Raw genomic sequence first — 60,948 nt, 5'->3', positions numbered from 1 at the left:
CAAAGAACTGGAGATGTTTAAGGTGGCATTTCCCAATCAGCATGTCTGAGATCAAACACTTCATTTTTTAATAAATGTTTTGTTTTCACATTTATTGTTTTAATGTATTTCCATTTATTAAAGATGTAATTAAGAAGCTTTTTAACTTGAACAAAATATCTCAAAAGCTATGGGTTAATAAAAATCTATGCTATTAAGCCCATAACATAGTAAGGGAAGTATTACTCTAGATAAATTAAGTAAGTTTGTACAATTAAACCATTATGAAGTACAGATCATTTCCAATAATGTTTGTAGAGAGCTATCAAAGCAGCATAACAAGTTATCAGCAGAATTTTTAAAAAGCGTTCTTTCAAATTAAGTTCTCCTGGAATTAACACACACTGTCAAAATGCACAAATCATTCTGAAAATGAGAAGTGCGTGGGACAAAAAAAACCACCAGCGTTTAAACATATACCTCATGATGCCACTAAAGCATTTTTAGCTGTGTGGTATAAGATAGAAATCTTATTTTTTCTCTGCAATATGAATTTATTTTCCATGAAAATGTTTTTTTGACTGAAAATGTTTTATTACATGAAAGCTTGCAGAAATAAATTCTGTTAAATACAGAAAACATTTTAAAAGTGTGACATTTTTCTTAGAAAAATGTTGTGACAAGATTTAGGCAAAACTGATGTATTTCCTTAGGAATTGTTCTATTTTCTGTTATAAAACAGCTCAAATACATTTTCTATGCTTTATACAAGATGAAATATGATTTACACATGAAATGTGTAAGATGTCATATACCCAGCAACTGTGTTCATTCCACAAAGTAAAAAAAAAAAAAAAGTGGTCTTACAGCATCAACAATTGCATAATATACAACTATCACCCATGACTTTCCTACTGACCATGTCCGCACTATTCCCTATTTCCTGCTGAAAGACTTGCAAAATTTTCCTTAGTTACTAATGAGATTCAGTGTCTTAACCAGATGATTTTGATTTATTCCTCATACAATGAATGTTGAGCTAGTTGCTTCAAATGACTCCAGGTAGAACAATAATATAAACTGCTGCAGCAACTGACTTTTTTTTTTTTTGGCAAACTTAGCCTCCAATAAACTTGAGCACTTCAAGCCATGTAGTTCAAAGCTAAAAAGATTTGAAACACCTCTTATTTTGTTTTCTTATTTTTTTATATACTGGGAAAGATGTTCCTTAAACACTTCCTTTGTAGGGCTAGAGTTGCAATCTATGACTTTAAAATCAATCTCATAGTTGAAAAAAAACAACCTAATTTTTTCGCCACAAGTGTAACTAGCTCAGGATGTCGCAATATTAAAAAACATTGTGAAAAGTAACAGAACAAGTTGACACACTTTCAAATGTGACATTTAAAACAGCAATATTGCTTTTCCAATTTTTAACTCTTGAAGAAAAAAAATCAGCTGGAGTATTTCCTGAAAATTTTGGTCAAACTTGCTTCTATGTTTGCGAAGTTAAAAGAATAAACAGCTACAGAATGCCTGAAGCACTCATGCTGGTTTGAAAATTTTTATAAAGCCTTCTCATGTAACATTCACATTGCAATCTGAAATTTTTGCATTTATCATCCTAGCCTCTGTATCTGACTTTCAACTTACAAGCAAAGTTAAACCCCCATGGTTTTTAGATTATAAAGTTACAATTACAAATACTTGAAGCTAAGTGACAAAACCACCCATTTTGCTGAGATCTTAACGGTTTTATTCACAAAATAAACTGCTTCATCTTTCCGAAGGAAGAATTTAACAGAAACACTCAATGCAATAGTTATAAAAAAGTGGTACTGAAAATTTGAAAAAGTCTGATAAAATTTACAAATGCAAACTATCACTTTGTACAAAAATTTTTTTTAAAGAAAGTTCACTAACAGATTTTAAAATACAGTTTTAACAGCTCAGAAATGCACATTTATGTCAAACTCTGGTTAGGTATTATTTTCGTCTGTGTGGGGAATTCTCCCTTCGTCTGTCCTCATTCTTTCTTGATTCTCTGTACTGGTCAGAATAACGGCTGTACTTCTCTCGGTGTTTCTCTGAACCATTTCTGTATCTGTTTTCTTGTTCCTCCTCTCTTGGACTTGAATTATTATGGCCTCTCTCTCCAGATTTTGATCTCTCTCTTTTTCTACTGCGATGTCCATTATCTTTGCTCCAGTGTCTGTAATTTTCATCATCAGACAAAGAAGCCCTTCTCTCCGCTTTCTTTGGTTTTGAATTACTGTGTTTATTTACTAGATCCTTACTTCTTTCATGATTCCTATCCTTGCCACTATGGTAAGTGTCTCTGTCATTGGACTCGTCTCTGTGATGATACTTTGATACGTCATCTCTCCTGTGCGATTCTCTCAAATTTCGATGATTTCTTTCTGATTTGCTCTCAGTATCACTTCTTTCCTCTTGCTGCCTCCTTCCCATTTTCTTTTCAAGTGATTTCCTTTTTCCTTCTTGTTTTTTCCTGGAAACTTTATCAGATTCTCTATTTTTCTTTTGCATTCTCTTTCTTTTGGCTTTAGGAACATCTGAAATTATAACAAATTACGGAAATAAGGTTGCATTTTAATTTATTATGCTTAACTTGTTTAACAACATAGAAAGTTATAGAAGTATTTTTTGTTGGAAAACTTCTGTGGGTATGTATCTGAACAAAGGTTTCAAAATAATGAGCTTTGATTTTATTGCTCCCCCCACTCCCAACTGTCTCATGCGATGGGGGAAAATTCAAGCATTTGTTAATTGAGCAGGTAATGATTATTTTTAAATGTCTGTCTACATTACAGGCTTTTTATTTTACATAAAGAAATTCTCCATAGAAGTTAGAACAGTGTGAACTCTCCATTTTTCCTCTAAGCTTCAATATTTCTCAGTAACTCCACTGTTATTAACACAAGAACCTCATGTTAACAAAAAGCAAGGTCACAACACATCACCCTAAAACCTTAAGAGCATACAAATAAGAAATTAGGGAATAGCCCTCTGCATTTCATCCCATTTACAATGCCTATACAGGTATTCAGAACACGATGCAGTTCAAACCAAAAAGAAACTTCTTCCTCAACTTACCAAAAAACCCAACAAACCTGCACTTGTATGTAAAACATTACTAAGCAGTCATATCAGCATTAAAACAGAGTAAGTTACTAAATGGGAATCTGCAAACATGTTGATCCAAGAATTTTTTGGTTATGTAAGATATGCTTTTATATTTGAAGATTTGAAATCCTATTGGTGACAAAACTCCAATAACCTTCCCCCCACCCCCGGTTAATTGTTTAAGAGGGAACAACTTAGATTTGTACAGACGTGGCTGCCACTCAGCAGTATCCATCAGCAGGGCTTTTATCCCTTAGTTACTTGCAAGTGTTGCCTGACCTTTGAGAAATTCTACCCATCATCATCCTCTTGCCAACTTGATACAAAAGGACTAGGCATAGGCTGTGAAGTCATACATCAAAGCATTCTCACAAATAATTCTTTTAGGAAAGATCACCTTTCCCAGACCATCCAGTCTCTTAAAATCATTTACTTTTCCAACTACTTCCTGGAAAAGCTTATCAGTCAATGGAGATTAAAATCAGCAGATGGGGAAAAAATCTCCAACACTATCCTATGGGGAAACCAGAGTCATGCTGAGATGGCTTGAGATAGTGGTACTGCAGCAACATAACAATGGCCCTCTGGCTCATTTTCAGAAGAAACAGTCACAGCTTTGTCAACAATTTGAGATTAAAACTAACTTCTGTATTTCTAAATACAAGTAGTGCTCATCCCAGTGGAAGAGGCCTTACTCTTCCTGTTCGTCTTCTAGATTTCACTCAACCGTATTTATCAGTAGCAGCCATTTAAGAATAACCATTCATTACTGTATAAACTATAGTATCATATCAGCTGTTTCTAATCACCTTTTAAAAATACCACAGACAAGCTGATTCAATATTACATCAAATATCTGAATTCTACAGGAGCTGGCTAGTTTCATGTCTGAACTAAGGCTCCCTGGCATTCTGATAAAACGTGATGATGGATCAATTTGGATAGAATTTAATGCATTAAAGTTTTCTAAACAGCGTTTTCCCTATTATTTTACATCCACCAGAATGCAGAAAAAGACCTGAGAAAGTAAATACAAAGACACAAGCTGCTTTGATAACAGACAGATTTCATCCTCTGCTGTACCTGTTTAGGTTGGAATGACCACTCCAGAGCAGTGCTGAGCTGAGCTAGCTGGTGAAGTTCCATACTTTAAGTGTCAGTAAGACAATAATTTTTAATTTAGCTGTATGCTCGATTTCTAATCAGCAGTTTTCCTATTTTCTCTTATACACTGCACTGTTAAAACACTGAAACACTGTAGCACATTCCTCTGAAAAATGCCTTTCAACTCTACTAAGTTATTTTAAAAGATTTAAAATGCTGCAAACACAGGAAGACTTGGAGTTATAACCAGTAATGTACCTCAACCAAGCTGACCATTAAAGAATATAGTTACCTCCAATTAGTGTTCTGACCACTGTATTTAAGTACACAAGAACCAGGAAAAAAAAAAAAAGTGAAACCAGGCTGCAAAGATATAAAAATGCAAGTTTTCGTGAATGTGTTCCTGAACGGAGGAAGGCCAAGTCGTAAAAGGGAAGGTCCTAAGCTTACAAAAATAAAGTGTTCATACTAGCAGACTGCAGACTCAGTTGGTTTGTCACTAAGGACTTACCTCTCTGTTTCCTATCAAGCAGCTCAGTAGAGCTGCAGCTGTCTACGCAGGAGCCATCTGGCTCTTTGCTGAACCAACACCTTCTCTGACCCTGTTTAACTGTGCCTTCCTCTAGTGCTTTGTAGTCATTAATGTGATGACACACAAATCAGACTTTGTACAGTAAAACTGCAATGAAGAACAAAAAAGCATTTCCAAAGCGTGAGCAGTTCACACTGCTTTTATTTTATTAATCAACATTTTCATTTCAAAGGTGTGTAATAAATCAAGTTATCTTTGAATCAGCAAGCTTCTGTACTATAGAAAGTCATGCTGTGTTATCATCTGCCCACGTTATATACAATGGGGAAGACTGCACACACTAACTCATACTAGCATGTACTTTATAGATTAAGCAATGTTTATGACACTTCACATCAAATAGAAGGTTCTACATCAGCAGGATGGTATAAGATGCTAAACACTAATTATAATGCATAACTATAAAATACTAAGTTGTCAGCAAAAGCTAATTCTTCCTTGGAGATTTCTCTATAGACAAGAACCTTCCCTGTATCACCACACACACTCTTCCTGAGGAAGAGGAATTAGAAATGGAGATTCAGAAGGAGAATAAAATTTAAACACATTGCTACAACTGAACCATGTAGTTTCCAACCCATGAAGTAGCACATATTCACAGGGAAGGACACAAGTAGTATCAAGCTCACTCAATGAAGCCAAGCAAAAAAAGAGTTGTAGGCATTAGCCTCTACAGTTCACCATTCAGCATCCCACAGAGGTATTAATAGGGAATCACTCTAATCCCTCCATCCTCCACTAAACTGAAGTGATAGTACTGTGCAACAGGTATTAACTGTGTGAAAAAGTAATCTACAAAAATGTTCCTCAGTCTCTAGAAATGGAACTCAGTTTTTCTAAACTCCAAAATAAATTTCCACGAACAATATTTAATATTTTAAAACTTGTAAGTTTTAAAAAACTGGTTAGTTTTTAACGCAGAGAAACTAACACTGTCTATAGCTAGTTTTTCCTCACAACAAGCATACACAGAAATAGAAATAAATAGGTGTATAGAAGTAAATAAAAGAGAAGTAAATAGTTATAGCTAACCATAGCTATGGCTATGTTTAAGTACCTGAGTCACTGCTGTTGTCACTGCTAGATGAGGATTCACTGCTGCTGGATGACTCTGAGCTACTACTACTGCTGCTGTCAGAATCTGAGGAAGAGTCTGTCTCTGAAGATGAAGAGGAATCTGATGACTCAACATCCTGTTTCTGCGTCATTATCATCTTTGGTGCATTTTTAAGATGCTCCCGTAATTCATCCCTAATTAACAAAAAAAATTGTTTTCACATTTTTTTTTTTTTTTGGCAGGGGGGAGGGGACAGAAGGAAATTAAGTATCAAATTAGAAAAGTGTTCCTCACGTTAGTCCTCCAAGGCCAATAGAAGTGAAGAAATTGATGGCAAAGCGAGTGTTTCTTGGGTTATCCCGAGGTAGTAATCCCTCAAAGAAAGGCTGCAATGTTCTGATGGAAACAAACATCTAAATTAAACACCATGCCGGTTTAGCACTAATTCTCACTGACATTAATAAACTGAAAAAGAAACTGTATGGATCTCCATAGGACAGCAAAAGTTTTCTCTTCATGCGTTTTTCAAAACTTTCATTGTTGGTATCTGTGATGTATCTGGACCAAAATGCTATTTAAACACTTGCTCTTTTCTGAAAACATAAACTTCTTCCACAGAAGAATTACATACATACTACCAAATTATGACAACTGAAAGCCTGATTTTGTGAAGCCCTGAAGAGACTTGTGAAATTGCAGTAGCCTGTGCTACCAGATTATAATACTTGTTGTCCAAGTAGTTCAAAGATCTAGGTATCTATGCTGAAATCTCAAACAGGGACCTAAGTATAGTTTCAAGTCGAAGTTTACATGAGCTAGAGCATCCACTAAATTCTTCATCATGCATAGAAGAAATCCCAACTTACAGGAAATAGCTTAAGCAACTGAAAGCAACACTGCCAGAATGCAATGCATTAAATCACCTACAGGCTTAAAAGAATGTGCTATTTACACCACACTTAAGGATAAGCAACTAATCCTAGAAAAACTGTTATTAGTATTTATGTGCTTTTTCTAAGTTTTGTCAGAAAAAGATGCCACAGTAACATTACACAGATACATAGCTGAGAATATATAAAAATAGACTTGCACTTGGAAAATTCTTATATAAGCTGAATGTCACAGAAAAAAACGTAAGATACATCTTGCAAACAGGCATGCACATACTTGAACACAAATTGATGGTAACACACTCAGCTTAATTGCTCACTCATTGCAATGACTGAATCGATATTCAAGCACAGCAGCTACAGAACTACACTCTTAGTTGAACTTGAAAACAGAGTTCTTAGCTGTACTTTTTCAGATAAAGAAACTAATTAAATTTACAGTTTTCAAAATAAAATTTCAACTTACTCATCTTTTAACCTTGTATTTAGATTAGGAAGTCCCATATATTCACTGAGTTCCTGAAAGAATATTTTGACAAAAATTCTACTGGAGGATGTGGTAGTTTCTTCACTCAGTATTATACATTCAAGGACCTGCAAATATTTAGAAAAAACCTTTTAGTTTAAACATACATTATTTTATTTATCTTAAAAACTTCTGTCCTCCTGCAATAACCAATAAAGATTTTTTTTTTTTTCCTTCCCCAGGAACATAAACTCTGTAAATCCTAGTTGAGAATTTCTTCCTCAGAAATTCTTTTCTACCACATAGGAGCAGTTTCTGATCATATTTATGCTACTAATTCTTTAAGGATTTATTTTATCAAGGAAAGCTCCATAAGAGAAAATCAGGTGTGTGAACTTCTGGGAAGCTAAAGATTTCTGACTTAAGGTCTAAAGGAGCAAAATATTTGGACTGACTTCTGTGTGCCTGAAGTGTGACAATTAGACTAGGCTGTGAAACAAGAATAAAACAGTATGAAAAGTTACCTTGATATTTATTTCTTCACTTTTAATGTTATATTATTATATCTCAGAATGCAAGACTGCCTTTATTTATTTGGCACTTAATCACAAAAAGGCAATATTTTTAAATTTCTGACAATTATAAAACTTCTAATATATAAGGATAATTTTAAAGGTTTCTTTAGGCTTGTGTTTTAGAGACAGTTCTGCTACTTACATTGCTGATTAGAAGTTCTAAAAAAATTCTAAAAAAAGTACATTTTAATAAACCAATTCCAGCTGAGCCCCATAAAATAAAAGCTTAAATCACTACTTAAGAATGGGGGAGGGAGGATAATGATGCACAAGGAGCAGAAAGAGGAGATGGAGCAACACAGAGTTGTTCAACAATGTCTCAGAAGATACTTAAAATAATCCAGTTTGCTACAAATACAAGTAGTTCCAAATAGTAGAATAAATACGAAAAATAATGTATTGTATATTATTTCTGAATACTGGAGATTAATTATTGAAAAGGAAATCTAGGACAATATCCTTTTTTACTTACACTCCATGGAATTGAATCCGTGTACAGTAGATGAGCAAACATCTTGGCAACATTTCTCAGTTTGTTTGTTTCCAAACGATGAATGGTATCATATTGTTCTTTGAAAATAGCTTCAAAGGACTCCATATATTCTTTTTTTAACATGCAGAAGCGCTGAGACAACATTGTACAATTTAAACAACCAGATTAAACAAAATATTGAACATGCAAATAACCTACATGCAAGTGACCTAATGGTGCAAACATTTACCACAAGGTTTTCTTTTTAAATAACCCTTGGAGGAGAAGAATATACCTTCAAATGGATACATTTTATTGCTTTCATCAGTTTGTCAGAACAAGAAACTCATCTGCATTGCAAAGTAGTAATTATCAATTTTGAACTACACCAAATTATCCAGTAAATGCTTTTACTTCTGTACATCCAGTATTTTCACCTGATGTAACCCCATCAAAGGTAACTTTTTTTTCATGACATCATTGAATGACTATTTAAAATAGCAGCAGGGAACACAGCAGTAAGATATTTTGAACATAAACATTCCAAAGAACATGGAAATTAACATTTATATTCTACTGAATGTGTAGATTCATATGATTAGTGCTTTGTAACTGACTGTCAGCAGAAGTATTTCCTCAAATACAGGACAAGAAACACAAACTGACAAAACCACTACCTTTCAGCATAACTTGCTCCCTTGAGAAGACAAGTATTTTATCTTAACTATCAGATCTGTCAATATCATAGATACAGAAAACTTAACTAAGAAATAACTGCAACTAAATTAGCAATTAGTTAAAGAGCTAGCTGTTTACTGAAAAACAAACAAAAAACCCACCCACAACACTGGGACAGTAAGTATTTAGTCTTGTGCTCTAAATAAAACCTACTAAGCAGCTTTGAATGAAGTGGTAAAAGACAAGAGTCTCCAAAATTAATCTTCAGCACTATAAAAAGGAAATTTTCTGGTAACTCAGAATATTGTTACCTCTTTTTAGTACCATTCCTTTGTCACTGATTTATTGTCCATTAATTTATCCATTAAAACTTAAGTTTGACACACAAAAAAGTAAACCAATGAAGTTATCTACCATAAAGTGCAAAATCTGAAAATGGAACTCACCCCTGCCAGTAAACCAAAGAATTTCTCATATGTTCTTTGCTGAGCACAACAGTCAAGTATCATATTGCAGAGTTCTTTCTGGTTTAAGATAAAAAAAATTCTCCAGGTAAATTCAGTGTAGCAGCAAGAAGCCATCATTACTAAGTGCAAAAATATTGAAGAAACCCTTACATGGATGTGAGCTTTGAAAGAAGCGCATTTACATAAAACTTCATTGGCAACATAAGTAGTTTTCTGAATTTCTCAGGTTTTAGAAATTATCTGGGATGCTAATATAAACTTTTGACATTCAAATTTCCTCTTCTGCTCATGCTAAAATTTATGAGCTAACACACTGTATATCTAACCAAAAAACTAAAAACTAATTTACAAACTGACTTTACCACAGTGCAAAAAGGAGGTATAAGATAAAAAAGGAAGGTTTTTAGAGCTCTTGTGGTTTTGGTACATTTGTTTGGTTTTTTGTTTTTTTAAATAGCACCAATCCCTGCATTTATAGAGAATGAAGATTCTTCGCAACTTCCAAATGTCAAAACAGCTTACAGACAAGCCATTTGGTAACTCACGATACAATGTGCATGCTTAGCAGCAGATTTCCAAAATCAGAAATATCTGTAGATTTTGGTATATACCAGGTTCTTTAATTATTTAGACATAATTTTCATGACAAGCTCTGCTTACCTTAAACAAGCAGAAGCCAGTGCTTCACTGCAACTGCTTCACCAGAGCCTGAGAGTGACATTCAGAAAGTCTAAACTCAACCTTGGGAAGCCAGTACGCCTGGACTTCCTCTATAACCAAGAGAGTGAGAGGAACTGTTCTAAAGAAGCTGGTTTAGACTCATGTTCTGAATCACCCTCTAGAAAAGCATCTCTCCTTCTTGGCTAGGAAGGAGCAGAGAAAGCCTAGCTAGATTAGCCACCCAAAAAGTTTTGTGCATCGCACCCCCCCGCCACCAGCCTACCTTCCATTTTTCACCCTCTCCATAGTGGACATGGATGTAAGCACCAGCTATGGCAGACCTGCAGAAGAGGCTCTCCTTCCACCGATACCAACTATTGAGCAGTTTGTCCCAGTACTTTTGAAATACAGGTTGTCTGGCTCCCTTTCTCCTTGTTCCCCAACACCATCACCCCAAGATCATTACTGAATCACCCTCTGGCAGCTACCTCCTCCCATTCTTTCACACACAGCAAACCAAGAACGAGAGGGAAACACACACAGGTGGATTCTGCTTTGCACATCGCCTCTAGGACCAGAGCCTTTCACCAGCTGAGAGCAGTGATCTAGGCAAATAAGCATACACGAGTTTAAAAACAAACTTATTCCTCTGACCTACTCTGTAGGTTACAGATTGTAATGCAATTATGAACTGGTTTAGGGCTTATTTTGAAACATTAAGATGAGTGAAGCAAACATTTTTATGTAATTTAAGAGCCATGAAATACACAGCACTTAAACAGGACTGCAGTTTTTTCTCATTAATTTTTATTATTTCTTTCTCATAAGACTAACTCCATATTAACCAATTTAAGATATTCCCAATCAGGTTTTTGCCTGTCAGTCATGTATCTTTCACGATTAGTTTAATTCCTCCTTAAACTAATAACACTCCCATAAAAAATGCTGAATAGTTTCAAGCATTTTGTCCTCTTTATATCTCACACCAGTTTACTGTAACACATACAATCTCATTCTCCCACTTGTGCCATTCTTCCAAGCATGTATTCCAAAAAGAAACATTTTGCCCATCATAAAAACTCAAAATAAAAACCAACCATGCTGAACGAGAAAAAAAATACCTCCTCCAAATAATGAAGCAGTAATGTATCAAACTTAGATGTGTTTAAAGGCACTCCTTTCAACACTGTCACACCATGTTAGTGTGATGTATTAAAATGCGTATTAACTTTTTATATTATCCTGTTCTACAGTAATGCTGCAGTTAATCAGTTTTTAAACAATAAAAAGGGTAAAGTGCTGATGCCACTGCTAAGAATGTCAGCGAGACTTGAAAAACAAATTACTTTTCTTCCTCATCTTAAATGCAATTACAACTTTGGCATCCCCTGTGGTTTACAGTAATTAAATATTTTAACATTTTAATTAAATATGACAACGATTTCTAGGAGGCTATCTTGAATAACCACACGCATGAAAATAGAGTTGCCCACAAAGACATTGTTGCTAGTGTTATCTAAACAACTTGAGGTTACGTCTAGAGTAACTGTCTTCCAGATTAAAAATTTAAAAAACTTTAAAATGATTTAATTATTTCTTCAGAGATGCGACAAGTTCACATGGGAATTCTAGCTTCATTTATAGCTTTAAAGGTTAGTTAACTCATTTCTGTACTTCCAATGATAACACTTCTGGTGATGTTTATGTCAGAAGAGCCTGTGTTTAGTCCATCACTTGCTTTAAAGAATGCAATGAATTTGTTTACCAGTTTTACAGGCAATTTATATACTGTGTTGGTCAACAGTTCTCATACAATGCTCAACAAGGGACTATTCATCTTAGTTAAGAAAGTATGTATAGCTATCCAATCATGAAGTAAAACACTTTGAAAATATCTGAGATCCCATACAGACAGTGAATGATCTTTTGTAAAGATCTTACATTCATTATTGTATCATGGAAAAAGAGGCACTTCCCAAAACTGCTAAGACAGAAGATAAGGAGAAAGCTCCCTCTAAATACACTGCATTTCTTACAGCTCTCCCTAAACACTTCCTACTAGCCCTTATCCAAACAGGATAATGGTTTAGATGGACTATGGCTCAATCTAACATGGCAAGTATCATCATACATTTAAAGATGCTAAAGGGTAAACTAGGAAAGACAGAAAAATCAGACTCGCTTTTTTCCCCAGCTTTACCATTTTAAAAAACAAGCACACCCTGCCCACTCTGTATTCTCTCAGCTTCACACAAAGGCTATTTCACTGCAGATGGAAGAGCTAGAGCAACTCTAGCTTTCTCACTCCCTGCTGATCATGGGTTCCTTTTTACAGCTAGTACATAATTTTTTTTTTTTTTCCCATTTCTTCCCTTATTTTTTGCTATTCCTTTTCTTTAAGATTTGCATTCAGCTAAGACTGCAATTTTGGAGCTGCCCCACAGGCCGCCTCCAAGAGGTCTCCTTCTCCCCTCCCTAGCTGGAAGCGATGTAATTTCCACCTCCCCTCCCTTGCCAGCCACACAGCTCTGTTCCATCCACTGCATACACAAGCTGAAGCAATCATGAGACACCCCCACCCTGTAAGCTAATGTAGCTTCTTAAAATACAAAACTAACAGTGCCAGCACTTGGTTTCTACAATCATACAAGGAACTAAAAGGAACTGCTTTGCTGGAAACAAACCTAGCAAAGAACATAGGTTGGTTTAAATCAATGTGAAATTGGAATTACGTGAAATTAGTGCCTTGCATTGTATACATTTGCACTGCTTTTGCAGATGTCACAGGTCAGCCAAAACAACTAGTTCATTCACACCTACAGAACTATTTAGAAACTGTTTTCAATTTAAATATGTAATCTGCATTATTAACTGCAGGGAATGAAAGAGGAAAACTACTTCCACTAATGAGTCTTTCCAAATTTTAACTCAATATCCAGATTTTGCACCTATACGTGCATTTCCTGATGTTCTGTATCTTCAGGCATTACATTGATGTCAACGGCACGGTATGTTACAGAAATTAAAGCCACTGAAGAAGCAAGACCTTGTCTATCGAAACTTTATATCCTAACTATAGAGTGTTCAGAAGCAGGGTGGGGTTTTTTGGGTTGTAGTCTTCTGAGGCTCCTACAATGTGTGAAAACCAGGTCAAAAACACTATGTAATTTGTAAAAACTTTGATCAGTGTAAAATGGCCAGACAGTAGCATAATATAAACAAGTATACAAATCAACACTTTGACTTAAAAAATATCAAAGTCCAGTTTCTAGTGGGAGTGTGGACCCACCTCAAACTCAAGGCTACTGGTAACACTAATAATTTCTTTCTTCAACACCTTTTGAAGACTCCCAAGGAACTGACCTCAGATTGCTTTTCAATTTGTGATCTACGCATCTCTAGCATTAAATATATTAATTCCATTTTGAATATCTAATTCACAAGCCATATAAGATAACTTATGTATCTTATGTACCAAATAAACATCCTGTAAACTGATGGACTGTCAAAAATATTCCCAGGATCATAGAGGTCATAAAGAGATAGCCAAACAGTTTAAGAAACTATGCCCTGTAGGTAGGGATTACTTACTGCCCCTTGGATTAAGAAACAGCTGTAAGCACACAGTCCTTTTCAACACAAAGGAAATCAGGCTGAGGATCAGCTTATTCCAAAAGTTTTGAAATTACTAACATTCAGCTATCAACGTTTTTGAAGAATTAAGATTTTTTTAAATTATATATTAATTACATATTATATTTTAAATAATATATAAATTCTTATTTTACTGTTATTTATCATACTAAAGCACCTGGAAACTAAGATAACTAATGCCTTAAGCTGGGTTGATCTTCAGATCAGTAGTTTGAGAATAAGATCATGCCGATTGATGGAACTTGCAGATTTAAGGCAATGTATTTGAAAAGAAGTACAGTTAAATTTAATGAAAAATCTGAACTAAATGCTACGATAGTCCAGGCTAAATTAGCGTATGGTTCAGAAAATTAGGTGTATCCATGTCATTAGACTTATACTTCCAGACATTAACAACAACAAAAGCAGCAGGGAAATAAAGGAAGTTTATGTATTAATAGAACTGCAATTAAATATACTTTAAACCTCAATGTCAAAGTTACTGCTCTGTACCTTTTTTAAAAAAATTGATAAGTTACGAAAATTCAGATTGATTCAGCATCTCAGGTCCACAAGGAATCCTGTTTCAAAAGACAAGAAATCTACTTGAGGATGATCGCCTTTTACAGGCAGTATAGCAAGCCTGTGAACTAATCATGGTGCAGTTGCCAAACCTACCAGCTGCAATGCCCTACAACAACAAAGGTAACCAATGAATCTTAAGAAATTATCGACTTGATCAGAACAGAATTATCAGCTTCAGACCATCCCACTGTATACCAGCTTCCTGGTCTACCTTCTCACTGAATGTCAAAATAAGTACTTCTGTTAACTTCAAGACTCGATGCATAAATAGCACAAGAGACACTGACACCCCCACCCCTCCAACTAGGACTGTTTTGAGCAAGTGTGACACCATCCTGTAAAAATGAAAATGTGTCAAATGCATGCATAATTCTTTCAAGAAGGATGTGCCTACAATAACTTTTCTCTTTTCCAGTGAAAAAAAACCCTATCCCATGACCCATTACTTTGTCTGAGATAACTGCATTGAGGGGCAAATAGTCTTATGGAAGAGGCTCTAATTTAATTTAGCAAAGTTCCAAGCATTGCTGTATACTAGTTCAGTTCTCATCACAGTCAAAAAAAAGGAACAAAAGCCTAAAAGCCAATCTGTTTTAGGGACATTTTCAAAGAGCAAGAACAATGTATGGTTGGTTGTCTTTTTGGTTGGGTTGTCCCCACCCTACCTCCCACCTTGAGGGAGACTGGGCAACAAGGTAAGACATTTCCCTTTCTGCTCTCAGCTTGTATGATGCTAAGAACCTTTTAAAAATAAGTATTCTGTAGGCAGTATCATCTTTAAGAAAAAAAAAAAAAATCTATATTCCTCATATATGTTTTCCTAAAGAAGTATCAATTCTCTAGCTAAGTAGTTGTCACTCCTGTCTAGATTTGTAGTACTGTGAGGATCCTCAACTCCTTTTCTTTCAGCTAAAACCATCAGAAACTGAAATGTACTCCTCCAAGAACAGAGGCAACAAAAATCTCTTAACGGAAAGCATAAAAAGCATATTTCTGACATTTTAGTCGGGCTTGCTGTTTGCGTTCCTCACAGTTCACAAGCCAGAACAACTGGTAATGCCATACTCCTCTAACTACAGTTTTATTTAAATTTTCTTCTTTGGTAATGCATGGGATTGATGCAGCTTTAACACAGATAATAACAGTACTTTTTAAAAAAGAGAAGTAGCATGCTCTGCCAAGACTGAACATATGCCCAAAGCAGCAACGGTAAGGCTTGCTTAGAACAGTTTCTCACAGGCTGTAGTACAGACTACAATAAAGCTTTTCAACTTTTGGTCTGCAGGCTTCAGTTGGGTCTAAGTAACACCAAGAAAAGCAAGTCTCCTCCTATTAAATTTACTGCAAAAAGAATTTCAACTATTTGAATTTCTTTTTTCTTAAAAAAAAAAATCAGAAACCAATACATGAAAATAATATTCTGAGTATCTGACATACTTAAATACTACTGTCTGATGCAGAACAGAACTAGGATACTGAAGTGAGTCAAATAAACGACAAAACAAAAAAGCAATAAACTCCTTTGTTAAAGCTTAAGAATCCACATGGAAGAGTATGAGAAACAGAGAGTCCCAAAGCACAGGAGATGCATACAATTGTCTTCATATCTCAGTTACAGTAACAACATTCACAGATCTGAAATAAAGGAAGCAGAGGTATGCTAGGTTAGCAAGAGTCCACTTGGAACCCACTCCTCAAGTGGGGATGGATGTCAGCACAAGAGATACTGAAGAAGTAAAACTTAGAAGGTTTTCGTATTTGGACAAGAATTCAGAAGAGAGTTCAGAAACAAAGCAGGGGGCAAAAATAATTTAAAAAATCAGAAGCAGGAAGACAGCAATACCATTTCATCTGCTGAAGTTGTGAGAAAGAGTAATAGGAAAAACAAAATTAATTTGAATAGGCTTTTAGTAATAGATTTAGGAAAAATTCTCATAATAAAACTGAGAAAAGTTACAAGACTTCTTAAGTGGTAGAACAAGAGAGGATCTACAAAACATCATGCACAGAGCCATCCTGAAAATCCGTAACATGGAAGACACAGTGTGAAAAAGGATCAGGAAGAAAATTTGTGACAAAAAAGTTTGGAAATGGCTTCTGGACATTTATATTAAACAGGCAGCATAAAACCACAGAGGAGTAATACTTTTGCTCATTCAAGGTAACTATGACATGCCAAAAAAGGATACAGAAAGAAGAAATCTGAAGAGTTACAAAAATACCACAAGGATAGAGAAACAAGAAAGCACTTTGCCTACATCTATCAAACATTAATAAAATACATAAGAAAATTATGCATTTCAGTCATTAAAATTAAGTCTTCTTTAGAAGGGCCCATTGACGCAGAAGATGACGTTGAACATGCTGGAGTCATCTAAAAAAGTATTGAAAAGCACAAGAACCAGATCAAGTGCAATCAGGAGAACAGTTTGAGCACAAGGTCCAGGTAGCTGATTATTTCCAGAATCCTGGAACAAAAATAAGTGAATGAAAAAAAGTCAAGGAAAAAAAGAAAAACTGGAAAGCTGGAAACAAAAACTGAGTTTGTAAACCTGGAAAAGAAAACTGTGGAAAGAAAAGGTGTTTTCTAGAGAAACATAGGACATTGTAGTAGACAAACTTTTCACCCAAAAAAAGATGTGGGGGAAAAAAAGAAAGGATGAGATGGAAATAAGTGAGTATTTTGAGGAAGGAGAATATATAGCTGGAGACTAAAAATTAACTGCATGCAAATCAGATGGGAAATGGAAGATAGATGTTTCCGTTTAACAACATCATTTACTTCTGAAAAAGCAGCATTTCAGTTCATGGCAAAATGAAAAATGTGTTTATGTCAGAACACAACAATTTTAGGCTAGTAAATAAGAAAATGACTGCCAACATTCCCCTCAGCACCTGGTACTAAACCGCAATGCCAAAAAGCAGTATTATGTTGTTCTATTCTGTAGATTATCCATTTGAACCTTAATCCTCTTTCTGTGAGTCAGAGCTGTGCGACAGATCCATTGCTGGCATTAAGCATACAAACACTCATGTTGCACAGCAGTTAACATGACACGATAATCTGATAATTCAACCACTGATAAAAACTCCTAAATATATTCCTGAACTCAGCCCTATTAAATCATGCCGAAAATCTCTGTACATAAAATTTCCAGAACAATTAACCTTCAAGAAAGTCATTAAGACTGTATTAGTCTCAAAACTGTTGTTCACATCTGTCTTTAGGTTTTAGATTGTGTTTAATTGATAATTCAGTACTCAAAACCTGTTGAAAACAGTCTTAAAGACAGAACTAAAGAAAGTTGGTTTTATTAACTAAAGCCTTCCAGAAGGAAAACATGACGTTACTGTAAAATTAGACTTAATTTCAACAATGAGAATTTTAAGTTTAGCCTGATTTTTACATAATAGAAACTGCATTAAACAATACTTCAGTCAAACACTCTTGTACCTGCTTCTCATGATAACCACAATTCATAGCACAGAGAAGGAGCTCTTACTTACAGGGTCTTAACCGTAAGAAACAGCCAACCATGATTTCATCACCTCTCCTACACTCAATCTAAATTGCAATTTTCTTACAAGCATAAACAAACTGAAGATTCACCCAAGAGTTCAGCAAACATTTCAGGAACTTCTCAAGATTGGTTAAAGCTTTGAATCACAAGGTGCAAAGAAGTTATAAAGACACAACATCCTGCAATACAGTCTGCTGAAGCTGTCAGTAAAACAGACCCAAAAGAAGCCCCAGAAGTGCTTTATGGCTAAAAAGATAATCCTGTGGTTTGTTTTGATAATGAAAGCAGTGGGAATCCATTCAATAAAGGCTTCAATCAGAAGATATTAACTTGAAAGAATAAAAGGTAATTTTCCTTGTTTAGAAAGTGACAGTTAATTCAACTAGAAATTTCCTGCTGAATGCATTCAGTTTTTTATCCACATGGACAGACTTGAGCCCCATAAATCCTTGAATAATTTTGTCTGTATCTGGTTGTTCTTTCTGCTCTCACACTGATCAGGAAACGTTGGGTTTTTTTCTTTTTGCTCCCATAAACACTCCTTAGGAGCTGTAAGTCTATGCAATGAGCAAGTCAAAGCTCTCAAATCTTTGATTAAGACGAGGTGAAAAGTAATGATGATTATTAGGGGAAAAAAAAAAAAGAATCAGCAAAAAGAAGATGCCTCATGATTAGAAGACAGTTTTACAGCAGTTTTGAACTTTGAATTGTAGTAATTCCTAGTACTGAACTGTAGGCTTTGTATTACTGAATCATAGATTGATACCAATTTATTTTTATCTCTTTAGACAGACATATACTTGCACACACACAAAATGCCAAAAATAACACTTATGCATTTATTTTAAAAGCATTTCATTCACAATTACAGCTGAATCATAACTACATCACCTCAGATTCCTCTTTTTTAATAGGGTGGTGTGCTAACCAAAATAAATTATCTAAGCATCACAAACTGCAATATTTAAATACATAAATTCTTATCCATCTAAATATAGTAGTTTTCAAAGAACTCTATAAATTTTAATATTAAAAACTGTGATGCTTAGTGAATTTTACACACTTTCCAAAGCACAAAGTGATAGGAAAGAGTCTGTTAGAATGAAATGTCAAGGGAACAAAGTAATACTGTCTAGAGACTTGACTAGACAGCTAGTGGGATATCATATTTTGTCTCCCCCGATCATTTGTTCTCTATATAGACATGAAAGTCAGTGGAAACATTTCAGAGATTATAGTGCTGCTGGTCACAAAGCTACTGTACTCTAAATTAGTTAGCATTGTATTTAATTGATTCCCAACAGTTCCAGTTTTTTTCCTCTTTAGAATTCTTCAGGTTATGCTTCGCTGAGAATTATAATCCTATGCATGCTTGGTATTGCATTTCATGCACAGAATTAAAGAATTAGATGAGAAAATACACAACAATCATCTGAATTCTTAGGTTATTCCATGTAAATTGCTAATTAACAAAACAGTACAAGAACTCAAAAAAACAGGCAAACCAGTTTCTGATTACTAGATTAAACGGAGTTTTCAAAGAACACCTAACTATAGCCCAGATCTCCACTTACTAGTTACTCTTGTACTAATAAGGTTACTTTTACACACATTGTTTCAAATAAAAGAGAATAGTGATAATTAAAGCCACAAGAAAATTAACAGCTCTCTCAAGTGCAGCCCTCATGACAGCTTACAACTGACTAAAAAGCTGTTTATATAATTAGATGGGTATTTACATTCTACCAGGATCTAGTATAAGTACTAGCTGAAGGACACTTTCCTTTACCTGAAAACATACCAATTGTATTGATCTTACACAGTGTCTGAAGACAAAACAGATTTTGTCTGACATCTCCAAGATTACAACTTACAACTGCTTTAATTCAATACACTGTTATTCAAAGAGGACTGTGAAAGCAGCAAAACAATGCATTCTTTTAGCACTATGCTAAATTTCAAGCCACACTGATAAAGTCTACAGCTGCCTGCAAATATGATCTTCAACTCTGAGTTCTTTCAGAGACACAGCTCTGAGAAAGAATGACTGTCACGTTACAGTACTTTTGTTGTAGCGTAAATGTTTCAACAGTCCAACCAACAAACCTCTTCAAACAGGCTCTGAGCAAACTTTTGAACTGCTTGATAGAAAGAAGCAATTACCTAAGACAAATCTCTTATGAAATATGTGTCAGCCTGTTTGCTCTAAAGGTTGTAAGACTCATTTTGAGGAACAGCAGCTGTACGGAATTACTCATTCATCTGCTTGCTAAACAGACTAGGTCCCGGGACAAGAGTAAGGATTCTAGATACTACCATAGTACTATTTCGTAATAATAACAAAAAAGAGTAAGAAGCAAAGCTTACAGTCTGACTTTCAGGAAAGTCCATCTTCAGCAATTTGTGAGCACATTCTTCAAAGTCTAAGCTGCAAAAAGAGGAAAAAATACTTCTCATTATCTATGCAATACATGCTATGCTAAAAACACTTCAGAATTATATTGATTGTTGGTGCTGAAACTGCAACTGTTTTGAAATAAAGTATCTCATTCACATTCAGAAAGCTGTTTGTTTTGTTGCGGTTTTTGATGTTGTGGGTTTTTTTAATAAACATTTCGTATTTCATGAGTTTGTATCTAAAAATTAATCCAAAGTCATTACATTTGCAGACAATCTGAAAACAAGATGACTCAGGTCACTATTACTATTACATCATCTTACAAACCTTAGCAAAACAAACATGTAAGCTCATTTTGCACATCCTGAAAAACACTGAAATGCAAGCACTGTATATAAGCTCCAAAAGCAGCATGTACCACACCCTCCTCTTTGCACTCCCGTTCTTGCATGTTGAAAGCCTTTAGCTACCAGTAAGTACCTCCCTCCACCCCAGTGTAAGAGGAACAAACTCAAGTATGGCAAGAAAGTACTGAACAGTAACTTTGAGAAATAGAAGAGCCTTTCATACACCTCAGTATGGTCTTAATTGATATGCCTAATGATCAATACCACAACTATATTATCTCACTCCTTGTGCAGGTTCAGACCTGCAGAATACTGTGGGCCATGTCTACTTTTAATGATGAAATTGAGTGGCACGCAACACATTAATCTCTCTTTTCAACCAGGAGGCACAGGAGTTATACCACATTTTGATTATTTACACCAGGTACTGCAAGGGGATTTCATTCTCAAGACGAATACAAATACAGTACACTTCAAGGATGGTATCCATATACTTATTTTCCAAACAGTGCAGATGGGAACAGGCCTAAAGAGTACCACACTGCAGAACCCCTTACTCTCAGAAGTGGAAAAACTCTACAGTATCTCTACTTAAAGCATGTCACATTTTTTTTCAGAAATTTTTAGAATGCTGTATAATCTGAAGATCACTGACTTTTGTTCACTGAAAATTTTGATTACAGCAATCCTCACAGAAAAGTCCCAGTGCAGTACTCAAACATTTCGAAACAATTAAGATTTATCTTATAATACAATCAGGTCAGGCTCCATAAAGAACACTTCTCTGCTTTTATTGCTCATTAAAAAGGAATTTAGAAAGAAAGAGAATTCCAGTTCACCCATTTCAAAAGAACTACACTCATAGGTGTACAAAGGATATTATATTTACCTTGACTGAATAGCAAGATAAATTGTACGACGGAAGGACACCAGGTTAATTTCTGTTTTGTCATGGACAGTAACTTTCTGACCTGAGAAAGGAAAACATGAAGAGCAAAACTTTGAGGCTTATATATGTAATCTCTTAGAACAGCCCTATTTACTAAGTCTGTAGCACACTATGTAATGCTTTCTCCAAAAGTTTTTAGGAGTGTTTAGCAGGTTTATGTATTTTTTGATTTTTCTCCTTCTCTGTAAAAGTAAAACAATCAAAAAAACAGTATTTGCCTCATCTGTAATTTAAGTTTTAAGAGGATAACTGTCTTTTTAAAGACCTTTCGTATAACTTAGCCACTGCAACCTCTGGGTTTAACATTTCTTGTCTATGTTGTAGCAATGTATTTTCTGCATAATTTAACTATACAATGCTTTATGTAGCCTTCCTGATTTTAACAGGAAATTCTTCGTTTGTTATGTTTAGGATCTACATAGCAGCAATCTGCAAAGTTCTGTTTTGCCCTGAAGCAAGTGTAGAAAAATCCATTCCAAACCAAAACCATTCTGGGAACACCGTCATTCATAAGGTGTTTGCTATTCCTTCATGCTTTTAAAGTTTTGTAATAGCATAAATGATGAAATGTTACGCAAATTCTCACACTCTTCAACAGCCTGGAAGGTCTGATCTTCTGTGAAATACTCCAGCAAACTGGTGAGAAAATCCATTCCTGGTATTCTACAAGAACAGGACTTGGCTGGCTTTTCAATTACTCACACAGTCTGGACAAACATTTCAGTTATGCTTATCCATCAGGTTTTTTTCCTGGGAATCAAATACATTCTTTCAAAATGTGTAAATGCTGACTGCTTCCACTAAAGACTGAGAAAGGGGGCCGAACTGAACTAAGAAGGGAGAACAGAGGATGTAAATACAATTGTAAGAAAACCCATTCTGATTTTGAAAGTGACTTAAGAATATGACAGACCACTAGAAAGTGTCCAGAAAGGTTGTCTTTACTAGTTTTTAGGGAACTGTTTTCACTTTCATTATTTTTTTATGTCTTATGATTGCAGCACTTTTCTCGCATGAAACTGATATGGTCAAGAACAATCAGGCAAAGTTGCTTTTCATTTTCTCCCTGTGCTGAATGCTTCCTTTTAGACCATTATTTTTATACTATTTGCTAGTAAATGCTTAGATGTGAGAATAATTTAAGGTTGAAACATCCCATAACGTTTGAATAGTCTTAGTATCACAAAAAACATAACAAGTTAAGTTTTCTTTCAGTAAGGTGCCAGTCATACACTTACCATCTTCATCCTCCTCTTCATCATCATCTTCATCGTCCTCACTACTTCCAGCTTCTTGATCTGCTTCAGATTCACTGTCACCTTCATCAAGAATTTCTGAAAGAGCAGTATCCCACATTAAAGAGTTACAGACCACAATAGTTTCATTACAAAAAAAACTTGATCTAACACCTAAGAGTGAAAGGGTGTCTTGGGTGGAGAACGTGGAAGAGCCAAAAAACTAGGTATGTCATAATTGAATGAAAATGTAGCTGGAAGAAACAGTACTGAAGAAAATAGCAGGAATACATTGGAAAGGCCTATGATGAACTTAAAGACAGTTATCTGGGACATAAATATCACCCACTGTTAAATAATAAAGGTTGGTAACAATAGCTGGATAAGTAAAGGCCCTATAAATGTGTAAATATAAAAATATTATAAAATGTGTATACACACACACTCCTACCTTTCTTCAGCGTTTTGTATTTCTCTTCATTTTCCATAAAGTTTGGATCCATCTTGAAAACATCTTTAGAATAAAAGAGAATCTTTATTTAAAATACAAAATGAAGAAAACAATGAATATTTAATCTTAAGTTGTTTTCACGGGGAATGCAGTCACAGAATTATCTTCCATTTCTAACTTACTAAGAACATCCTCTGGGTTGTAGTCATCTTCTAATGGCAACATATGAGTAAACTGATCCTCCTCTTCCACAAGGTCTAATCCTTCTGGAATGATTGGATGATCCTTGAAGCCATCCTTCCTTACAGCAAACATGACTTCTATCATATACTGAACACGCATATCTATTTTAGATTCATGCAGAATATGTCGAAGACGGTCAAAGATTGCTTTGGAAAAAAAGACAGTAATTTAAATATAAAAAGGATTTATTAATACACACACCAAAAAGACAAATGTTATGGCTAATTATACTTACCATTAATACCTCTAGGAGAAACTTCTGTTAATTTGAGGCCACTCTCTTTAATAAATCCAATTGCTACTTCAATACTGTCATCAGTAGGCCTTTCAAGAAGCAAAGTGAGCATTTCCAAACATAAAACCTCATGAGCCTATGGAAAGAATATCAGTAAAGAATTAGAATGTACAATGCTACACTCTTATTACAGTGATTTACTTGATGGAGGAGCAGTCCAGCCTTTGAGGATGTCACAACACACTTGTTCAATCACACACACAAGGTAACAGCAGTGGGACAAAGCTAATTAAGAGGAAGTCAAAATTTCAAATACAATTGTACCACTTGTATTTACAGCAACTTTGTAGTGAATGTGACTATGCTATTGAAATGAACAAGAAAGCAATGAAAAGCATTTTGCCGTTAAGAAAAAAATAGAATGCATTTCCAAAAAGCAAATAAAACAGCACTCACATTACAGAAACTAGTTGTAAGTGCATTGTGTCTATAACTAAATCAGGTCTTCCAGGATCAGGGATATAAGCAAATGGCATACCTCAGTTTAGTTTCCTCTTTACCAAAATGCTGTACATTCCCAATGCATTCCTGAAATGCTGCTTCTTACCATGACTTTAATTGGAGTATCCTGATTTCTAACACAAAAAATTGACATAGAGCTGGATACAAATTTGATTTAGATGCAACTGACTCTAGTTCTGCCTACGTAAATGTTTAAGACAGATGAGTGTTGCATCTGTTTAAGATCTGTGGGACAGAGCCTCAGATGACACTTGCCTCGCCTCAAGATTTATCTGAATACTAGTCCAGTCATATTTACAAAGTCTGGGGAAGCTCACATGCAATGGTAAGTGATTACTGCACAGGCAGTTACCATCATCTTTTCTAAAAAAGGTCCTAACAACTTAAAGCAGGCATTAAAAGGAAACCTGAACTTAGATTTTCAGTAACCTTTAGAACAGGGAGAGCATCTTCACTTAGGCTATTGCTGTCTTGAAACTAAAGAAATAGCCATATAGAATTTCGATTGAGTAGAAACAAGAAGTAACATACCACATTCTGATTCATCAAATGTGCAACAAATTTTGAAGATGTTAGACAGAGTTGCTGCAAAAGAAATAAACCAGGAAATTTTAACACATCATATATGGAAGAAAAAAAATTGTAACTCAGACACACTACAGATTTTTGCATCTCAATCAAATTAAGTCATGAAACTTTTGGGATACTGATAGTTGTTCACAACTAGGACTGTATACATTAAAAAAACCCAAAAAACCCCCTGTCACAGTGCCAACTCAGAATAGGTTATCAAGCTTTCATGATACTCTAATACTACTATACTATGTGCTAATGATAGGTCCCTTCCTACAGGTCTTGGCTGTGTTTCTTTGAAGTATGTAATTTTAACACACTTGATACAAGGTTAACAGAGCAGAATTACAAGTTTCAGCATGTTGCTTCTTCACATTTTGCATACCTTATCATTTCTGCGATATCCTTTGCGAAAATTAAGTATCAACCTCTTGAGAATCAATTCACCAATATTTGGAAACTTTGAATTGATAATTGCCACAAGAGCTGCATAAACATGTGTGAAAATTGGAGAGGCACTCTGAGCTTGCAAAATGGATCTAGACAGCAATCCCCTGTAAAAATACATAAGTTTAAGATTTTTCTGGTAATAAAGCATTTAACGTCTTTATTCAGTACGTATCACATAAAATAGGACTGTACAGTTGGAATAGTTAGAAGATACCAGATGGTCATTTTCAAACCACTGTTTATCATGCCACAAATAGTTTTGCAAAAGTACTGCCCAAATGTGTCTGAGGCAAGAACTTCTTAAACTGATGCCTACCTTTCATTAAATACTGTTCCTATTATAACTACATCTGAAAGTGCTAAACATGTAAAAAGTCTTCATCCTGTACCCTGCAATTATCCCTTCTTTAACCCCAACACAGGCTATTCTTGGCTTTGAAATTTTTTCTTTTCCCCAGCTGAAAAAACAAAATCCTGTTTGTGACAGAAGAAACATCTGCTTTGCAACTATTTATCAAAAACACAGAATTGTGTTCCAGTATAACAACAACTTCAACAAGCAAAACAAACTTGTAAGAAATAAACAATATATTTCCCTAAAGAGGTCCCTAACAATAAAGATCTACCTGGGAGTAATAAAACTGAATGTTCAGTAAAATCAGAATGGACAAAGCAATGCTGTTCTCAAATGGAACCGTATATTTTCAACATAATAATTATATATTTTGGAACTGACAACTGATTATGAAAAACTACTGTTTAGAGCCTAAATGAACATAAACACAGGGCTCATGAGATAATAGTTCTATTATACTAACGGTCTCTCACACATTTATATCAAGACTAAAGTCTGAAAAGAATCTGAGACTTTTTTTCTCCCTCTCTCCGTTTTGCTTCTTCTAATGATTTAGCACATAGAATTTGACTTTTGCTGTATTACTCCATTACAAATGGGTGAGGGGGAAAAAAAAAAGCCCTTCAAATGTGAATCTTCAAAGTGCATACTGGTGTCTCTGTGATCTACTGAAGTCTTCCAAAAAACTCTCCTAATGGTACTAAATACAAACTGTATAAGGACCTTATTCTTTCTTGCTTTGGAGTTGACAAATGGAATAGAATTCATTTCACGCTAGTGCACAGAAACAGAGTACCTAATTTTGAAACTATTAGTTACTTCTCACTTACAAACTGAAACTGGTCTGGTTCAGCTCGTATTTACCCTCCACTTACAAAATTCAGAAAAAGACTTTACAGCTAAGTAAAACTTCATGTCATTACTTGTATATGCACCTTTGTGCAAATCTGGAAGTCAAAATTAACTCTAAGAAGGGAAATTTATAAGCTTATAAGCCACACATAAGAACTTCCAGACAAGTGTATTCTAAAAACATTCAATAAGCTCATTTTTAAACTAAAATATTACCGTTTGTATGAAAATTAAGTTTTGGGGACATGAAATGCAGGGAAGAAAAAAGCAGTTCTACAACAGACTGCTTGAGACTTCATTACTACTTTTAACAGGAATCACATTCAGGAACTACTTGCTCCCTCTCTACATTTTACTTAATTCTCTTCTGTTATTTTTATACTATTTGCAGGATTCTGATCTTCCCATCAGGTATGACATGCAAGTAGGTAACGCATTCCTTAGCTATAACCTCCTCAAATAATAGTGATTAAGTTGTGACAGAAAAAAGCATTGCTATCTGTATGAAATGTAACAGAATTATTTCTGGATATTTTGTTCAGATTTTTTTGGTGGTGGTGGTGGTTTGGTTTGGTTTGTTTTAAAAGGTAGCCAATTTAAGAAACCCATACTCCTTTATACTAGCATATCTAACCTCTATTGACATCAAAATTAAAGCAAGGAAAGTCATCACACAGTACTTGCAGTCACCATGACTTAGTACTGAGCTCAAATAGCATAATAATCTTTTCTCTACATTACAACAACAAACAATTCAACCAGATAACTGTAGTAAAACTTGTTTTACTAAATACTGGCTACAGATATTATATGTCCCACAGAAAAAAATCCAGGAATACAAAAGGAAATAGAGACACCTATAAATTGCAAGTCATTCAAGTAAAATGTGTAGGTAAAACCTGTAAGAAAAGGAAACATATACCATCTGTTGCACTTATTCCTGCAAGCATACAATCCCTTTCTGCCCAGTCCCTTCCCCAAGTAGGGGACTACTCCACATAGCACAGAGTAGCCTAAGGTTAATTTTAAAAACTGACTAGCATCCATACACTACACATAGCACAGTGATGTACACATGAACAGTATACATACTAGCAGAAAAGCAAAAGAATTGTTTTAAAATATTAACTCACCTTCCCCGAACAATATTTTCCTGAAGAAGCTCATGAATGATATTTTCTATATTAGAAACGTTCACTTTATTGACAAGACCATTGATTGACTTCTTCAAGGCTTCCCAACTCATCCTCTGATATGCCAAGCTATTACAAAGATACCACAAATTAATGATGCATAAATCTGAGGTAGCACTGAGTGATTTTTTTATACATATGAAAACGTGAATGTAAGTTGTAATCAGTAAAATAGGAAAGAAAATATTCACTGCATAGATGTGAAGACTAATTCACAATTATACATTTAACTCTTCAGAAATCACTGAACCAGCATGATAAACCAAAATGTAATCGTCTGCAGATATGGTATAACCCAGTATGTTTAGTTTTCTAAGATATTAAAAAAAAAAATATATCCCTGGTTATGTTCTGCATCCCACTTTTCCATTTACACTTTGCAGCAGAAGCAGGTGCAGTTATAATCTGATTCTTTTATCTTCCTTCTGATAAAAATATACCTTCAAAAGAATGATCACAGCCCTCAACAGGTATCTCATTTTCACCAACACTCACTGAAATCCTTTACTGTTTTGCTTTTCAGAAAAAAATTCTAGTATGTTACTTTCAACTCACCTATTTTTATCAGTGATTTGCTCTTGCATCATCCTGAGCTTGGCAGGTGGAATATACGCACCACCTGTGCGAGTAAGGATTGGATCCACTTCTTCTTTCTTCTTTTTTGAAGTGGTGTCATCATGAGCAAGCGAGCTCTGCACTGTTGACCTCTCTGGACTCCTACGATCAGGTGATGAATACCTTCTCTGCCTCCTTCGATCAGATTCTCTCTCCTCCCATTTCTCATGGTGTCTGTCTCTTCCTCTTTCCATCCTTCTAAAAAGCAAATCACCAAACACCCAAGGGTTCATGAAAAGTCTTCACATTTTATTCTTTAAAATGAGTATTTTATTACGGATTAAGAAAGGGCTTGATACCTTCCTTCTGAAGTTCTTTCATCATAGTATTCCCTTCTTGAATATTCCTGATCATATCTGCTGTCATCAGAGTATCTTCTCCTTCTGGGAGATGGAGACCTGTCATGCTCGATATCCCTATTCACAACCCAAGACACAACATTCTTAGTAATTAGAAAAGCAATGCTATTAACATCTACTTGCAATATGATGCTACAATAAAAAACTGTCCCACTTCTGCAACCTGAGTTTCAGTATACACATCATTCAAACAGAAGCTGCTCCTTTTATAATAATTTGTTGTCATAAAAAAAATATAAAAAAAATCAAACCAGCACTGTAAAAGGAAGCTCCTCCTAGAACTTAAACGCTGAATGGTAATAAGATCAAATATCAAAGGTAAATTCAGCACCATGCATTCCTTAGAACATATGCATTCATTTGTTTCACCTGCTTTTGCCTGTGTAGCATGAAGCAGAATAGACATTACTAGAAAAAAATGATACTGTCTTTAGTACAAGAGGTTTCATTCCAATTAAAATGTGAAATTAAAAGTAAACTGGTAACAGTTCATCTCATGCCTCGGTAGGCTGCACTTCAAATGATATTTCTCGATCTCCTGCTGGCATCAATAAACTTGCTCTAAGGAGACAACTGTGGTATCAGCAATACGCGAGTCCAAGCAAAAGGCTGGCATATAATTTTCATTTTCAAGTCCCATCACAATTTAACTGAATGCTAAGGATTTTTTAAATATTTTAATAACAAATCTACTTATTTACTGCTATATTGACATGCAAGTATTTTATTAAACTTACACTTATTTTTCACTGCTTAGTTATGGCAATATATAAAAAGAAACAGGACCTGATTTTTTTTTTTTAACTCATCTAACTCACTATGTTTGGTGTATATATACAGAATTGTAGGGTATAAAAATCAATCATTCTACCTGTCCTCTGGAGACAAACTTTTTTGGCGTGAACTGTAGTTTTCCTTCCTTTCGTAACTGGAACCATGCTTTAATAAAACAGAAAGGAAAAAAAAAAAATCAAGCCCCAACATTATATATTAATTACTGTGAGCACACATATTTTGAGATCAAAGCATACCATGTCTTCAGTTCCCTATTCCTTCACAAGAAGTAAGGGCCATCAAATAAAGCTAATGGCAGTCAGTTATGACAAGGAGAGCTGGTTCTAAATAACAAGTAGTTAAGCAGCAGGACTCCCTCCTACAGGATGCTGCAGATGCCAAAGGCTTACACGTGTTCAAGAAACTGGACAAACATTGAAGAAAAAACTCACAGGTTTACCAAAAAAATTATCTGTCTCAGGAAGCTGCAAATAGGCAGAGACTGGAAGAGTACGTTGGCAAGTACTTCTATGGTTGTGCCGTTCCCAAACTTTTTAAGGCAACTGCTGTCAAGTTACTGCTGGAGACTAGAGTACATGGACCTTTGGTCTGCCCTTTCTGCTTCCTTCTTCCACGCACCTTTTGTTGCATCACTTGCAATACAATTAACAGAAGTCTACCACTTCTTCTTTGAAGAGTGCCTTTCCTCTCTCCTAAAAATCCTCTTTATTGAGTAATTTTTCCTTACCTTCCTCCTTTTTACTAACCATGATTTATTTTCTCATGAGTCATTCCCAGCTTCATACATTATATAAACATCTAAGTTACAGTGTTCCCCTTGACAGATCCTGGAAGTAAATTCTAGATTTTTTTGAAGCGTAAGTTTGCAGGATTGTTTAAGTGATAACACATTTAAATAGTTTGCAGCAAATTCTGTAAGCTGAACCATGACCTATAAAAGTACAGAATCATACACAAAAATCAGAGCATGACAGCACCTACAACACACATAGAAAGAAATTCACCTCATCAAGATGTTTCAAAACTACTCTGGTACAGCTAAAGGCAGCTTTTATAACCTCTATTTTCATTGTAAGGGTCTTCTCTTCCCTTAAAATACTATTTATGATTTTTCAGAACCACAATCTCATGTTATCATCCAGTGATCGCTGTGAAATAGGTAACACTTCACCTTGATGCAGAAACTCAACACAAGGACTTGCTTACGCACCTTGACTGAACTTTTTGCAGAAATACCCCATTTGTTGAAGTGGCATTCTATCCGTTAACACACTAGCACACTAGTTTTTGCCCCACAAAAGAATCAGTTAAAACTGTTGGTTAGTAGAATACAATGACACCTCCTTCATAAGCAGACCCTGATGGACAGTTATACCCAATGATCTCCAAAAACTTAATTGAGAAGAAAAGTCTCTTTACCAAGTGCGGTGTTTACAATGAGCTAAGTAAACCCAACATTAAATAAGGCTTCCTAAATAAAGAATAGCAACACAAAGTTTATGAGCATCATCTTATCAACAGACCAATGAGGCTGACTTGCTATCACTCAAATTGGGGTGTGTGTAAATATGTATTTATATTTTTGAGGCCACTGTAACATATCCTAGAATATCACCTTCCCTAGGGTACGTTTCTAACTCTGTTAAAAATTATTCTCAGTATTATCTTGCTGGAATCAAGACAATGGTACAAAACAAAGGCACTGCATCATTTCCTCAGAGTATGCATCTCTACAAAAGTAATGTCCATTTGACAACTTAATTCCAGAGTAACATTATCTTTGATGGCAAAGCCAGTACAAGAAATTCACATATTTTCACAAAAGTTTTACTCCCCTTTCAATACTTGTTTGTGGGACTATTGCATACAGATCACTGAAATAAATCAAGGTTAAAAAAAGTTCTTGTTTTTTTTTTTCCTCAAAATAATATAATGCAAGATTGTAACCTCAGCTTCCAAGAAAGTGGTAATAAAAATCTTTGAAAAACACAGAACAGTTACTGTATTTAAATAATATTTAGCAGATGGGATGAAATTAATCTTTTTAGAATGATCCGTTCTCATGAGTTCTACATCATACGCCTTTGCCCAAGCAGACCCAAAAAGACAAGTGTTCACAGAAATAAAAGAAGGTTATGGGTGTCTCCGTATTTGGCAGTTATCACATCTCCTTGCAGAAACAGCTGTTTGCTGGAGAACTTGTCACCCTCAGCTCTTTGTGACCAGGTTATCTGCCACAAGTTACAGCCTGCTTCCTTGTCCATTTTGATCAAAATGATTAACTGAAAGTTAGCAGTGCTTTTGCTAACTGGCTTATTCTGACTGATGAGGAAGCACTACCATAACCAGACTAGGAAGATACGAGAAGATATCAAACTATCCCTCAAGCATCCCTATTAGAAACCACTTCAGTTGGAAGAATTGGAACCAATAGAGTGGAGAAGCCTATGAGGGGTTGAGCTCTAGAGACATAGGCAGAAAACCACCATAGATTTCAGACAGTGTACCCGAACAGCATTGCTCCGCTATCGTGTCCCAAACTTATTGTACTTCACAAACATCGTATTTCTAAACCATCATTTTAGGAAAGTAATTTTAAAGCAAGTTTTTTCTTCTTGCATTGCTAAAAATCACTCCCATCCATTCATAGACATACCACACGGATTTTAAACACGAAAGCTTTAACTTTCACGGTAAGAAATAGTTGCCACATTAACTGCTACTTCCTGTCTTTTGATCTTTTCATTTTAACATCACTGTTAATTTTTCAATGCCTCTTTTCTTCGTTCCTATACATGGTTCTCTGTTAAGTCATCATTCAGCCACTTTTCACCAATTACTTTATCGTTATATGACAATAAGTTTCAGAACTTTCATTGCTAGGACAAGTGCTAGAAACTGTCGCAATCCACTTCACAGTGATGTTTCTCCTGTAAACAGCCGCTGCCAACTGTGGATATTGTTTGCTTTAAATTCAGGAAGTTTTATTTAATGTAACATCAACTACAAACTTAATTGCCAGTAGTAAGGGAATAATCAATCAAATCCTACGATTTAGGTTTAAGAACACTTACATTTACTTGTGTCACCCTGCTCTTCATCTTGACTTCCTACTTTTTATGAAGTTCTCAATATGCAGCAATGAAACAATCCAAGGTGGAGTTCAGCATATGAAAAACATTTCATCTATAACACAGAGAAGACAATCAAAAACTTTCTGCTGCACACGGTGCAGGAACCTGCGCTTTTATTTTGTTCTTTAAAGCTATGCTTGCATAACTCCTCACAACAAAACAGACACTCCCCCGCCCCAAACTAGTCAGATCTCCTAAGGTTACACAGCACCTGTCGTAGGAGATAAAGGCTGTAAAACAGCAGCCGGGAGTTCACCAGCACCACCGCCGCGGCCACTTGGCACAGCCCCCCGCGAGACCCGGCGGCCAGGCCGCGACAGGGGATGGCGAGGCCCTGCCGCCGAGGCCCTGCCCAGAGGCCCTGCCCAGAGGCCCAGCCCCGACCCCGGCCGGCCACCGAGCCACCCGCGGGGCTGCGTTACCGCCCGGCCCGCGTCCCCCCGCCCGCTGCTGAGCTGCGGCCTGGGAGGGTGCCTCGCGACCACCCAACCCATGGGCGGACCCGGGGGCGGGCGGGCGAGTGGCGCTCGGGGGCTCCCCCCACTCCCGGGTGGAAGGGGAGAAGTGGGGAAGGGTGACCCGCCGCCCTGCCCGCGGCAGCGCTGTCACCCACCAACCGCCCGCGGCCCGCCCGGCCCCGCACCTACCGCCCGCCGCCGCGCACGGCCAGCAACGGCGTCACTTCCGGCGGAAGGCGGCGCACCGTGAGCCAGCAGCGGCGTTCGGCGCGCGCACGCGGACAGCGGGCCGCGGCTCTGGGGGCGGTGCCGGCAGAGAGCGAGCTTCTGGGCACCGTGGCGCGGCGGGAAGCGTAGTCCGGCAGCGCCGTGCCTGGCCGCCATCTTGCCGGGAGAGCCGTGGTGTTGCCTAGGAGCGGCGGGGCGGGTGTTGGGTCCGCCTGCGCCGGCGTCGTCTGTATTATTGGCCTTCGGTCTGTTCTCTGGAATAAAAGTGTTTGTAGCGGTTGTTGCAGGGGAAAAAAACCCCCAAACAAAACAGGTCGATAGCGTGACTCCTGAGTAGCTCTACAGCAGGTGTAGTGTGCACGTCTGTAGTGCTGACTTCTCAGGTGAAGGCATCTCAGAAAAAACAACCCCATTACTACCAAATGTGCCAGGTTCATGGCAAAAATACAGGTAATAGCAAACAAGCAATCAATGTACTTCCCTTAAGGATGAGAAGCTGTCCAGAGTCTTCCAGCATCTCTCTCAGTGATTTTACTGAGTGAATTCTGTACACCTGCCCCTTGAATAACACCTGTAGCACACGCTGCTGGCACTTACACACGGGCTGTTGGTTAAATATTACTTGAAATATATCCAGGACCTACATAATACATTATACCAAGTTGAGTGTTACAATGCTGATAGGATACCTGTTTATTAGCGGAGGTTTTTTTGGCCTCTGAAAGTATGAAGTAATTGAGCACCACTGATTCACACTAACAGAGGACCTGTGGCTTATTACAGGCACAAATTTGTTTGGATTGTGGAAAGTAATTAAATGCATACAAGGCGGGGGGGGGGGGGGGGCGGCAAAAAAAAAGGAAAATGCTATGTAAGGTCTTAAAATGCTTATGGTTCATTTTCAGCTCTTGTGCGATAATGAAAATACACTCTTAGAGGACACAGCAGATCAGGGTCAGGAAGGCATTAATTCAGCCAAGAGCCAGATGGTTCCTGCAGGGGTATCTGTAGCCGAGCCGTGCAGCAGCGCTGCTGCACTGTACCCGCCAGCACCTGCCTGCCAGTCCCTGCATGTGCATATGTAGTGGGACATGGTATTTGTTGAGGGGAAGAAAGTGGCAACAAGCTGGAAAAATACTGCTCACAATTTCCCCTTTCAAACAGAAGGGAGAAATGCATCAACAGCAGCGTAATTCTGATGAGCAGTAGTGGATGCTGGCCTTATGCTGACTCACAGACAAAAATACAGTGTTATCTGCTAATGTGTTCCCTGCATTCCTCCCACGGCTGAAATTTGATCAGCTATGGTATTCATAGACCAATCCACAAGATTGTTTCCTGGGAGTGGCAGGTATTTGCTACAGCATCCCTGCAAGGACCAGGGAATGAAAGCATGTAATTTTCCCTGCTTTATCCCTGTTCCCCCTTCCTCTCCTGTAAGAACTGCACCCCTGATCATGCACTTCAGTCATGGCAGTGGGAAAACATCTTTCTCACAACTAGGTAGCTGTCAAGAAGGAGGTGTCTTCTTCAGTACTGTACAGTCCTTGCCCTGTCTCAAGCCCCCAGGGCAGCCCAGGTGGCCAGATCTGGAGCCCAGAAGCTGGGGGACTCCTGGCTGTGCTAGGGTCGTGTTGCCTTTCTCTGCCACATGTTTTGCAGCCCTGATGCACTGCCTTGGTCATCCAGGTTGGTGAGCCAATCTGAATAAGTTTTAGTGACTGTGATCCTAAAATCTGCAAAACTCAAGTCCTCCCTAAGTGTTTTGTAAAGCAAGAAGGGACCAGATAGCTGAACCACTCACTTCAGGTGCAGGGTGACTAAAAGGGTCATAAGGGCTTAATCGCCTTTTTGTGTTGTGATGCTGACCAGTCTCACATGCCAGACAACAGTATGGGGAAACAGCATGCATGGGGGAAAAAGTAGAGATGTGTTATTTCCTGAAACAATAGGAAAATTTTATTGAAACAGTGCAGAAAACCAGCTATTTCAATACACCACAAAGTATGGAATAAACAGTGAAATCAAAATGCTGAAGTAAAGAAAGCAAAATTAAGATGTTTCATTTAAAAAAAAATAATTGAAATTTATGACACAAAGTTCTGTAAGAAAACATGTAAAGTAGAAGTCTGATTCAGTGGTTATTTTTGAGGAAAATCCCTTCAATACAGAGTTATTGGAAATCTTCTATTGACTTATTCTGCAATATTTATTGCTTAGGCTACAAATTTTAAGGTCCACACTTTTTTGAAAAGCACAGTTCTCGGTATCTTCTTGCTACTTTCTAAGAATTATTTACTGTCAGGAATCCAGACTTTTTTTCATGTTCACAGCAGCTCACACTTACATGCAATTGCTGGAATAGCTACCATTTTTTAACTGACCTTTGAGGACACTGATTTGCTTCCTTTATTATTCAGCAGACTTATTCTTCTGTTCGTGCTTGATGTATATCCATGTAAGTCAGTTCTCATTGTGGGAATGATACAAGGCTTCTGGAGGATTAAGATGTTGATTTTAAAAAGGTAGTTACTGAAAGGATGGGGATTTTTGTTACTCAATAACAAGGAAACTTTAATTTGTACATGCTCTGGAAGATTTGTTGTTGCTTAAATACATGTGTATAGAGCACTAGATGAGACTATTAAAAATTTAGTTGTGCTTACATGTTTAACACTTCCCATTTTATTCATTCTTATCAATACGGAAATACAGTATTTATTTTGCGAGAATTCTCTTGGGACAAGGCTATTTGTACTGAAACAAAATGTTTTTAAATCCCAGTGATGCAAACCACTTCCTCATTGCACCCTGTGGATTGCTTTGCAAGGTCAGGACTACAATAACCTCCGTATCAAATTCTTGCTTGAAGTGAAGTGTGGGGCTATTGAATTTGCAGAGCTGGGGCCTAACAGCTGTGATCTTGTAAATGGCATGGGTTTAGCATGGCTTTGACTGGGGCCTTATTGCTTAATTGCTTATGGAATTTTTTTTGTGTTTGACTTGCATATTTGCTAAGGGTAAAAGATAGGCTTAGTTATATGGCTTGGAAATGTTACCATAATTATGCTTCACTTTAAATAGAGCTTGATTCTACCACCAGGTTCTGTCATGCAGATGATTACCAGTGACATTAGGACATTATATCACATAACCAGCTGTTCTGAAATGCTATCATTTAAAAGAAGCATTCCTCCCCATCATTTTTGCTCACATTGAGTATACATTAGTAAATATAAGGCTCGGATTTTTTGATGCAAATATAGGAAAACGTTTTAATCATGATAACTTTCATGCAGTCATACCATTTAGTTAAAATTCAGATCCAGCATTTCATTCTGCAAAGATACACGGATGCCATTAAGAGTCTATTGTCACTGGTGCTTTGTGAAGAAATACCGGTTTCCATGAACACACCTAGTTGGTTTGTTAAGCATACAAAATATGTAAAGGAGAGAAGAGGTGAAGTACATAATCAAATGATGGTTTCTACATGTTATTATGAAACCCCAATATTTGTTTTGATTCTGCTGCCATCTGTTCTTAGCATTCCTAAAACGATGCTGTCTCTTGCTTTTCTGTTGAACATGCACATCCCTGTTTCAGTAGGGTTCCTAGTAGTAATGAGAGCCATATTCAAAACGTGGATCCATCTCCTTTTAGTATAAAAAGAGGGGAATCCCATTCTTTTAGTGCTGAAACAACTGAGGACTCTCAGCACTCCTTTCTCTTTAGGTCAGATGACTTGTAGTTTTAGTAGCTAGTATTTCGCTTAACTGCATCACGCAGGCAGAAGAAGGACACAAGACAGAATTCTGCGTACTTCTCTGGTTTTGTTCAAACAGGAAGCCACATTCCTGCTTTATAAAGGCTTGTTTCTCATACCCTGCTCAGGGAAATGACTAGCCTTTCCCCCCACTTCTTTCCTAAACGTTCTTAAGTTACATATTCCTTTGTTTCTTAATGATACCATGTTCCTGGCTGTGGGAATGGAATACCTTGTTTTCTCCTTGACCACATAATTTCTGTTCAGGACTCCTGAGCTGTTTTTCCAGTTTTGCCAATGACTTGCTGTGATACATTGGGCTAATTCCTAATCTTCCTCACTATTTCAATAACCCTTTTGTAGAACAACACAGAAAACACAGCTTCTTTGGGTGCATTTGGCTTATAGTTGATCACAGTTTTTGTAGGTTTTTTTTTCTTTTGTGGATAAAACCATATGAATGCAATGCAATTAATATTTTTAGGGGTATTTTTAATATTTTCTGGTAATGTTAATTTTTAAAAATATCAACTGAATTTAGTAAAGCTTTCTCAAGGTTGGAAAGTGTTACAAGCTTCCTTCTTTCTTTTTATAGGTTCTTAAATCAACTTATTTATTCTCTGATGAACATTATAGTACTTCTGTTTTGTCACATCATGTAACACCCGTAAAACTACTTTCATTGCAACAAATATTACAGGCTTGAATCCTCCATGTTCAAAAAAAAAAAAATCACAACACAGTGAGGAGGGGACATTCATGATTTCATAGATTAAGTCTGGCTAATGTGGTGCAGCAGTTGAAGACTTAGCCACCAAGATTTAAGCTGTCTGCCCTGATCTGTCCAAGACTATGATCCCATAGAAGAGTGCATCAGCCCATGGCTGAGATCACTGAGTATGCTATGCAGCACTTTAACTTAAAACCTCTTTGGTTTAAACTAAGGTACTACTCTTTACTCTCCAGCACTTGAAGCATTAGCAAAATGAGTACAAACCTGTTCTCAAACTTTTCCAAAGGCCTGCAGTGCTATTGTAAAATTGTGCATCATACCGGATATAAATATTCTGCACTGACATGACAACTATTTTTACTTAAAAGGTCATAAAATTCAACTCTCTCATTTACTTTACCATACTAAGAATAAACAATAAAGCAAAAAATCTCTAATCAAAACAAACATGGGGGTAGGATATGTTAAATAATAATAATCGGGAAAAGTACATCTTTTTTTCTGCATATAACTAAGTTTTAGCTACAGAATTTGATTTCTTTGGCTTTTTAAAATTATTTGCAACTGTGGTGCTTGCAGGAGACTGAAACCAGCATGTATCTGGATGGTTATACAAATTCTGACAATATGAATTGCTAAATGCTTTCACTAGATATTCCGTGAACCCACTGCAAATACGTCGCCTGCCTGTGGATGCTCTGTGGTTTCCCATTCTGCTGTGAAAGTAATCTTTTTCCTGACTCACACTGTGTAAACAGGTGTCATGAAATAAAAAGGCATATGGCATCAGTGTGGCAGCAGCATCTCATGAGAAGGACGTCCTGTGGCTGATGGCACATGTACCATCACTCAGGCTGTCCCTTCAAACGCCCTGGGAGAGAGCAAACACGGACAGCTGAGCATTCCCCTCAGAGGGAGCCTGGGGACAGGGACGGAAAATAAACAGTCTGCTTCGAGGTGCCTTCACCTGGAGACAACTGATTGCCTCTGAGAAACAAGTTTATGTTTTGAAAGCAGCTGAATAACACGGGGTGACATAAATTACACTCCAGTTCTCTGCTTAAATGTGGAAAGCAGAGGAGGGGCTGGGAAGGTGGGATTCATTGAACAAGAAACGGAGAGGGCAGTTTAGTGCTGAATAGAAGTAGTGAAGTGAGATTTTCCCTTTCTCCTTTCCTAAGTTAATTCTTTTACTATTGGATTACAGAGTGAAGGTCCCTTCTGCTCATTTCTTCTCTGGTGTGCTCATCTTGCAGTGCCTTTTCTGCAGTATATCACCCTTACATTTTATTCCTCATCAGGGTGAATGGAGAATACTTTCAGTTTTATAGTGGGTCTAGTCTTGTGGTTTGGCAATGCGCTTTAAGAAATGTAAGTTTTAATTCTGTGAGGGTGAAAAGAACACATATGTCCAAAGCCTGCACTTCCTGAGTGAATGCTTTAAGCAGTAGACAGCAGTGCAGGTTGAATACCCCAGACCAGCCTTTTTTAATCTACTACACTCCAGATCCCAAATGTACAGAGGCTGAAGTAGAACCATGACTGTGGTTTCCTACTTCTAGAGAGTAGGAGGAATTCAGATGCATCCTCCTGCTTGGTGTGTCTTGCACAGCTTCTTGCTCAACATGTGGGCCTTAATTGCCTGGGAAGCACTCAGGTCTCTCTGGTTGTGGTGGATGAAGCATCTAACTGTAGCAATTCTAATCACCCTGCAGGAGCCACGCAGCTAGTCTGTAAGTGTAAGAGATGGCTAGGATCTCTTATCTCTATATCACTGAAGTAAATTCTTGCAATTGGAATGGAGCATCATTATGGAGTCTGGAAAAAAAAATCCAAAGACAAAAACACACAAGAAACAAACAAGCAAAACAAAAAAAGCCCCGAAGAAGTATATACTCAATCATCAGTCCTACATGTACACACAAGTAACCCCAGTGACCTCACAGAGCTGCCCCCATGTGCAAAGAGCAGGTAACAGGACCTTCACCCAGTGGAACCAGTCAGAGCGCGGCGGGACTCTGTTCAACCCTGAACTGAAACTTGACCCTCCCAGTTACAGTAAAATGCATAGAAGCACGAGTGACTCATAAACATTATTAATCACATACTGGAAGAAACTGCATGAGAATAACTAGAGCTCTTTGGAGATTACTTTCATATGGGTTTATATGTATGTATGAGTTATCTCAGGGCATGTCTACTCCATAGCATGAGTGAAGTGGAGGTAAATGAGCTAAATTAACTCTAAATGAGCTAGTTCTGGTACCAGAAACCATATAGCCACACTAGGTAGAAATCTGTGTTGTCTGATACACCTTGTTTCATTAGGTTAGCACAGTGCTATGGATGGGTTAGCAGGATCACATTGCTTCTGGTATCTGAATTAACTCATGTCAAGTGGATTTATGTATATTTAGGACAGCAATAATCAACACAGAATGCTTCTCCTTAAGTGAGCACAATGATCGATCAGACCTTAAAATACAGTAACACCCACTTCATATAAAATTAAACCAACATGAGAAGTTGTGCTTTCAGATAAGGCAAATTTAAAATATAAATTTCTATGCACTGAAAATGCTGAAAGCAGTGACAATTCAACTGAGACTAATAGCAATTAAACCAAACATAATTATAATCTTTGAAACCTGCACAAAGGGAGAAAGGATAATGTGTCCAACAAATTCATATTCATCAGCTTAATGTTGTGCATGAATACTCCATTAGTAAGTCACAGAAAACATAGTTTTAGTCATGTTGTTTTCCCAAGGCAGTTTTTGTCATTGTGCTTGAAATGATACAAGTTAAAAATCATCCATATGCTGCCTGGACTGGTGCCTTTTCTGGCATAAGCAGCTGTAGCTCTATCAACTCCCAGTCTTCTACAAATGAGCAATAAAGGTTTGTATCTAGAAACTCACTGAAAGTATCTAATGCTACTGGAAAGGCAACCATAGCTGCTCCAATACCTTATTCTGGTAGCAGATTCTTTGCAATTCATATTCTTTTATTCATTAATCACAGAATGATGGAGACTGGTTTCCCTGCCTGCTTTATTAAGAGTAAGGCATTTATACACAACTAATTCCCATTAAAATTAATCAGTGTGACCTTCAGCATGCTGTAGAATTAAAATTTTGTGCAAGGCTCAAACTGTATTTCCAGATAGCTGTTACAATGCACCAGCCATAGAATATTACTCCACACCTCAGCTGAGACAAGAAATCACATCCTCTGCAGCTTCAGTACAAGGTCAGATAAGTGAGCTGAGCCCAGCCAGCAAAGGAGGTCTGAGACAACAAAGCTGAACTTGTTCGGTAATGGAGTGGGACATGGCCACGTAATGCCGTCTGGTACCTCATTTGTGGCAGCAGTAATCTCTGCTACAGGGTGTTAAGAACCAACATGTGGGAGAGAGAGAAAGAAACCTCTTACATCATGAATATACCACTGTTTCAGAGGGATCTAATATCTATGTTGTGAAGTCCCGTCACCGCTACATTTTCATAAATGCTAGAAGATCAGGGTTTTACAATAGTAACTGAGAAGTATCTCTTTTTAGTACCTTAAATGGGTGACATTCGTGACACTCCATCACAAATTTTATTTTTTCCAAGAAAGCACCAGCAGAGTCCTAGCTTGCTTTGAAACCTCATCAAAGCAAAGCTATCCCCATGAGCTCAGTGGGTAGGGATGATCATATGTGGAACTTCCACACAACTTCCATTGTGTGAAAACACATCACATATGTTTTCTATTATTTTTAATGACAGTCTCTCAGTTGCTTCTCATAGTCAAAAATCTGTTCAGCTCCTGTTTAAAGCAGGTTCCTAATCGGTATGCTAAGGTTTTCTTTATTTTAATTGTGTGGCAATGCTGTTCTCCGACCAGCTTCTGGGACTGGAAACAATTCCTGTCCCTTCAGGCACCTTCTACCCTTAAAGTAATACGCAAAGCATATTATTCAGAAAAGAAGTGCACAGGAAATGCAGATTGGCATAAAAGAGGTTTTGTTTTACTCTCAGGTTTTGCTCATTATTGTTGTTGGTTTTTTGTTTGTTTGTTTGAAGCCATTCCTATTCAGTGGTGTAGACTGAAGCCAGAGGTAGTGCTGTAGGTACAGGTCACTGATCTGTGTGAACTGGTGTTTTCCTGTCCTTAGTTTCACTTCACCCTTACACACTGCAGAATAATGCTGGTTCTATTCCACAGTGGTAAGAGTTCATCAAACCAGGGTGTTATTCTACAGTGACCTTCCTGAATTAGAATAAGCCTGTCTAAAATTTTGAGGCTATACCATGAATTGAGCTGTATCATCATTTGGCAGCTTTAGCTTATTTTGCAACTAAAATCCTTTTTTAGCAACTAAGACCCGTTCAATTATGATTTTGTTCCTTTGTGCTGATTTTTTTTCAGCCTTTATGAAGTATTTTTATATCTCCTAGCCTTTAAAGAAAAAAATATCTCTGCTGTTCTGCACAGCTGGGACAGTAAAGCCCCTCGTGGGGACATGACGTTCAGTGCCAGAAGGTGGGTTTGTGCCCAGAAACTGTAGGACAGGGTATGATGAACGCACTTTTGGTTTTAACTACCTGCATTAAAGTGGTGATTGTATAGCATAATGCACTGGTTAGTGGTCTGGGGGGTTGTGGCCACATTCTTTGCTGAGCATGCAAAGCTTATGTGATGTAATCTTCTCTCACTGAAATCTAGATATATAATTTTACTCAAATTTTACTCCTTAAATAGAAAGGGAACATGACTGTAAAGACACCAGAAACAAGAATATTCCATCCATACTGGAAATTCCACCTGCATTTTGTCCTGTATTAAGGACCAATTAATTAATTGTTACATGCTTCTAAAAATGGGGCTAGACCCTTCTTCAACTTTGCTTTTTCAAGCTAGAAATGGAAAATATGTGTTCTTCCCCCAGTTTATCTTTCACAACAGTTAAAAAAAATAGTCCCCTGTTCCTTCTGTCCTTTTTCTGCTGTATTTTTGTGATTATTTAATCGAGCAGAAGCAGCCACTGAAGCCTTTAACTAAAGGACAAGTTAGCATAGCTATTTCTCAGCTACTGAACTGGCATTTTGATGTTGTGTTTATCTTTCACCTATTCAGCAATGCAGAGGGAAAGGTACTGTCTGACTGGAGCTAGTGACTGCTTGCAATGAATCTCATGTGACATTAAAGCATAAATACATCAGGGTAGATGATATATCATAAAGTACTAGAAAGACTATAGAAAGTTTGCCTTGTTTAGTGGACCTGAAATGTTAAAAACCTGTGTATTAATTACTTCTTCTGAATTTCTTCAGTTTCTTGATATATCTTATGGTCCTGATGTCATAACAGAACATCCAGATATGGGCAGGACACTGAGCACCCTTCGGAGCTCCTGGATCTTGCAGCGTATCCAGCTATGTGAGCTAATCTCAACAGAGATTTAAAAATTTAGAAGGTTGGTTGAAAACATTTTCTTCAGAGTTTAAACACAGTAACAATGCTGTGAAGACCCCCTGAAGTATTTCACAAAGAACTTTATTATATACAGAACAGTAACATGATTGAAAAAATAAAGGCAGGAGAGTATAGTTAACAAGAAAAATAACAATTAAATTCTAAACTTAAGCATATTTGTATTAAAATATTTATTCCTCTATAACAGCCAACTAGTGTTGCAGTATTAGGTTTTGTGCAAAATGTGATGCCAATAGTCTTTTCTTGGAAGTGATACATTTTAGTTAAAAGTGCAGCTTTTCACTATGTGAGATCAACATTTGGGTTCAGGGTGAAGGATTTTCCCTGACTTGTGATTGTAGCTGGTCCAAATCCTCGCAGAGCCTTAATACTGTCTCCTGTCTCTCATTTTAATCTTTTTAATTGTAGTATGTATCATAGCAGTTGTTCCTCAGTCCTAGACTGTCTTTTTTCTCCAAGATAGAAGCTTCTTCTGGTGGTGTGTAATGGAAGAGTTAGCACTTCAGTCTAGAAGAGAAGATTTTTCACTCAATAAGAAGAGATGCTCTAAATAGAGCAAAACAATGACTTTGGAGTGACAGTGACAGCATGTATGTCATTCAGTATGATTTTAAACAAAATACAGAGTTTCTGTCATGTTTAAAAATATATATATTTTAAAAACAATTTCACAGAAATTGGCAAAATGACGTGTTCAAAATAATGAAAACAAATACGAAGATGTTGATGCTCCTTTGATAGTTTTACAAGTTGTAGTGTGGTTTTGCACACTGCATTTTCAATGGTAAGAGCTCTTGGCCTTTTTCCACTTTACCTGGAGACGGAGATTTTTTTCCCTTTAAATTACTATAGTATATTGTCTAAAATTTTACTAAGAGCAGCGTTATCCAGAAAAAGTCACCATAACAAGCCCCTTTAGAAATGCATTCATGTCATGAAATGCTACATTTGTTAATTATCTTTCCTCAGCACTATAGCAGACCTTCAAATTAATAGCTGTTTCAAACTATAGGCAAACAGTAGGTGCCTGACTTAATTAACTCTGACTCTGTGTGATGTGATTTGTATCTTGTTGCTTGTGCTAAAAATGGGCACTGGTTTTCCTATGGCATATGGCTGTATTTCTCAAAGGGCTGTGATATAGCAACTTTAAGATCTAGAATACGTTACTGTTATTTGATGGTTTAGTTACCATTATGGCCTGCAGATCAGAAGGTCTGCAAGGTCCGGGGCACAGTTAATGGAGCTAATGCCAAACTAATTGCATTATTGGTTTGGTGAAGACCTCCTATAAATAACAAATACAAAACTATTAATGGGAATACCAGATTTGGTGTGGGAATACCAGAACAGACATGGGTGGGAATCTTCTGAAGGGCAGAATCCCACTGCACTCAAGGAAGAGATTTCTTATTTTCCCCTGCAAGGTTAAATTCTAGTCCCAAGCACTGCCTCCTTCCTGCAGTTCCTCTCAGCTACCCAGGGTAGGAAATTCAGCTGCTCAGCTGCTGATATGGTTATACTTCTTTGCTGCCCTGTTACTGGTGAAGTATCTACTTCATGAAACTTCTGGGGACACCATGACTGCAGTTGAACACTGACAAAAAACTGTCTGCTTCCCAGGAGTCCTTCTGAACAGACAGATTTCATCCTCACTGTGGGGCGGGTCACATGAAATAGTGACACTGTTCTCTTTTGGAAGCACAGAGCAGTCGTGAACAGTGCTCATAAAAGACCTGTCTGGGTACAGGTGGCACTCTCTGTCAGTCACCTCTGCGTCCCGCTTAACAGGAGGCATTCAGGCATACCGGCACATACTTCATTTATTAACAAATTTGTAAAGATTTGAGATTTTTTTTCAAGATATGCAGTTGTAAATGTCCCATCCTTTTTGATCATGGTGAAGAGACTTCTATATTTTCAGGCATAAAATGCAGCAAGAAAGTATACACAAAAATAGTAATTTTCTTTAACATTTTGCTACAGAATGGTAAAGCCCGTATCAGAAAATGTCAATCATAATTGATAATAACTATCAAGCAATTAACCAATAATTATATCAATACTTACAGTCACACTATGTTTCAATACCTGATGAATATTAATAGTTTTTAGTTTCTAATGGGCTTTCTCCTCAGATGTTAAATTTAAAGGGAGGCAGTATACTCATCTTAGAGTTGGTAACTGCACTTTCTATTTTGAGTCCTTAACGATCTTTGCAAAGTACCAAATGTTCCTATTTCCTATGAGAAGGGTTTCCAAATAAGCCTTTGGCACTATTTCTGAACAAAGCAGGACCACTGTAGAAATAAACTGGCTTCGCGTCTCAAATCTCCATGGGGTTTATAAGGCAAAATGACTTCAGGAGAGAAAGTAGGTTATAGCAAGGACAGAGAGCCTCCTCAATTAACAGAGATGAAAATAAGCACAAATACCCCATTCAGTACACTTCAGATTCAGTAGTTCTAAAAAAGAGCACAAGTAAAAAAGAATAAAATTACTAAGATTTACAAAACCATGTTCCTTAACTCTTACTTGGATGAGGCATCCTGCAGTTCTACTATGATTCAGCTTTAAACTGGGTTTACTTTATAGATGCAATTTTTAAAATCTCATTTGATAAAATCTTAAATTTTGAAGGTAGTCATTTTTTGGACATGAATGTTTCCTGAAAACCTGATATGATTTTCTTTTTGGTGTGTGTTCCTGTCAGTATGCATTAGGAAGTGCTGGAGGGTTTGGTTTTTTGCTGTGGTTTTTTTAAGCATTGGATCATAGGTAATTTGCATGTATAAGAAGTAACAGGAGAAAGAATGTCTTGTTAATCAATTCTTTTCAGAATTTCTTCTTTCGAGCACAGATGCTCTAGGAATTAAAATGTATTCCTATTTTTTCCCTACCTAATCAAATAGCTGTTGTTATTTTCTACCATACCAATTGTTAGCAACAATATGGATTTTTTCCCCCACCTCCTACCTATAGCTATAATGAACTGTTACTTCTGGAAATCCTTTTATAAGTTCCCTAATATGTTGTTCCACAGCTTCTCAGCTCCAGTTATGAATTATGTTGAAGTTAGTTATTCATTTTTGACACTGAGAAGTTTTCATAGCTCCAAAATTTACTGATAATACTTTTATCACTTATGTGTCATTCTCTATAGCATCACTGTGTATCATTGTGGGAAATTAAATTCTGCAAACAGAAGCATCTTCTTTTTCTCAGCTTTTCTCCCTTCTTTTCATAATGAAACAGTGCCCCCAAGAGCTTTTATTTAGGAAAGGGCAGTTCAAGAAAATTAAGTCAATTAACTATTCACCAGCATATTAATCTCTAAACATAAAAATTCTGCCAAGCATTGCAACCAGAGATGTTGGTTTGAAGGACAGTCAAAAGACAGTTTATTTTGGTTTTCTTATTTTATGCCAAATAATAGTTAGCTAAATGACTGAATTCTAATATTTCCAGTATGGAGACCTCTGCCTGCAGAGGACATCTTTGCTGGCATTCTGAAGAAAGGGAGGATGCGCTACCTGCTGAGGCTGCAGAGCATTGCTTCTTGGCAAGTTTCTTTATTGCTGGGCTGGTTTTGTCCTTTGCTGGTTGACATCAGGACAGCTGGCAGTGGCCCAGGAGGCAGCAGGAAGCACTGTTTGTTTGTTTGTTTGTGTGTGGATAAACAGCGAAGAAAGATGGCATGAAGTGAAGGAGAACAAAGAGAGAGAACAAATAGCTTTAGCTACAGCAGAGTCATAAAAATACAAATTTACAAGCCTTTAGCCATTTTCCCTAAAATACACGAAAACCACGTGAAAATAATAATGAATAGCCTCTAAATCTCATAGAGGCAGATTTTTATAATAACCTGAAGTGATATAATTTTTTAGCATTTTTTAAGTGTTAAGAGTCATCACTACTTTTTCTGAGTAATACACAACAGTTGATCGACAGCATCATGACTGTTGAAAAACTGAGGAACCATCATCACAGCATCTAGTAGATTCATCATACTTAAAGAAGGAATTTTTTAAAGCAAAATTTGGAAATGAAAAAATGACAGTTTATCTGCCAATGAGCCTTTATATTCAGAGAGAGCATGAGGAAGAGGGGAAGGGTAAGAGAGAAAAAGAGGTTTGAAAACAGGAAGGGATGCCACTTGGGAAAAAAATCCCTTTATTAATCTTTGAATTCAGTGTAGAATTGAATTTACTGTATTATTAGCACCACAGAGCACAAGAAGAGTCATAAGCGGAAGGGAAGGGAAGGGAAGGGAAGGGAAGGGAAGGGAAGGGAAGGGAAGGGAAGGGAAGGGAAGGGAAGGGAAGGGAAGGGAAGGGAAGGGAAGGGAAGGGAAGGGAAGGGAAGGGAAGGGAAGGGAAGGGAAGGGAAGGGAAGGGAAGGGAAGGGAAGGGAAGGGAAGGGAAGGGAAGGGAAGGGAAGGGAAGGGAAGGGAAGGGAAGGGAAGGGAAGGGAAGGGAAGGGAAGGGAAGGGAAGGGAAGGGAAGGGAAGGGAAGGGAAGGGAAGGGAAGGGAAGGGAAGGGAAGGGAAGGGAAGGGAAGGGAAGGGAAGGGAAGGGAAGGGAAGGGAAGGGAAGGGAAGGGAAGGGAAGGGAAGGGAAGGGAAGGATGGATTTTGTGGAAAATTAATCATTGGCTTCAGCCTGCCAACTAGTTTCATAAGTATATCTAACTATAATCCAAAGCTGTCTGCAGATTACCTACCATATACAGACAGGACAATTTGGACTGCAGATCTTCCCAGAAAAGATGATACTCAGTCTAATCTGATTGCTTAAAGTAGTTATCTACTGAAAAGTAGCAATGTTTATGGTTAAGTAAAAGGGCGTACATCAGAGCGATGATACAAGTTTGTGTATGGACAGTAAACATTTAGGTCTGATTAGCTCATCGCTGGGAGCGGCAAAGGAAGAGAAAGGGAGTAAAAAGGACTGGGGATTGTGGCTGACAGGCTGAGGTTGGGTTTGTGAGAGGAACAGCCAGGAGAGGTGGGCATGGCCCTTCATTTCTCTGTAATGGTCGGTCTCCTGGGGTAACAGACCTTACTGGAAAGGAAAGCAAGAAATAGATTCCTATCAATGAGCTCCACACCAATGAAAACTATTTCACAATAATTTAAAATGAAAGGTGAGAGCATCCGCCTCACACAGCAGTTACCCTAATTTGTCAGCAGTGACAAATTAAAATCCATGAAACGGAAAGGAAGAACTCCCTGTCCTGGCAAAGTCTCCCCGTCAGTCCCATACACCACAGTCACTGACAGATGAGCTTTGCAGCACACTGTGATGTTCAGCAATACAGGCTATTTCACACCAGACTGAGGAGCTGGGATTGTGTAAGTGCAAGTCTATCAAAGTCGCACCTTCACACACTTCAGCTGCCCAGCTGAGGCACCTTCTGGCTTCAGCAGGGTCCTCTGCCACCTGCTGAGCTGGTGACCCTCCAGCTTTGCTCACACTCTCTTACTGACTGCCGGTTCAAGACAGCTGCCTCCTCCACAAACAAAATTTGTTCCCCTCCAGTATTTCCTACACCACCCTGGTGCCCTGATATAGTCTCACCCTGAAAAACATACACCACAAACAGAATTCTGGGTAGTTCTATGTCTTTCTCTCCATCCCATTGCATGGGTTGGCCATAAGTTTTAATTTAGAAATGAAATTTAAAAACATACATATGCAAATAATTGCTTTAAACAATTTTCAATAGCCTGTCACAGTAACAGCTTAGGACTTGCATCTGCCACAGAAGTAGGAAGTTTAAATAGTAGGCATGGTCTCCCAAAATAGCCTGCTAATACCTCTCTTTAGCAGAGTGATCTAGTTTTCTTAGATATATTTCCATTTAAACAGACAATTTCCAGCCAGGTCCTAGGCCACTGAGAGCTTTAGAGTTGAAGCCAGTACTTTGAGCTCTATGTGGACACAGTACAGAGCATTTCAGACTGATAAATAAGTGTGAAAGACTTGTGATGTGATAAGATCTGTGCCAGGGCAGTAATGCAGTAAACTAGATGATGTTGTTCAGATCAAGAGTGCAGCCAGCCAGATGTGGTTATTTCTGAGTTGTACAGATCTGTGTGAAGGAAGACAAGTATGAGAAAGTACTATAAAACACACATACAAGAAATAAATCATAGCATTCCTAGGCACTCCCAAGTTCCAAAGACTAAAACTATGCTCTCAGTCGTGGGAAAAGCAACAGAATTAAGCTTAACTCTGTGACACGTAGCTTTGTTCTCTGCATAGGAAGTGTCTAGATTCTGCAGCTTCCCTCCCTTCATTACACATTCACTGAATATTCTTACATGGAAGTTAAAAACTCATTTTGGGTTGCAGAGTGTGTCCATTCTTCACCTCACTGAGTTTAAAAACTTAAATTATTCCTTGTTGTATTAGAATTACAACTAATTTGATTCCCTAATAATAATAAAATAAATGTGCTGTAACTTATCTGTCAAATTCATCTACGTAGACAATCTTTTAAAGGCTATACTGGCTTCTGAAAAAAATGTAAATAAAGATCTACTGTCTTAATCACTGTTTTATGGATCTTCACAGCTTTGACACCACACATCTAGTTTTTCCAGTCTGTTTGCATCACAGCACATACCTTAGGGGTGGTAGAATAAACTCTACTCTGAGAAAATTAAACAAGTACTCTTAATTTTTAGGTGACTTGTGATAGTTACAGACACTTCAGGGTGAGTCAGTTGTGTTTTGTGCTTGATATAAGCACAGGTAAGTTGTGGTATGGCTAATCAGCATGCCTTTTCACTAGGCATTCAGTGCATTATTTGCAATTCAGTGGGTTTATTTTATTCTGATTAATAATCTGACAGATTTCAGAGCTTTAGGAAATATTTCACTATCTAACATTCACAGGTATAAACATAACTTGATGCATTTATTTCCTAGCATTCAAAATTCAGCATTTGCCTTTATCTGGGTTTTTCTTTTTAGCATTAACACAGTCAAATATGAAACTTGAACAGGTGTATTAATGAGTATGAGATTTCCTTTCCTAGTACAGCAAATAGTTCTGCTGCTCTTCAAGTTTCTTTCCCTTGAGAACTGTAGTCAACATTTGCCAACTTGAGTTGGCAATACCAAAATGTGATCCTACACTGCAAGTCACTTCTGGTAGAGCAGTGACCAGGAAGCATGTGTGTAGTGATACTCCTGCTTGAAACGACAGTATTCCAGCTTTGCATTTGTTATTTAGCTGGAGCGTGTGTGGGGGGGAGAGGAAGTCTGCCTTTTTTTTTTTTAAGGAATATTTGTAACTAATTTCTCCATCTATAGAAGTAATTTCTACTTCAAATTAGAAGTAATTTCAATGGCTGGAGGCCAGGCCCCTCTAATCCTGGTCAGAGTTTTTGTTACTCACTTCTTGTAAAAATGGCTAAGAAGTTCCTTCAAGAGCATCAGAAGATCAGCCCTTCTACTCTGTCTGGGGAATTGGCCACTGGAAACTGGAGCAATATTTTTCCTGGAATAATCCCATTTTGTGATTTTTTTTTCCTCACAACTCATGTACCTGTTGTTACGGAGGCTCTCAAATAAACAACCAACCACCAAAAATTAAAAATTTATTGTCAACACAATTAACTAGCCCTCCGCAAATTACAGGTTCGAATGTCTGTGAGAGGAGAACAGAACAACTTCCTAGGGTTTAACAACAACCCAAACCATTCTACCACTCACCTAACAAGTGAGGGCTCTCAACCTCGAGGACCTGCTCAGGGTAGTGTCCCTACCCAAGTCACCTCGAGGAGTTTCCTTGGGCGATGTCCCGACCCAAGGGGAGAGTCCTTGACCGCAGCGTGCTGCTCCAGGGGACAAGCTCAAAATGGCTCCCCAGGGGACTCCATTTATACCCAGGCCAAATCTGACCTGTAGTCAATAGCAGCTCCCATTGGCCAAAGGCCCCAACTACTGTGAAGCCCCGAGAGCAATGGCAATCAGGAGCTGCCACACTTCAGCAGCCAAGAAGCTCTGTTTTCATTTGGCAGCTGCGCCTGCCACACCAGTGCATCTAGGATCAAAGTAGGTTTTCCATCCCACTTCCTTGTGTCCTCTTCCACATGTTCCTCATGTGTCTCCCTGGAATTGTTGGGATGACAGCATACTTTTTGCAAATGTTATCCTAGTTTTTCAGGTTTCTGCACTTGTTCAAGGGTGAAGTTCCAAAACACTGGAGGTTCCCACCATCCTAGGCATTTGCCCATGCTATCCCACACACCTTGCCACTCATAACTCTCCAGCCTTGGGGTAGGTCTCTGGGTGGTACTCTTAAATAGTTCTTTAACCCTGAACAACACCTGAATCACATTCAGGGACATGCTGATTCCTAGTAATAGGACCTTTTTAGTTTCAACATCCCCAGGATACTAAAAATTTTCAAAATTCTCAAACGCTATTGTAATTAGCCTGGAGGAGAAGGGGGAGGTAATGGAAGGTGTCTCCCCATAGATTGCCTCTCCGAGGAGAAAAGGTAAAGAGTGTAATTTATTAATATTTTCGCTAGATGGCTCCCGAAGTACAGAGGTGACGGCAATGCTGAGTAAAAATACCGGATTAGTCCCACGACCGATACTACTATCATACCATAAACCAGTGTTATATAGTACAGCAAAGCGAAAACCCTAATCCACCTCCTATGGGCGATAATCAGCAGCACAGGGACTATATACAGCAAGTGAGGTGATTCTAAGAACAAGCACCACAACTCTAAGAGCCAAAAAATCAACATTGTGACCAGTGACTAATTATTAAACTAATATAATGAATGCTTATAACAATTTTGTTTTAACACACTCTGGTCATCTGTCATTATCTCAACCCTTTGAGCCCCACGCTGGGTGCCAAAAATGACTGTTGTGGTTTAAGCCCAGCCAGCAGCTAAGCACCACACAGCTACTTGCTCACTCCTCCCTGGTCCCAGTGGGATGGGGAGGAGAATTGGAAAAAAAAGTAAAACTCATGGGTTAAGAGAAGGATGGTTTAATAACTAAAATAAAATAAAATAAAATAATAGCAATATAATAATAATAATGATAATGATAATAATAATAATAATGATAATAATAATAATGAAAAGGCATATAACCAAAAGAGAGAGAAATGAAACCCAGGAGAAGACAAGTGATGTACAGAGCAACTGCTCACCACCCGCTGACCCTTGCCCAAGCAGCGATCGGCCCCTCCCGGCCAACTCCCCCCAGTTTATACACTGCGCGTGACGTTCCATGGTATGGAACGTCCCTTTGGCTAGTTCGGGTCAGCTGTCCTGGCCACGGTCCCTCCCAGCTTCTTGTGCACCTCCTCGCTGGCAGAGCACAGGAAACTGAAAAATGCTTAACTTAGGATAAACACTACTTAGCAACAACTAAAACATCAGTGTGTTATCAACATTATTCTCACACTAAATCCAAAACACAGCACTGTATCAGCTACTAGGAAGAAAATTAACTCTATCCCAGCCAAAACCAGGACAAGCAGGCACTAATTTCTCCCTTTCCTGATTTGATTTCTATGTGACAGTACACTTGCCAAAGACAAAATGTTGTGGAACAAAAGGAGATGATGGTTTTACAACTGGGGTGGAGTGAATTTTACAAAATATGGGAGAAAGGTGACCTCTGTTCAGAAGCCTCCCTGCTCGTTAGCAGATGGCTGTGGTTTAATGATTCCACTGTGGTGCAAGGAAGGAATCAAATTAGATGTTGTGTGAAGCTGTCATTACTCTGTGTGTTTCTTTGTATAGTTCCAGTTTAAAGCATGTTGTTCCTTTCATAGCAGCCCCTCAGATTACTGTATCTCATCCTTTCCACATCAAAGTGCTGTCAGCACTTTTATAGTATAAAAAGGATGCAGAGATAATTTTACAATACATTCTCTTCAAACAGCATTGACTTGTACACTTGCAACATTTCTTTTTATTCTGGGATTTGCAAAAGAAGATGCACTAAAATGAGTAGCATCTTAAAACTGAACAAAACCAGGAACAGAAATATCTATTTAAAATTCGACCAAAGCACCTCTGCAGGGATGGTGAGGATTTTAGAAAGTCAATTCTTCTCAAGTGCTGTCTGAATTATATTTCAGTCAGCTAGTAAGAACCATTGTGAGTGTGGAAAACATGTCCATTCTTTGAAAAGCATGGATCATCTCTTTTTATTTACTAGCTGAAAAAATATAGTACCTTAAAAAGTCTTCAGTGAAATATATAGTTAAGGCAGATCCCACTCCCAACATCAAAGGCACAGCCTCAGCTAGTAACCACTGTGTAGAGAGCTGTACTTGCTGTGTTGACCCTACTGCTTTACGCCAAAGTTAAAAAAAAAAAAAATACAGGAAGGAAACGAGTGAAAGGCAGCAGAATGATAGAACTTTGTAGGATTGGCTTTAACTTTGTAGAACTTTCTTTAAATCCATTCTGCCAAGAAATGTGCTATCTTCTTAGATACTCATTATGCAGCTACGCATATATGATCTGTAAATGTTTCACATTGTATTTCCTAGCCCTGTTTGTCATTTGCCAGCATCTATATAAGAGGTTGTCACAGAACTGAGTAATGATAGGATGGGGAATAGAAATGTGAAAAACTGATAGGTGAAATTCAAAAGGGAAGGCAGCCTATGTGTTGGCAAGCAGACAAGCATTTTGATGGGGTTCATCTGCGCATCTCCCGTCTCGGGTATTCTCAACAGCTGGGATTGGAGCGATATGATCTAGGGCTTGGCCTCTTTTCCCTGCTGAAAGGATAAAGGTGTTGGACCCTACTATGTCACTGGTGCTAACTGTGCTTACTATGGTCAGCTTTCCCAAAATGACTAACATACTTAGGTTTTCTGATATTCTTCCTGATTTTCTACATAGGCAAGTAATAACGTAACTGGAGTTTTAGGTGGATGTGGTGTACCATTCTCAGGAAGATGTGGGGATCTCTGCCATACAATGGCAGTTGAAGGCAGCACAACACAGAGGAAGAATTCTGGGCAGGATTCTATGTACTGCCACAGAAAGGATAAGGCTTGGTAAGCAGGCAGGAACTGCATGTTTCTTTCACAGAGAAATTCTAGAATTTTGGTTTTATCTCAAATTTCAAAGAATTTAGATTTTTTTTACAACAGGAAATAGAACTACAAATCAATAAATAATTACCAAAGTGTTGCATTTCATTTTCAAGGTTATGATACGATAGTCAAAGATTTTTTTCAAAATAAAAAAGCAAAGCATTACTGGGAAGTAAGGTGAGCATGTTCACATGACAGCATAAAGTTCAATGAGAGAAACACAACAGTGAATATTTCGATAACTCTTTTTTTTGAACTTGATGGAAAAACAATTTTGAAATAATGGGAATCAAAGTTTAGATCTATATATATGTTTGTCAGATCCATCTCTATCTAAATACTGTTCACCTTTGTCTCAGAATTCTAAGATTTGCACTCAAAACTCTTTCTTCCTTCCTCAGTCATCGTTTTGCTCCCTTATGAGCATATGACTGTCAGTAGTGTGTGCTTTACTCCTCATGAACGCAAAAGGACAAATGCTTAATGATAATGTTTCATCTTACACAGAGATCACAAACTGATCTTGGTTACATCAGTGTAAATCTGGAGAAACTCAGCTGGGCTCAATGGACTTACTCAGGCCTGAAATCAATTATTACTCTGGTGTAAGTGAGATGGAGTGCAGCTCATCGCCCCAGTTCTGGCATTGAGATGCAAATGGGAACCGCGGGGAACGGGGGAGCATTGCCCAGGCATCTCAGTGGCAGTCCTGGCTGCACAGTGCTCCTTGGCACTACTCGTGCAGAACAGGCGAGCAACAATGCTGGGGCGTGCCCGGGTGCTGCATCCCATGTAGATACATGGCCAAGGAGCAAACAGGGAGAGATTCAATAGAAGTCCGCAATTGTTATGCAGCCATGCAAGAACAGAAACAAAATGCAGCTTAAATACTCCTCCCCCAGTCCAGCCCCCCTGATTATGCCTCCAATAATCACAGTGGTAGCTGTGGTGCCCATTTTTCCATTTCAGTCTCTGGCATCTGTGGGCACTGGCGCTGAAGCGGGCCCCAGCGGGACGCCTGTAAGGCAGTGCTGTGCCAGGTTAGTGATGGGCTGCATCAGTTTAGATAAACCGATGCTTCCTGACACCCACCCTGTGAGAGCCACCTTGTAGGAACAGGCTGCAAACACACACCACAAAGTCCCTTTCCATATCCTTCCTGTCTTGCCTCCTACCACCAACCAACAAGCAATTAAGAACATGAGGTAATACACTGTAGCAGTTTAAAAATTACACTTCCCACCTCATGTGTGTCATTACATCACTTTTTACACAGAGAATTTAACCCAAAGTTGCACATATCTCCTATTAGTGGCTGGGTCTCAATTGTTCTCGCAGAGGTACCTCAGTAGCACAATGGGATACTCCAGGGGGTACAGATCCCTTCCCCAGCGAGCCTGCTCTCCAGCTTGCATCAGCTTTCATAAAAGGCAGAGGCTCTTAAGAGTTTTGTTTTCTTTGCCATATCAGTATTTTCCCATATAGTGACTATTACTCTATATAAGACAAAATAACACTGAAATAGATTTTTTTATCCTTGGTGATACTTATCCACTAGTGATTTTTCCCCTCTGGTCACTGATTAAGTAAATGTGAAAAGCAGAAATATTGATTAGGCAGCTAGTCCTGAAAGCAAAGAATGACATCAAATTAACAAGCAAACTAATCCTCCATTTCTTTTTATTCAGTTTTATTACAATTATTTAGCGTTCTTTACCTTTCTCAATTTCTTATGCTGCAATTGGCAAACCTGGGAAAAAATTTAGGTGTATAAAATATTAACTCAATTTTGCAGTAAGTTTGAACTAATTTAGCTTATTCTTTGAAAATGGGGGAATTGCATCATGGACAGTATTTTCTTCACTGGATTTGCCACTTTATTTTGGAAAATCTCTTTAACAGAGAAACTTTCTTGTCCTCCATTTAACTCCCTATTAAAAACTCCACGACATTATACACTGTTGTCATACCTGCCATACCAATATGCTGCTACTACAACTGAGGGTGGTCATTTTCTTCATCTATAGCACTCCTAGACAACCTGGAACATCTATCTATGTTCTGCCCACTAGTTATCTAAAAAGTACACAACAAAAAAAGGGGATGAAATCAGCAAACTAACTTGCAGATAAGCTCCTTATAATAATTTTTTGTGAATTACAGGTGGTGGCAGGAACACCCCTGCACTCCCCCACACCCTAGGGCTTTTAACATGGCAGCCGCCGGCTCTTTCACGCCCTCATTTTCACACCTGTGGCGGAACACCGTGGGTGCTGTCAGTACGCGGCCTGGCCAGGGGGAGACCAGCACATCCCTCCCCACTGTGGCGGGAAAAGGGAGGCAGGAGCCCTGGTTGACAGATGAGACCTTTGGCCAACAACACGCTTTGGTCTGGAGAAGTTTCTGGAACGCTGACCATATATGACCACAGCTGAGATCCAACCAGGCTATAAAATGGTGCCCTCGCTGGAGATCCCCTTTGAGTGGTTCTCCTGGGAGCAGCAGGTCTGTGATTGGAAGCCGTCCCCTTGGGAATGGGACACCACCCAAGGAAACCTCCCAGGACTGAGTGCCCTCACCCCCCGCCTTGGTGAGTGAATACTCCTGCTGGGCATCCTTGAGAGAGCTCTTGGCCCTCTGGGTGAGCGATTACACCTTTTGGGTACCCTTGAGTGAGAGCTTTCCCCTCCAGTGAGTGGCATCATCAATCTAATGTGTCATTGTCCTTCTGTCTCGTTGTGTAGTAGCCACTTCCCCAGCTGGTACCCTGAACCTGCAGTTTGTTAAATGTTCATGGAGCGTTGTTTTGATTGTCCCTGTTGTCTTCTTGGTTTTGGCTGTTCGGATTTGGTTACAAATTGAAGTTTGTTCATTATCTGTGTGGAGCCGCTTTGGCATACCTCCGTAACACAGCTATATTGCAGTTTTTCTTCTCCACTTGCCAAATGTTGCCATTTTCTGACTTACACTGAATTCCTTTTCTGAAGGTTTCCTTACAGAAAACTACATTCTAGTGCTCAGTCTTAAAACCAGAGATTTGTCCCATCATAACTTTGGGTTGTTATTTCACCATACATAATAAAAAGATCAGTCACGAATGAAGCTTTGACCTTCATTTCAGGAGTAACGGTTTTTCCAATGTATTGCTAACTTGATACTACTAAAAATACTTTAAAACTGTATGTGTAAAGATTTGTTATGAGATATGCAAGCTTGCATTATTTAATGATACTTTCATTAGGACTGTCGCTAGTGATACGGGGGGAGGACTGCAGAAACAGGTGGCTGTTGGCTAAGCATGGATGGCAATTGGAGGCTGCTGGGCTCAGGGCCCTGACTTTAGTGTTCAAACAGATGAGGACGGCCCGTTGTGACATCCCTGAGCGATGGATGGTGATGTCCCTGAGCGATGGGTTCTGACGTCACCGAAGGATGGGCCGTGACATCGCCAAGCAATCGACTGATGTCCCCGAGCAATGGATCGTGACCACGCATCCCTTGCTGCTTATATTCGGGTGCTGAGCCTCACCCAACCAGCTCATGTCCATGCTCCAGCTGAGCAAATTTGGGATCTCTGGAGTGTTGAGCAAGGCTTTTGGTGCTGGTGTTGCGCTTGGCGAGTTCGTTGCACTCTCCGTGTCTGACCCCAGAGCCGCCAGAGTATTTTCCCTGGCCCTGCCCGGTTCAGGCAGCCGGGACACCCAGGGGGCCTGCTCACAGCAGCAGAGGTGAGCTGGGAGGGGAAACCTCACCCTGGGATCTGGGAGACTTTTCTTCTTGAGACACCTGGACATTTCTACACCCCTCCTTGGGCCAGCCAGTGACCGTGGCTACTCTACCCTTTCTAGTGTGACACCAGCTGCTGCAGTGCCAGTGAGAGGGAGCGGCTCGGCATCCCCAGCTCCCCCCAGCCCACTGCAGAGAGTGGAGAGCATGGCCGTGGAACTGGAGAACCGCTGACCAATTATGCCTGGACAGCTGGGAGGAAGCCAGCTATGTGATGCCATGCCTCCACCAACTCTGCTCCCCATGCATCCTGTGGTGGGCTGAGAGCAAGTCCGAGGGCCCCGTCTGCAGCAGGAGGATCCCCTCCACCATGCTGTCAGTGCAGGCGGACGATGTCTTTGAGGACCGTGTCATCACACCACCGGCAGCGCCATCAGCCAGGCAGAAGGAGCTCCTGGGCACCCAGCCGCCCACAATCTTCACTGCCCTGCAGCATCACAGCCATCAGCTGCGGGGCTGGTGCCCAGGGCTCCTGTGGGCAGCCTCCATCCCCACGTCCGGGCATTGCTCTTCCCAGAGCACCCAGCTCTGCTCCAGCCCCAGCTGCCCTGGCCGCAACAGGAGTCGGGGCTGATCTTCAAGGGTGGCTGATGGGAACCAGCAGCAGCAGCACAGAGGATCATCCTATACAGCCCACACCTCTTTGGCCTGGATGAGGAAACCCTGTTCCAGCTGTGGCAGGACGTCCTGGGCAGCCACACGAGGAGCTCTGTGTGCCAGCTGATCGACGCCATCGTGCGCCGGTGCAGTGGGGAGGCCTGATGTCAGATGGGCCTGGGGGATGCCTGTGCTGCTGAGGAGCAGGTGGGCAGCCCCGCAGCTGCCGCCTGCCTGACCGCCTCCCGAGGGGGGTGCTCTGCCCCCAACCCAGCCCTTTGTGGGGCTCCTGGCAGTCCCCCACTCTGCCCCTGTTCCCACACATGGGGAGCAAGAAGAGCCACAGGATGACCCAGAGGAGGCTGTGCCTGGGCCCTCCACCCCCAGCCGGGGCAGCCAACGCTCCCCTGGGGGTCCCTGGTGAGCCCTGAAGAGGAGGGCTAGCAGCCCTGAGGAACCCTCCCAGCCCCCCAAGAAGCCACCCTGCCATCAGTAACACTGGGAAGGTGCCTCAGCGGCCAGCCAAGATACATCCGGGCTGGCAGCTGGGACTCAGGATGGTCCCCAAGAGATCCCAGCCCCTTGAATCTAATAATAAAATGCAGTGAAATAAAAGGCATGAGAACTGCAGAAAAAGCCTCAGTATTACTATCACCCTTGGTGGCACTGCTATCCCCACCTGTGCTGCTTTCTCCCCCTTCTCCTGGGCCTACGCCATGTTTCCTCACATGTCCGTTGGGCCCTACTACCTCCTCTCCCAGAGGCCTTGCAAACTCGGTGCAGACCCTGCGGCCTGGCACTCGCATGGGACTCACAGGACGCAGTGCACCCACTGTGGCTCATGTTACACTGCGGGGCAGAGGAATGGGGGCAGGAGACCAGACAAGGCACAGGTCCATGGAGGCGCAGAGACACAAGCCTCTCTGCTTCGGTCAGTGGAATGAAGGAGGAAGGGGCGGAGGTGCACCAGAGCAGAGACCCACTGTAACCCATGGTGAGGCGGCAGGGCTGCCCCCCGCCACCCATGGGGTCACGGATGGAGCAGATGCCCGCCTGTGGAGGGCCCCACGGTGGAGCAGGTGGCTGTGCCCAAAGGAGGCTGGGACTCCGATGGAAGCCCCCACTGTTCTAGTTTAGCGCTGGGACGACTGCACCACGCAGTGGGGATCCACACCAGAGTGGCTCGGGAAGGGCTATGGCCCATGGAAGCACTCATGTCAGAGAAAGTTCATGGAAGACTCTCCTGTGAGATTGATCCCACACTAGAGCAGGGGAAGAATGCGAGGAATCCTCCCCCTGAGGAGGAAGGAGCGGCGGGACTGACCGGAACCCCATCCCCTGCCCCCCTGTGCTGCTGAGGGGGGTGGGAAGTGGAGAAATTGGGAGCAAAGCTGAGCCTGGGAAGAAGGGAGGGGTGGGGAGATGGTGTTTTTTTAAGATGTGGTAATACATCTCACTGTCCTACTCTGCTTGTTAAGTGTTCTTGTTGTTAGTGTTTGAATTAAATTGATGTTCTTTTTCTTCCCCTAAGGAATCTGTCTTTTGCCTGTGACCATAATGGGTGAGTCATCTCTCCCTGCCTTTATCTCGATCTCTGAGCCTTCTGCTGTATTACCTCTTTCACATTCCTGAGGGGGAAGGGGTGAGTGAGTGGCTGTGGGGTGCTCTGGGAGCCCTGTGTGGACACCCTTTGCAGCACAGAGAGAGAGCATTGTGGGTCAGGGATAGAGCAAGAGTTTCCTAATGCATGTCAACCCACAGAAATAGCAATGCCATCAGGCCCTTGTGTCTTCTCGTCTCCGCAGAGTCTTCCTGAGTGTGTGGGTGGGCTTTCCTGGGAAGAAATCCACAATTTATTCTTGTCTTTGGTTTTGAAAACCAATGCCTGCAGCCATAAAGGACATGCTGGGGGGACTTGTTCTGACCTGTCAGCAGAAAAGCTGTGCAGTTCACAGCCAGCAAGACCAGTAGGCTTTCAGTAGCAATCTAGGTCTAAATCTTAGTACAAGAAAAGAAAGGATTGAAGACTACAGAAAAAAGTTCTCGGCTTTACTAACAATATTAAAGTGCGATGTTAATGGTGGTGGTTTCTAGTTGCTCACATTAGGATCTCCCTGGCATCTTGGTATGATTTGCTAATGTGCATTCAGTTCTTGCCCTTTTAATAATTTTTTTTTATTCAGGATTGAAATTAAATTTGATTAGCATTTGCGCTACTTCAGTTCTGTGACATTTTTGCACATTCTCCAGCATACTCCATGCCTCAGG

The 60,948-nt window shown here is 38.9% G+C and overlaps 1 protein-coding gene across 2 annotated transcripts; it reads right to left on the bottom strand.

Annotated features, from left to right (window-relative positions):
• Window positions 1–1,712: 1,712 nt before the first annotated feature.
• On the bottom strand, window positions 1,713–33,234 carry CWC22 (CWC22 spliceosome associated protein homolog). 2 transcript variants are annotated; one of them, XM_074873064.1, is made up of 20 exons: window positions 33,177–33,234; window positions 32,470–32,581; window positions 29,472–29,539; window positions 28,541–28,657; window positions 28,182–28,439; window positions 27,567–27,695; window positions 25,162–25,330; window positions 24,735–24,788; window positions 23,682–23,817; window positions 23,386–23,592; window positions 23,204–23,266; window positions 22,756–22,851; window positions 21,458–21,539; window positions 20,191–20,251; window positions 9,404–9,481; window positions 8,280–8,432; window positions 7,233–7,360; window positions 6,171–6,272; window positions 5,877–6,070; window positions 1,713–2,552 (listed from the first exon to the last, which is right to left on the bottom strand). In XM_074873064.1, the coding sequence occupies exons 2-20, from the start codon at window positions 32,494–32,496 to the stop codon at window positions 1,966–1,968; spliced, it is 2,709 nt and encodes a 902-aa protein (XP_074729165.1). In that variant the 5' UTR covers window positions 32,497–32,581; window positions 33,177–33,234; the 3' UTR covers window positions 1,713–1,965. The 2 variants fall into 2 exon arrangements, with proteins under 2 accessions (XP_074729165.1, XP_074729166.1); XM_074873065.1 differs by lacking the exon at window positions 33,177–33,234 and adding an exon at window positions 32,741–32,892.
• Window positions 33,235–60,948: the final 27,714 nt, after the last annotated feature.

Source organism: Strix uralensis, chromosome 6 (genome assembly GCF_047716275.1).
Source record: "Strix uralensis isolate ZFMK-TIS-50842 chromosome 6, bStrUra1, whole genome shotgun sequence".
In the NCBI taxonomy this organism is placed as follows: domain Eukaryota; kingdom Metazoa; phylum Chordata; class Aves; order Strigiformes; family Strigidae; genus Strix; species Strix uralensis.
This window is presented reverse-complemented; position numbering and strand designations above follow the sequence as displayed.

What these genes read in the sequence shown, in the direction of transcription:
- CWC22 (XM_074873064.1), bottom strand. Translation starts at nt 32,496, where the DNA reads ATGAAGAGCAGGGTGACACAAGTAAAT. An exon ending in GAAAATATTGTTCGGGGAAG is followed by an intron (nt 25,331 to 27,566) that starts GTGAGTTAATAT and finishes GTATTTTTACAG; the next exon opens with GGGATTGCTGTCTAGATCCA. An exon ending in ATTTGATGAATCAGAATGTG is followed by an intron (nt 23,818 to 24,734) that starts GTATGTTACTTC and finishes TTCTTTCCATAG; the next exon opens with GCTCATGAGGTTTTATGTTT.